General features: G+C 37.0%; 1 protein-coding gene across 5 annotated transcripts; it reads left to right on the top strand.

Annotated features, from left to right (window-relative positions):
- Window positions 1–27,383: 27,383 nt before the first annotated feature.
- Window positions 27,384–47,865, top strand: LOC149808583 (uncharacterized). Of its 5 annotated transcripts, XM_089979599.1 has the most exons (3): window positions 29,304–29,546; window positions 38,361–39,987; window positions 41,549–47,865. In XM_089979599.1, exons 1-3 carry the CDS (start codon window positions 29,485–29,487, stop codon window positions 41,552–41,554), a joined length of 1,695 nt encoding a protein of 564 aa, XP_089835725.1. In that variant the 5' UTR covers window positions 29,304–29,484; the 3' UTR covers window positions 41,555–47,865. The 5 variants fall into 5 exon arrangements, with proteins under 5 accessions (XP_089835743.1, XP_089835734.1, XP_089835752.1 ...); XM_089979617.1 differs by lacking the exon at window positions 29,304–29,546 and adding an exon at window positions 27,384–27,455 and having other exon boundaries at window positions 38,361–47,865; XM_089979608.1 differs by lacking the exon at window positions 29,304–29,546 and adding an exon at window positions 27,557–27,772 and having other exon boundaries at window positions 38,361–47,865.
- Window positions 47,866–72,089: the final 24,224 nt, after the last annotated feature.

Below are 72,089 nucleotides of genomic sequence, written 5' to 3'. Positions count from 1 at the left end.
ATACTTATATAGTCAATAAATTTTTTGTTAGTACTGAACTTTCCAGTGCCTCCAAATCCTAATAAATCATATGATGATCTGCAAAGATAAACTCACGGTGAAGTTCTTGTCATAGGTTATCCGGCATTGTTTTTTTTAAATATACTTATTTATTTTTAATTTTTTATTTGGTGAGAGGATGGACTGTAAACAAAACAAGTGTGCAATTGGTTCACATACGTCACATCCGGGCCAGCATCAGTACCTCAGTACTCACTGTTCACGGTGGCCAAAACCACATAGACAACATCACTACAGTGCTCATATTCTAAAGAATAAACAGGTCCCTTAAAATCAATAACATTAATGAATAAAACTAAGCGAATTATCACCACGAAAACGAGAGAGGAAAAATCTCTAACATAGACTGTGACTATATTCATCTTGGCTAGCACACGCCTCAGCTATCTGGCGATTAACAGTCCAGTTTTGGAAATTATCCCTGCGCTGACCAAGTATTTCGTGTTCAGAGCTTAATTTCAAACATTTCACCTTTTTACTTTCTTTTATTGATATGACTTGATATGGTCAGTCTAATATATGTCTTGATTGCAATTTAAACTAAGTAAACATCTTCATAAAAGCGTGTTAGCGTGCTTATGCAAAACGTATTATAATGTCATTTATATGCATAAGTATTTTAAGTTAAAAGTGCGTCGATATGAAATAATTTTTGCTGAAGTGGGTACTTTTTATACATAATGCTCTGTGTAGACTTTGAACACCTAATACACTGAGTAGACTTTGAATAACTAATGCTCTGTGTAGACTTTGAATATCTAATACACTGAGTAGACTTTGAATAACTAATGCTCTGTGTAGACTTTGAACACCTAATATATTGAGTAGACTTTGAATACCTAATATTCTGTGGAGACTTTGAACACCTAATACACTGAGTAGACTTTGAATATCTAATGCTCTGTGTAGACTTTGAATATCTAATACACTGAGTAGACTTTGAATACCTAATATTCTGTGGAGACTTTGAACACCTAATACACTGAGTAGACTTTGAATATCTAATGCTCTGTGTAGACTTTGAATATCTAATACACTGAGTAGACTTTGAATACCTAATATTCTGTGGAGACTTTGAACACCTAATACACTGAGGAGACTTTGAATACCTAATATTCTGTGTAGACTTTGAATACCTAATCCTCTGTGTAGACTTGAGAAGAAGAAAAAATACTATGAGTAGACGAAACAAATAGGACACATATTTAGCGCAGATCCTGGGGTTATGAACTTGACTCTAGCTCATAATTTGGAAACTGTTTAGATGCCCACCCAACAACCATGCACACATTTACTGTATAACTGGTTTATAACGCTCTTGCTAATCAAATATATTTCCGGGCCCATGCCCCTGGAGAAGGGGACTAATATATATATATATGTTTTGGTTTTGATTTTGCAAACATTAGGATCATTCTAGAAGGGTTTTTTCCATTAGGTGATGTGTTTTTTATATAATTAGAAAATGCTAATTGTTATATATAATTTACATTTACAGTATACAAACATTTAATTTTGGACCTTGGTGATATACATTGACATGGCATTTGCCTAATTTTAGTTGTATTTTGTATGTATCTTACTTTGGCTTACAGTCGAATTCTTGCTTAGTTAAGAAATAACACTGTACAAGTGTCGCCGCCCGCATGCTTCTGGTCCGAGATGTGAAATCGGCGTGCATGCAGTCTTGTACAAAAGCTTACGAAATTAGTCCTCTTGGAAGATATACTGACATCTGCCTTTTGGCTGGATGATATATTTTGTACATTTAGACACTGGAACTAGTGTGTGTGGCGCTGTCCCAATCCCTGACGTCGAAACTTGCAGATAAGGTTACATTTACTGTCTGTACTTTTGTTGTAACTCTGAAACTGAGAGAATTGGTGGTTTGAAAATTGGTATACTTTTACATGTATGAAAAGCAAGGGTTTCAAATTGACCATCTTCATGGTTCTTACTAAAGGTTCTCGGTGGACATGACTATTTTTGTTTGGAATTGAAACTCGAAAACTTTAAAATTAAATAATAGATATAACATTTAGCATGGATATACACCACAACTTCACGCTGTCACTTTTATCTAGATTATCTGCAAGGCCAGGTCGCATGTCAGTGTCATTTTGTATGTCCAAGCTGTTACCCAGAAGCTGTTACAGATCAATGCAATGAAATATTTTACCCTGTAACGTCAAGGCTTGAAGTCGAATCATGTACCTAGTATGTGTATCAAGCCATAGTCCTGTCAGCAAGATCAAAGTCACATGTGAAACTTTCTCACTTGATGTATAATTAGGACTGATAAAGGAAGTACAATGAAAGTTATGTTTACAGCATAGCTTGTGAATGTGTCATTTTGTTTTCTTTATTGTATTCCATCAAAGATCGCAGATCCAAAACAAAAACTGGATTGTTTTGACCTACAATATGTGGTTCGTTTACCACTTTCAAACATTCTGACCAGTGTCACAGAAATGGTGGTTATCTTGAGAGCTCCAACTCTCTAACAACTCTAGTGCTTACTCTCTAACAACTCTAGTGCTTACGAGAAAGACGTGAAGATAACCAGGCGAAGTGTAGCAGGTGCAAGCTCACCCGTAGATTTGCATCAAATGCAATTTGTAGAAGCTAGCATAAAAGCTGAGCAACACAACTTACTGGAACAGCTTACTGTTCCGTGCTGACCAGATTGATTTGCTTACGCAATTGCCTTCAGATTTCACAAATAATAAGTTTAAACTGTATTGGGGGAAACAATTTTCTCCATATTTTTAATGTATTTAGTACTTTGATCTTAGAGATGAAGACAACTTTATTAATTTTTACAAAATGTGCTGGCACGTTAAAACCTCTTTGAGCCTTCATCGTCGCCCCGGGCGTCATTTATCCTTAGTATGCCACTCCGAACAATAAATGTACGAATTAGTACATCACAGCACGTACTATTACGGTTTTCACAGTTGTCGTGCCTACATCTATGGCGGTATGGTATGCATCAGGAAAATCATCGAGTGCCTAAAGAGAAAGTTAGCAACTATCTCTTTCATGTGTGGTAAAAAGCAAACGTAAAAAGCAAAAGTAAATATGTTCGACACTTTTACATTAAATGAAATATGTTTGTAACAAGCAGTTTGTTTTCTTTGAAAGCAATAATTTCTAAATGCTTGACTTAAACCGGCTCGAGAGCATTAGTCCGAATTTCCATTTGGTGTCGGCATGGGGTAGCCGCTTATTAGCCGACCCAGCAAACTTGAACGACCTTTCATCAAAATATACTTGCATGAAATCGATAGGAATATGATTTATTTCCTCCGAAATTGCGATCATATCATGCAACATACATGTCAATAGCATCAGAGGTCATACAGTCACGTGATATCAACAATACATCATTTCTAGGTTGCTGTAGGAAAACAAATTGAACATATAAATGAAAGTCACTTATTTTTTATAGAAAAATGATAAAAAGCAAACTTCTCAAAATATTTATTCTGAAAACAACGCCCAAAAATCTGTAAATGTTGCAGCAATTCGAAGAAAACCAGATTCACTACGCAGAGAGCACATGTCAATGTGGTAGTCACGCGGTACCAACAAACACATCGCTCACACGTGCTCGGTACTTCCTGAAAATGGTTTTCTCCACCCTGTTGCGATACCGATATGTTTCTGGTTGTTGTTCTCAGAATAAATATGTTGAGAATTAAGTGTGCATTATATTTATTTACAAACAACTACATAATATGTTCAAATTATATGTACAACAACTTTGGAAATTTCTTTAATGTCGATATCACGTGACTATATGACCTTTGTGTCATTAACATGTAGGTTGCGAGATTTGTATAGTCACGTGACTCGGAATGCAAATGGCCAGATCCTGTTCAAATTTCAGCAACGACGTACTTTCATCTCGTCTGTCAGCGGATTAAAGACATGACGAATGCTATGCTCACGATTTTTGAGAAAAATAAATCATATTTCTATCGATTTCATGCAGGTATATCTTGATAGAAGGTAGTTGAAGTTTGCTGTGCCGGTTAGTAAGCGGCTACGCCATGCCGACACCAGATGATATTGGCGAATTCCAACTTTTCGATAGGGAATGGACTCTGACCCTACTCCCCAACATAACTGTCAAAATATCAAAAATGGGGTGACATGGGTCAGAGGAATCTCGGACTAGATAGCATTTGACAGCCTTTACTATGTTTACATTAGCAAAATCTTTATATTTTGCTGTGTCGTCAATGCTCATTCTCTTCACAATAAAAATAAAACTTGATTCCAGTCTGATAATATTTATAGCACCAGTCTATGGATAATTATATTTCAAACATGGCTACCAGTTATCTTTGTCAAATCTCGTGGAGATAATCTAACGATGTTTTAGTTGAATAAAAATTAGCATATACAACGTTTTACTTCGAGATTAGAAAACGCTGACCTATTTTGTTCATGTACGTCATGTTTTTTATTCAAACATTTACATATAAACAATATTACGGACGGAAAGAAACGCGAGTATTAGGCAATGTCGAGTGTAGTTTCGCTGATAGTGTTACTAAAATACACTCCGAACATATTGAGGGCTGGCAACACATCAGTGAATCGGATATTCCTAGCAAATCATATAGAAAAACGAATGCGAAAGCTACATGCGTATTGAATCCAAAAACGAAAGTACTAGTGACTATGAAAGCCAACGAAGTGATTCAGAAGCTGGTGATTGTTTCGCTTGATCATCAGGGAAAATTAGAAATGTAAAAGACATGGTTCCTCCGAGAAAGATGATATTCCTTTCATGAAATTGTTTCCACTCTTGGAAATGTCTGAGAAATTAAAAGCGAGAAACATGAAGCGGGCGAACCCTAGTAATACATCAGGATCCGAATTAATGACTTTCGATGAAGGTAATAGAAACAGAATTTTCATAAAGAAAGTGAACACTAAAAGTAAAGAGCAACACTTGTAAAGGAAAACGACGAAATGAAAAAATATAATACATTTAATGAAGTGGTTGTATGATTCTCTTTGGCCTGACAAATGCTGTTTAAGGAAGACGAAATAGATTCGTAATCAGACTGTTTGATATCGTAATCACTAGAGTCATAATGTTTTTTTTTGCATTCGTCACTGATTTTTATTTGAAGATAAAAAGAACACAAGAAATAAATTTTTAACAAAATTAGTGAATACTGGGTACGATCAACACTCAGATTATAACAGTATGCTTTGGTGTTAGGTGTACGCAGTTTTCTAGCTATGAGTGGTAAAAGTTAGATTATTAATTTTGGGACGGTAATTTGTAAACGTCTAGGAAAGGAAACAAGCAAAGGCAAGCGATATTATAACTGTGATAAGTTAGCCTGATACCCTGGCCTCCCATGATGCTCCGCACATGAGACCAGGCACACACCGTTGAATGGCTGATACCAGTCGGGAAATTAAAGATGACGGAAGCATTAAAAAAAATGCGTCGGGAATTAAGAAAATAATAATATACCATCAGTTTTAACAACATCACACACACACACACACACACACTACAACCATACGATTTCACAATCTGTCACCAACCCCCCAACCCCAACTCACCCATTGCGTCAGCAAACATACTGACCAAGCATTCTGCTCCAAAATTGCATTTTGTTGAAATGGACCGAAACACCACTGATATTATAAATATGTGCCTATCATAAGATATGGATATTTGCTTTAAAACAAGCATAAAAGTCAATCAATATATGTTATTTAAATAATTTAAGTTGTGTGTGTTGTTTTGGGTTTAACGATAACCCCTCAGCACAAGTCAGGCCATACATGGCGGTCCGTATAATTGATGGAGGAAGAATGCGGGAAAACCCCGGTATGAACAACTAACTAACGGGAAGTTACTGGCAAACTTTCTCGCAAAGAGCCCGGGACTCGAACCAACGCGGAAGGAGGGGAGAAAGCAGTGATCGGTAAAGGCGGACGCTTTAGACCAGTTTAACACACGGGGCATCATGTTTTAAGTCGTGTTCAGCATTTGTTTGATGATATTAGAACTGATATGTACTATCTACTGGTACAGCCAATTGCCTATACTCTTAAAACATCTATAAGGGTGTGCTTTATGGGTATGCGATCTTCCCGTCAATTTAACTTACCGTGTATTTGGCGCTGTATATATCTCGGATACATACATATTTGAAGCTATGCAGACTTCCTTTTGGTGGTCAACAACGATTATACGAAATGCCTCTAGATGTATTTTCTACAAGGAACAGAGCGATTCGTGTGAGGGTGTCGATTGTTCTTGATGCAGACTAATTTATTATTGGTGTATACTTGTATTGTTTAGATTGTAAATGATGTACAGAACTTATTATTACTGGGAATGAGAAGTTTAACTTGTGCTGTACGTGTATTAATTAATTAATTAACAACTAATTAATATTAAAAATCTAAACAGCGGTGAAATAAGTGACACATTTTATCTTCGCGAAGATGTTTTACAAGTGCAGATTCTGTGTATGATATAAATAGGTTTAAAACAAAACGATCTTGGAGGTGAAGTCATTGCCAGCGGCATACGACACAACTCAGATAGCGTACAAAGATTTATACCCTTTTAAATGTCAATATTTTGTCAATTTATAAAGTGATTGTTGACATGTTTCCGATAAAACTAGGTCCAAAGTACTCAGCACATAACAGTGAATATGTAGATACTTAACGTGTTATTATGCACGTCCTTGCTTTTACAAACATTTGCTAACAGTTTGTAACTGCTCTTACTCAATTGATCAGCGAATATTTTTGGAAATAAGGATGCCTTTAATAACTCTTGATATACCCAGAGATCGCTGCATTTTTAAAAATGATTCTGCGTTTAGTGTCACCGAAACCTTGCGAACAATAAATGAAAGGCAAAGCTTGCTTCGAAGAAGGTAAATTCCGGCTGTGAAATTTGTTTGCTTACCCAGGAAATGGTTTCTGCACTTGACGATAGAACTGAAAATTAATTGTAATTAATTGGATGCTTTCTTTCTTCCTTCATTGCAACTTTTAAATACTTAGCAATACTTATTTTAAGAAGGATGGATTGCGAACAATTAACTCTGTATATTTAATAATAATATTAATAATAATAAGAAGAAGAAGAATACCGACCGCTCCGGTGGACTAGTGGTTAGAGCGTGCGCCTCGGATGCGGGAGGTCGTGGGTTCGAACCCCGACCGAGTCATTCGAAAGACTTATAAAAATGGTACTAACAGCTGCCTCGCTAGGCGCTCAGCATTAAGAGGTTAGTGTTAGGACTGGTCGACCTGGTGTCAGGATAATGTGACTGGGTGGGACATGCTACATGTCTGCGGCATGATGCCTCAGTGCTAGACATCACTATAAACTGCCACACTGCAGACATCGTAGCGAAATGACTGCAAAATTGTTAAAGCTACGTTAAAAATCCAAAACACACACACAATAATAATAATAATAATAATAATAATAATAATATTTTAAAGTTACTGACTTTTCCATAAAGAACGGTTAGAATGGATGCTGATGCAATACCGTTGTATATCAATTTTTCTAATAACCATGCAATTATGATAGTTTATAGTTTCTCAATTATATTTATTCATTTATTTATTTATTTTTGTATTTATTTTAATTTTTATTTAATTTTATTTATTTATTTTTGTTAACATTTGATAATAAACGAGCATCGACTGGTCAAATTTCAAAAGGAATTGATGTATGAAATCTCTCTGTCAAGTCTGGTCAAGACTGACTGAGCACTCTGTCAGATAGTTTTCGTGGCATAATGTCCTAATAGAATTAACGAATTACATGACCGCTTTGGAGAGGAACTTAGAATACTTTATTTCGTCCAAGTCGGTTGATATGTTTTGCATAATGAGATATTGTTTATTTTTATTAAGGTGGAAAACGACTGGAAGGACCATGAGCACAGCTTGTTTAATCTTAAAAGATCTGTATGCCATTAAGATCATTATGAAATGGGATCGAAGTCACGTGACTCGTGCTGGAGAGTAAGGTACTCACTGTCTGTAAAATGTTTGTCAATGGCGGGTATAATTGAATTGGTAGGAGTGTCAAATTCGCTGATAACAGCTGTTGTGTCTGAAAATGTTTTTATAAATTTTTGATTTTAAATTATTTATTATATATTTTTCTTAGTAACTGTGTGCTTATTCGTGGGCGGTTGACATTATATGTGTGAAATTCAACAATCACGTAGATTCAGATTTAAATTTTATCGGTATAACTTGAGAGCTTACGACTTGTGTAAAAATCACCGAAGTGCTGTGCATTTTTGTAACACAGGCCATATGCGTGTACATAGATGGCATCTTTTTTGTACAGTTCAAGCATTCCGAGACCAGAATGTTGTCATATGGAACTTGGAGAACTAACTAAAAACGACAGGAATATTTTTTAAATGGATAAGAACCTTTACAACAGCAGAAGGAAGCAGAACAAGTTTTGTTTCTTTAACAGCAACAGCAAGAAGAAGAAGCAAAGAGAAGGAAACGACATGAAGAAGAAGAAGCAGCAGCAGAGAAGAAACAAGGCCTAAGAGAGAAGGGGGACAGTGAAAGTCAAACGTTAACAGTACTCGTAGACATTTTAGCGGAGTTAAGGAGTCTGAAACAAATGTGTCAGACTTCTTTATTACGACCCAAGAGGAAAAGACCTTTCCGAGCTAAACAACCCAACCCTGTTACTACGCCTGCGATACCACTCCTAATGATTCTACCATATCATCATTGACAGGAGCCAGACCAGAAGTAGGCCTTGGCCGTGGCAAAGGCTTAAGGCAGTTAAAGATGATTACGTCCCGTTCCTGCGTTTGTTTTTTAAACAAACAATTACCCAACGGTTCTTTTTAGGGCCACCCACTTCTCTCGATAAGAGATATTATTTCAATTGCCAAACTCAATTAAAACTCAAAAGTCCTTTTTTACCCATGATGTACGTGTGTGAGTGCATGAGTGTAGGTCCATATTCTAAAAATCAAAACCAAGAGGCACTTACGTTTTTTTGTCTGACCTATTCTGGTACAAATTTTACAATCCAATTCACAACACAACACAGCACTTTAAAAAAATTCATAGACTTTTTCTGTGTCTGTGTTCACTCTGTTTTTTTATATTAATTTCTTCACTTTCATAAGTTTGTTCTCCTCTTCGTCCTCACCTTCTCCTCGTCTTCTTTTCTTCTCATTTTCTATTTCTGCACGTGTCTGGATTCTTCCTTTGGGGAGGGTACCTCTTTTTCCTGTTCGGAACCCTTCTCTTCGTCCTGCTCCTGTTGTTTCTTAGGGCATTCTGAAGACCACTGTCCTTTTTCTTGACATTGATAACAGGTATCTTGACTTTTGTCTCTTCTAGCACCTGTTGTGCTTTTTTGACGCTCTGGACACTCTGAAGACCAATGTCCTTTCTTCTAACAGATATAGCAAGTATCTTGACTTTTATCTCGAAAGGAGGGTGAGTAGTTTGTCGGCTTGCTTGAAGAAAATTTTCTTATGACACCTCGCAAAGCCCTGATCAGAAGTTTGATCTGTGTGGGCTCCTCAATCGTTCTGCTCGGTTTTAGAGTTAAATAAATATTGGAAGGGAAGACACACACCCTTTATATATACGTTGGTCTGACATGGATATGAAGTGACCCATGACGTTTAAAATGTAGTCAATTGACCTTTTACAATCAAGATGAAACGGTCGCATCATATCACAGAGAAAGGAGAAGAAAGTAAGAGGCAAAAACGTGATTTATCGCCTCGTACAGTAGCTGAAGTCTTGGCACAAATTCATGTCAATGATTTTGAAGATGACATGAGTGAACCAGAATCAATACCCAGAGATTCTGAAGACCAATGTCCTTTCTTCTTACAGAGGGGACATCCGTGAAATAAGCATCACACAGTAACAAATATAAATGAGGCTATTGGCCACGACCCAGTGATTCCTGATTATTGGAGGATATGATCATGGATACTTTACAAGAGAACATTCGTGGTTTTCCTGTGGAGTTGAGAGAACGCATTTACCGAGAGTTGGTCAAAATACAAATGAAACGCAAAGAGCAATTGCATCCGTTACGTCACCGGTGTTTAAACCACTGGTACGTGAATGCTATAAGAGGACTGATTAATTTGAAAACGTTTCAGTGGTCAGACATTGTTAAACTGAACGTGGGTGAGAAGGATCGGTATGTTAATGATTTGTTTTACTACGAGGTACACATACTGCAACGAATTCCAGAAGAAGAGTTAGAGGATTACCAAAATCTTTTACACAATGTAAACTTAGTTCGAGAGGAAACTTCTGAACGAAGTGTAATGTGTATGTTAGTGACCGAACCATTTAGATTTGCTGCTGAAGTAGGATTATCTCTGTGCAGAAAATACATTTATTTCCTCCGCCAAAAAAGAGGTATAAAAACAGGCTACCATGCCACAACTTTTATCACTCGTGATGCGAAAGATTCTGTGGAAGGAAATCAATGAGACTATTCAAACAGTGGAAGATTACCAACACTTATTACGAGAATTGTCTCAATTTAATTCTACGGAGGGAAAATTCGTCAACTTTTAGGTACCGAAGATGTGTATGACGATGTTTGTGTAGCTTGTGACTTACATCTTCATTGGACAGATGTATGTGACTGAAAAAAGTGGGGTTTTGAGGCTTGATCCAAAGAAGTGGCCCATTATGCTCAAGATTTGTGATCCTCCATTCATACGTCCAAGTAAAAAGGTTACTTTTAAGCCTATGTTAGTGACAGTACCAGAAGAACCCGTCACCGATGGCTACCACTCCCTTCAGGACAGGACTGTCATGGACATTCCCGAAAGACCATTCCGGGAGGACACCTGTGTGATTGTACCCCATGTAGAGACTGTAAGAACATTACACATTGTACCTAGGACATCTTGGTTACCAAGAACATGTAATACACTGGCTTGTTTATATTCCACTGTGATCGTTTTGATGTGTATCTTATCGTTGTACTTAACCATTTGGCTTTTATGTATTTTTGTCTTTCGTGTTGTTCCATTTTAACTTACAATAAACGTGTCCTGAAAAAGTATAAAAACTCTTCTCTTGTCTGTCTTCGTGTCAAAAGTGACATTCCTTGCACTATGGCTACCTCTGCTGTCTCTACTCCCTCTTCCTCCACTTTCAACGTCATCGAGGAACACTTAGATCGTGCCAGTTGGGAGGACTTATATCTTCGTCATCCCTTTAAGCTGTTAATTGCTGGACCTAGCGATTCCGGCAAAACAGAATTTGTCAAACGTTTGATCGAATATAAACATAATTTGATCGATCGTCCACCTCAACGAATCGTGTGGTGTTACAAAGAGTGGCAATCGGAGTACAGCCTCTTGCGAGAAAGTCAAAGCAATTCCATCGTGTTTGTGGAAGGCATTCCTAGCGAAGACGGAGGAATCGTGTCTGGCCCTAGTCAAACCTATCTGCTCATTTTCGACGACATGTTAGGAGAAGACGAAGAAGAAATTAAACTGTGGTTTACATGCAAAGGGCATCATCGTAATGCCAGTGTTATTTACATTACTCAAAATTTGTTTCAACAAAGTAAAGCTCATCGCACCATCAGTCTCAATGCTCATTACGTGGTCTTGTTTAAAAGTCCTCAAGCGCAAGTCTTAGCCAAACAGTTAGGAACGCCTTGGCTAACTCATGCATACAACGATGCCACTCAAACCCCACACGCCAATTTAGTCGTGGATTTAAAACCCACTACCCCCGATTATTTGCGATTTCGCACCCATCTGTTTCACCACTGGTGTCAAGACGGTGGGCCTATCCCGTACACGTCCGTGTAGTCGACTTTGCCAAAATAAAAATCTATAAAACCTCGGACACCTTGGGCTTGTCTCACACAATGTCAACATAACGTCCCTACAGTCTCATCTTCCCGTCAAATTGATTCATGCCTTGTACGGTATCAGTCGCGAGAAAAATCCACAAGTACGTGCTCGTGTCTTAGAAGCCAATCTCAACGAAGTCATACGATGGTTTACGGTGACATCATTTCAATTACTGCAAGGCATCATTCACATTCCTCATCAAACCAAACGCTTGTTTGACAGAAACAATTTAGCCTTGACGCAGCTGGCTGATCCCCGCATCGACACTCAAACCAAAATGCAAATAATTTTGAAACCTGGAGGAAGCGGTTCTCTAGGAGGTGTCATCATTCGTTCTCTCTTAAAATGGGATCATAATGCCCCCAAAGTTCTCCCCAAGAAAAAAAAACCGCTCCCAAAAAAACCAAACGACGCCCAAAGAAGAAAAAGAGTAACGGAAGTCAAGACCAAGTCACAGACCCACAAAAAGAAAAGTCCACAGAAAAAAGGAAAGACAAGTCCCAAGAAAAAGAAAAGCCCTCAGAAAAAATACTTCTATCCGCACGGGAGACACTTCGGCCAGGACGCAACCTTACATTCGCAAACCACTACCTGCAGCGACGGTGACCGCGTCTCCAGTAGCCTCAGTTTCTTCCACTTCTCCGTTGTTGGTGCCTGCCCAACCCAAATTGACACCCATTCTTCTTCATTTGATGAAACAATGGAAACCCACGTCCCCAATAACTTCTCATCCACTGGTGACACCCTCCTCCTCTTTAGCTGCAGTGGCAGCTGCTCACAAAGTACCGGCTCCCAAACTCAAAAATCCAAGAAAATTCGGGCATGTTACATAGTTTAATGGATTTGCCCAAGCAAGAACTGTCCCGATTTAGTCCGTTGCGAACCCCTGCACAACGCGTGATGCCTGTCATCAAGTTGATACGACGTAAAGACAATCAGTGGCGACGCGTTCCAGTATAAAAAAGGTCTGAGGCAAAGCTACGGCTTCAGTGTTTTTGTGCTACTGAAGACCAAAAGATGCCCCGCCCCCCCCCCCCCCAGTCATCCCTCTTCTAAACCCAAAGGAAAGAAAAGGAAAGGACTGCCTCCTCGTTTAGTCAAACATGGGGACATGTTGTCTGTCCTGTCCAAAGCTTCTCCACTCATACGAAAAAGACTCATTCAAACTGCCTCCAAAGATGTCATCGATACCGTGTGCGAATGTTGTTTGAACGTCTTGAAGGGCATGATACCTTTGTCTAAACACCAGAAACAATGCTTAGCCAAATATCATCACGTTCTTTGCCAAATGGTTCAAAAGAAAATCCCCATTCGTCAAAAGATGTTGGTACAACGCGGAGAAAGTTTGCCTCTGTTGTTAGGACCCTTGCTGAGAGGAGTATTGGGAACGATGCTGGGAGGACTCATTGGAACAAGATAAAAGGGACCTCTGTAGTCCAAACATCTCAGACGTCATCCTTGAAATCGAATGGAAGGACAAAAACTGGCTTTAGTGCCTTTCAAACGATAGATCGCCACGATTTGTCTGAAACAGAAAAATCGCAAAAGTACTGTCAACTCTTGCAACGACTGCAAATCTTTCACCAGAAAGCTTTAGACGAAACTGAAAAGTCTCTGTATACCTCGAGTGCAACGATGGTTACAAGAACAAACCAACTACACTTTACACAAACCCATTCGACGAAAAGTTTCCAGAAGTCGCACTCATGTGGAGGCAATCGATCATCAATGACAAGCCGATTTAGCCGATGTCTCTCATTTGGCCACCTACAATCGCGGCTACATATATTTATTTTGTGTCATCGACGTATTTTGCAAATTTGCCTAGATCGTGCCATTGACTTCCAAATCAAGCAGTGAATTAGTGCGAGCATTCCAATTCGTTTGGAAACAAAGTGGGCGTCACCCTCTTCAATGGCAAGCCGACTAAGGCGCCGAATTTCTGAACCAAGCCTTCCGAAAAGAATTAAAGTAACGTGACATTCATTTCTTCACCACCGAGAATCCCGAAACCAACGCGAGCATCGTGGAACGTTTTCAACGCACCTTGAAAGAACGCATGTGGAAATATTTTACGCATCACCACACTCTCAAGTATACTGACATCTTACCGTACCTGGTTCAATCGTACAACAAATCTTACCATCGAAGCATCGAACATGCACCCCAAGAAGTGACTCCCGACAACGAAGTGACCATTTCTGAACGCATGTTTGGTACGTCCCCGACGGTGTCTGTCCCCAAGAAAAGTGGAGTGTTGGCCGTAGGAGATTGGGTGCGCATTGGCAAAACCAAACGCACTTTCGACAAAGGTTACTTACCCAACTGGACCACCGAATTGTTTCGTGTCACTGGACGAGTGTATGGTCCACATTATGTCGTCTATAAATTGGAAGACATGAACGGGGAAGTGTTAAAATGAACGTTTAACTTGCCCGAGTTTCAACGCGTCACCAAAAAAGAAGACGACGTGTACGACAGCGAAATCATTCTCGAACATAGACCCGGTAAAGTGGGAAAACGACGAGTCAAAGAAGTCAAAGTACGTTGGAAAGGATATCCTCCCAGTTTTGATTCTTCGATCGACGCTTCGCAAGTCATCGACTATAAAAAAGAAATGACCATCATGCCATTCCACACAGCTTCAGCTACCACTACCACTGCAGTGACCACTCCATCACCGAGTTCTTCTCTGCAAGATCTACGAAAGCAACCTTTGTGGGTGTGGTGTGGAGAACGTGTGCCTAAAACGCAAATCCTCTTTTTCTGCCAAACCTTTTTGGTGTATTGTGTCATCAGTGCGGCCATTGCCAATCTGAGTTTGCAACAAGGAAACAAACAATTGTGGACTATTTTATTGAGCAGTTTCATCGGTTACCTTTTTTCCAATTCTTCCCTGAAATACTCCTCGAATGGAAACAACAGGAATCTTGCGTCTAGCGTCAGTCACCATTCCAACAACAACAACATTTTGAGCGGAGATACCAATCTGACTTCCAGTGACCCTTCGGGCAACTACAGAACTCTGGAATTGTGAACAACAACAACCAATTTTACTTAACCTTACCCAGTGACAGTTATAGGGAGGTGTTTCCCAATAACACTTTGTGTTGTTGCACAACCATCTTACATCAGGCCATGCTATTGGATCACGAATCCCATTGGGAAGTGGCTTTGGTGAAAATGATTCACCCTTCACAAATTCACCAAAGGGAAAATCGATTTGAAACTCCATTTTCGAAAAGGATTCTCTAACGACTCCCAAGTCATGTAACAAGTGTACCGAGGCGTCGCTCAACAGCGAGGACATCGTCTAGGAGATATGTTGAAATCAGCCTTTCGTTTGGTAGCCCCCGTGTTGAAACCGATGGTGACACGAGGATTACATGCCTTGAAAGATGCCGCATTGAAGCATGGCAAAGAATTTCTCCAAAAAGTCATAATAGACAAACAAAACCATAAAGAAGCGTTCTTGAGGAGCAGGCAAAAATGTCTTGTTGCAAACGGGCAAAGACATTTTGGGCCGTCTAGAAACGCATATAAATGCCCTGGACGCTACCGAGGCAGGCATTCCTGCTTCCCTGACGCCACAGCAACGACAAAGCAGAAAGAGACGATGAAGAAGACACCCCTTCAAACTCATAAAGCTAGATAGACTAAGAAAATAAGAACCGTCCGAAACTTAGACGTTTTGGATTATTAAATCAAAGAGATAAAAAATAATGCACCGATAGTCTTGCGCCTGTTCCAAGTTGGAACTTGATATGTTTGCCATGCCACCCACCATCATGACGATGCAGAAATCCCAGTGGGTCGAATTTCATCCTGTTGCCTCTGTCAAGGAAGAGGAACCGTTCGAGACTTAGACGTTTTCGATTATTGAGAAAGAGAAAAAATGATGCACCGAGAGTCTTGCGCCTGTTCCAAGTCGGAACTGGATCTGTTTGCCATGCCCCCCACCATGATGACCATGCAAGAATCCCAGTGGGTGGAATTTTATCCCGTCTCCTCTTTGACGGATTCCGCCCCCATCGAATTTGAAATCAAAGGACGGCCCAAAGATTACATCGATCTGAATAGCAGTTACTTGTACTTGAAAGTCAAAGTAGTCAAAGGGATCGATGGCGACGATCTAGAGGGCGATGAGGTAGTAGCTCCCGTCAACAATTTCAGTGTCATGCATTCCGTGTTCAGTTCTGTGGATTTGTATTTAAATATCAAACTGATCAGCATTAGCATGGATAGTTACCATTATCGAGCGTGCCTGGAAAATCTCTCGACGTACGGAACACGGGGTTTAAAGACCGTAAAGAAAACATTGCTGGAAGCCGTAGTTTAGAATTGATGGATCGCTTGCATTTGGACATGTGGTTGCAAGAGAAGTATTTGCTTAACTGCGTGGATGTCCGTCTGAATCTGAATCTCAGCAGTTCCGTTTTCCACTTGATGGCTAATGCTGCTTCTTCAAATTGCAAAACCATCATCCAGGAAGCCAGACTATACGTGCGACGCGTGGAAGTGCTACCTAAAGTGGGAAAAGACATCAGTCACATTTTGAGCAGAACGACTACCAAGTATCCGATTGGAAGTGAAAACTATCACCATTCCCGATCCATGATCGAAGATCGTCTGTTCCAAGGCCAGTTACCCAAACGTTTAATCCTTGGCATCGTCGAGAATTCAGCCTTCAACGGAGCGTACGATGAAAATCCTTTCGAGTTTAATCACTTCGACGTGTCCAAAATCGAAGTCAGTCGCGATGGCAATGCTTCGTGTACCAGACCCTTCGAACCTAAGTTTGATAACAAGAATTACTTGAGATTGTACTTGTCCCTATACGAAGTCACTGTACGGTTAGGAACCAACACCAGTCACGGTATTTCGTACGAGAATTATGGAGAAGGTTATGCTTTGTGGGCTTTTGATTTCACTCCAGACCAAGGCAGTGACGAGGAACATTTCCACCCTATAAAATTTGATAATACGATAGAAATAAACAGTTTCGGAGAAGTCATTCTAGACTATTAGAAGCAATGGAAGACACTTATCCCTCTTTGAATAGTGGAGAATCAATGGAAATAGTATGGGAGGATACCGTGAAAGTATAACCACAAGACAAAGACGAAAAGGACATAGTCATGAAGTCCAGATGGCCAGAACAAGAACAACATTTAGTCTCCTGTTTTGACGAACACCTGGCAGAAAAAATTACGGAATTGATCAAGAAAGATTGCTATGGATGTCAAAACGATCATCCCATTCAAATTCTACACGATAAATGTCTGATGCTGAGTCAAGAAGAAAAATTGGACGAGTATCTGGTCGAAGCTTGGAGTCACATCTCGGAAGAAGACGTATTGCATCAGTGGTATAAAAACTTGCGTGAACATTCCTTTCCTCCATTAATGACTCTAGAGATCTATCGCATCAAAACTCTCTTGGCTCAGAGTGCAGAAACAAAACGAAGAAACGGTTACTTGTCAGACATTTTCAAAGAGAAAGTCGGGATTGAATTAATCACTTGTCATTATCTGTGAAGAAATAAAAACGACAAGAAACAACAACACAAAAATGGCTACCTGAGAACTTTATTACCTTTTGAACCACATGTCGTACACTGCTTCTTGGAATCCTGTCGTTGTGCTAAATATGAACTACCTCATCGCAAATCTCAAGACCATCAAGCTTATGTCATCAACACGGACGACAGTAATCTTCCAGGAACCCACTGGGTAGCCGTCTACTTTCCTAAAGAAGGTTGTGTGGAGTATTTTGATTCGTATGGATTGCCCCCTTTGGAAAACGATATCATTGACTTTATGAGAAGAAATGCTCAGGCGTGTTTCAATAATGTGAAATTACACGGCACAGATTCCATGGTGTGTGGACAATATTGTGTGTATTTTCTTCATCAACTCAGCCTTGGATATTCTTTAGGATATTTTTGGCTTATTTTGATCGTCATTCATCTTGAAACGATTCATGAACCATTCTCTTTGACTTCTCTCTATCACTCAAATCAAACTATTCTAGCGTTCCGACTCTAAACAGTGTAGTGATGTTTTCTATCGCGTCCACGCTTGAACAATATAAAGCGGGGCAGTCTCCAGTCTGACCATCCACTGTTGACTCATCCTCCTATGAAGATATGCTCAAGACTAGCCAAGTTGAACGCAGCTTACGTGAATTTACATTGTGTCAGGCAAAGCCTGATACCGAAGCCTAAAGAGATAGAGAATGTCAGAATCTTGAAAGTAACTGAAAACCTGATAGAAGAGTTCTTCTGAGAGGAAATCAAGAAGGAGAAAGAAGAATGGACAGAGAAGTACAGACTTCAGAAACAGCAGAGAGAGAGAGCAGCAGTGTCAACACCAGCAGCAGCATTAAACAGACATAGGTTTTGTCGACTGTCGTGTGGACACCAAAGAGCTCTCCTCTTTCCGAAGAAGCAGACCCTATCCTGTGGGAAAGCCTGCCGCCACACGGGGACGCAATCTTAGACAATAATAGATTGTCATAGCTCCTCGTCCACAAAAACAGCCCTTTTCAGGGCTACCCAATACTTTAGAAAAGAGATACTAATTAAATTGCAAATGGTATGTTAGTAAGTTATAAAAATAGAAGTGTGTCCATAAGCACTTCGTTTATTTAACTTTGTTAAAAGTGAATGTATAAGCACTTTGTTTTCAGTAGCTTGTCAAATTTTTAATTAATGTTTGTAAGTAAAAAAAAGAGTGAGTGAGTGTTTCTTTTAAGTCCGCGCGTTTCATGTTATTTCGGGTGATGATGTGGTCTTGTTCGTTTTGGTATCAGGGGATGCTTTCCTTCACGACCGTGCTTTACAAATATAAAGGGAACGCTCGTCAGTCCGGCTATATCGACATGAGTGCTTGCTGAGTCTATTCCCACTCGTGTCAGCCTATTACTCAGCTAGCATGAAACATTATGTTTCGCCAACTGACGGCTAAGTTATCAGCACTCTTTGAGGGCATAAAAGCCTGGGGGATGAGGCACTTTTTCCTTCCCTCAGAAGGAATTATCATCCTGCGGTGCAGGAATAAACAGAGGCACATGCACGTTTGTTGCCAAGCCTCTTTAATGTAAATAATCAAGCACGTCTGGCTACCCTTGTTGATTCGTGAACTACGAAGTATGAGTAGCAGAACAGCAAAGTTACTGGAACTCAAGACGCACCTGGAATATGCCAGGCGTTTATTAGATGAGCTGACTATGGAGGCTATTGAAGAGGAAGACATGATAGAAGAGGAGGAGAAGGAAAAGAAGACGAAAGAAAAAGAGGAAAAGAAAAGACCAATTTTGCTTCACTTAATGCTAAGAGAGAGTTGTGAAGTTAAGCCTATGATGATGACACATTCACAGTCACTTCCAACACCACAGAGACAACCAGCACAGAGGCCTGTCGTCCCACAAATGCTGGTTTGGAACCAAGAATTGCAGAGGCAAGAGTGTGAGCCTCAGCGTCCACAGGTGGAAAGAAGGCAACATCCACGTGTGCAGAATAGGAGAAGGAAGGAAGTCTTCGTTATCCCTCAAAGTGAAGACTGGGAGAGTGAAGCCAGTCAACCTCCATCAGTTGAGAGAACAACTGGAGCCGGAGATGTGTCTGTGGTGCCAGGCCTGGGAGATGTCACCATTAGCCAGGTGTATTTGGAGTTCTAAAAAGTTGCCAATTTTGTGTGAATGTGGAGTAGTGTGAATATAAACACTCACTCCTTTACTGATGTGTGTGTGTGTGTGTGTGTGTGTGTGTATTAGCTCAAGTACATTTGTGTGGATAGTAGAGTGCGTGCTTGGGGTTTGTAAGCGTTCGCTTATGTTTGTGTGAATAGCAGAGTGTGGTTTTGTCCCTTCCATTCATTGTGGATGGTATATTAGGGTTTGTTTTTGCTCCTTCCCGTGTGTGAATAGTATATTTGTAATTTGTTGTTGTTTTTTGCTCCTTACTGTGTGTGGATAGCAAATTATGGGTTTGTTTTCTTCTTCTTCTTCTTGTGTGTGGACAGTATATTCGTGGTTAGCTTTTGCTCCTCACCTCTGTGTGGATAGTAAATTTGGGGTTTGTTTTCTTCTTCTCGTGGGGCCCCGAGTGGCCAAGTGGTCTAACGCGCTTACCGTCACGGATCACTGCCATCTCACCTCTGTCTGCGTGAGTTCGAGTCTCGGATTCGGCTAATGTGGTTATGTGAGAAAGCTTGCCAGTAGCTTCTCGTGGGTCGGTGGTTCTTTCCGGGGGTTTTCCCGGGTTCTTCCTCCACCATTAATACTGGCCGCAATGTATAGCCTATCTTGTGCTGAAAAATGGCGTTAAACCCAACAACAGCAACAACAACAACTCTTCTTCTCGTGTGCGGATAGAATATTTCTGGTTAGTTTTTTTCTTCTTCGCGCGTGTGGATAGTAATTTGAGGCTTTGATAGTATATTTTGGGTTTGTTTTTCTCCTTCCCGTGTGTGGATAGTATATTTGGTTTTATAGATAGTATAATAAGGTTTGCTTTTTTCTCCGTCCCGTGTGTGGATAGTAGATAATATGTGAAGTGACAGTATGGGCTGTTTTCCTTCACGTCCGTGCTTGACAAATATAAAATCAAAGCGTTCGTCGTTCGCGCCGTTCTACACTGAATAAAAGAAAATGTCCATAGAGTTGCTCAACGACTTAAAGAACTGTTGGTACTGGATGATGGATGTCACCTATGTGATGGAAAAACTAGAAAAGGAATTAAAGTATCCTGGTAGCCTAGACTTCGTGACTAGTTTGAAATTATCCAGAGACCTGGTACAAGGAATGATTGAGGAAGAAGTGGAAAAAATAAGACGATTGATTCAACCTCCGTATGTGAGAGTAGAAAGCTTGAAGGAAGCACTTGATAATGTAATCAAAGTCAGGTGCTTTCTAGAAGAGACATTGTATTGTTGTATTGGACTGAGTGGTCCTTTGTAAAGTGGGGACTAGGCCAGCTAAAGAAACCCCAGAAGAAATGATAAGAAAGGTAATGAAAAGAGGAGGTGAAAGATATTAAAGACACGTGGGCAAAGAAGAGAATGGAACAAGACAATATAAAGAAAAAAGAGTTTGATAGATTGAATAACAACTGGATCAAGATACGGGAGAAATTTAGATCAATGGGCCATCCTGACTGGATGCCAGAGAAGGAAATGAAGAAGAAGAAAAGAATCATTGGGAAAATGAGAAGCTGGTGTAACAACTGGAGAAAATAGAAGAAGAACCCAAAGGCCCTTTTCAGGCCACTCAAATGCCTCGAAAAGATTTGCTTTTTTGTTTTTAATTTTTTATAGTTAGTTGTATAAGTGTTGGAGACTGTATGTTGTATGTTTTATATAAATCTAAGTCCCACTCTTTTTCCCGATTGAGGTATGTCCGGTGCACACCTGCACACCCGCTCTTTGCTCCCTATTGACGTCACCTCACATTGTTACTAATCTTCAGTACTGTGACGTCACCTAACCTGTTCCTACATTGTTGCAATATTGTTACCAATCTCCCGTACCGTGACGTCAGACGCTATACAGACCCAACTTTCCCTTGTCCGTAAACAAGCCATATTCCCATGTTCAATTTCCCTTGTCGCTAGACAGTCACATACACTTATCGCTAGAACGTCCTATTCTTACTTTGTCGCTCTATAGTCCCATCCATGTTAAATTCCCCTTGTCGCCAGGGTACAAACACACACACACACCAATTAACATTAAAGTCCTATTGTCGCTAGGGTATTCCACTTTACTATTGTTGTTAGCAATGGTGTCCATATTATCTACGGCATTTAAATTATCAATTCCTGAACAAATGCCTTCGGCACTTTTTGAAAAGAAGCAACCTTCAACTTGTTTGATTTTCAAGTGAAGTGTCTCTATTTGACTGCGTAACAGAATAATATATCAAAATCTATAAATTGCATCTATGGAGGAAAATGTGAAAATATAATATATTGACAAATACCCGTAGCTCATCACGCAACCAACCAAACACAGTATTAGGCTTACGTATCCCTATGGTTTGGCGATCAGCCACCTATCATCTGAAACAAATTTTTAGAATTTCTGTCAGTTTCTACTTATAACTCTCTTGTCAGACAATGGTGTACAGCGCTGTCATATTGTATTAATAACTCTTTTATCTGAATTCAAAATGGAAACTACTAATCCTTATAATTTTGTTAAATTTATAAAGACTGATTTCAGTTGTAAATTAAGTGTGTGTGTGTGTGTGTGTGTGTGTGTGTGTAATAATCATTATCGACAGCAAACTACGGAGACAGAAGTCGCATAGTGGCATAATTATCATTACTAAATAACGCATTACCAATTTCACTGGTCAACAGTGAAATCATTACTGACTTGAAAAGGCCCTAATCTGTAGTATTTTGGTGTGCCGAACACGAATATAACCGTGAAAAATTTGTATTGGCTCTCGTTTTGAAGATATTCATATACCTCATTTTCTATGTTTCACTGTGTAAATTTCTCCAGTAGGACTGCAGCAACATCCGGAATAATGATGTAACATTGCATAATACCATCATGCTCACATCATCCACAGTTGATTGCATCATTTTCTGATGCAATGCAATACTAATGCCATGCGGCTGCTGAAGTAAGTTGACGTCAGCAGTGTACTATACATGTGTAGGCCTATTATACTAATGCCAGGCGGCTGCTGAAGCTGACGTAAGCAGTGTACTATATAAAGCCCAATCAGATAGGTTCAGCATTTAAAATATTTTAGACGTTGTGCGAGACAGTTCAAGCTACTGTTACATAAAACTTATTATTTTATCCATTTACGTACAATAAAGAACAGTAATGCCTCGAAAGTGTGTTAATACCGCGGACAATTTTTGCTATATTTGTGGGGAAGTGACATTTGCCAACCAGAAGAAAAGTATCAATTCTCAAGTGAAGAAGGCATATCATCTTTACTTCGGATGCAAGGTTGGTGACCAAGACAAGCCTTGGGCTCCGCATATATGCTGTGCTACATGTACAACACAGCTTTCACAGTGGTTGAATTGCAAAAGGTCATCAATGCCGTTTGCAGACCCAATGGTGTGGAGAGAGCCAAGCAACCACCTAAATGACTGTTACTTCTGCTTGGTTCCTCCTCTTTCCGGCGGAATAACGAAGCGAAAGAAGTCGAGAATAGTCTACCCAAACATTCCGTCTGCATTGAGACCAGTTCCACATGGTGAGGGACTTCCTATTCCAGAACCTCCAGCAGAATATTCTCTTGATTCATCTGACGAAGACAAAGGTGAGTCGACCTGTTCTTCTCCTGGTCCATCAGCATGCAGTGATCCAGATTTTCACTGTGGTGCATCATCAACCCCACACAGAATAACACAGGAAGAACTAAATGACCTGATTCGTGATTTGGACTTATCAAAGAACAAGGCAGAATTGCTAGGATCAAGACTCCAACAATGGAATCTTCTAGAAGAAGATGTCACAATTACTGCATATCGAAAGCGCCACCAGCAATTGGAGCCTTTCTTCAGAAAGGAAAGTAATCTGATATTCTGTTCCGATATTGAGGGCCTCATGAATGCTTTAAAAATCACTCATGACCCACAAGAATGGAGACTATTTGTGGACTCTTCGAAACTGAGTCTCAAGGCTGTGCTTTTGCACAATGGAAACATTCTTCCATCTATTCCAGTAGCGTATGCTGTCCACATGAAAGAGACATACGATAACTTAAGGCAGCTACTGAATTCCATTGAGTATAACAAGTACAGCTGGTACCTCTGTGGTGATTTGAAGGTAGTTGCCCTTTTAATGGGACTGCAGCAAGGATATACAAAATACATGTGTTTCTTATGCGAGTGGGATAGCCGAGCAAGGGAAATGCACTACATGAGGAAGGAATGGACTCACAGGCAGAATGTAGCCATTGGAGAGAAGAATATCCAACACCCAGCTCTGGTTGAGGCTCAGAAAATCTTGCTACCACCCCTTCACATCAAACTAGGTTTGATGAAGAACTTCGTGAAAGCGATTGACCGGACTTTGCCAGCATTCCGATACCTGCATGAAAAATTCCCTCGACTCAGCGAAGCAAAGATTAAAGAGGGAGTTTTTGTGGGTCCTCAGATTCGAGAGCTTTTCAAAGATGACCGGTTCAACAACTTGCTGGAAGGTGACGCGAAACAAGCATGGAATGCTTTTCGCCTAGTTTCTACAAACTTCCTCGGAAATGTTAGGGCAGAAAACTATAAGGAACTAGTAGAAGACATGTTGATGAAGTATAAGAAACTTGGCTGCAATATGTCTCTAAAGATTCACTTCCTTCATTCCCATTTGGATTTCTTTCCTAGCAACTGTGGTATTGTTAGTGATGAACACGGCGAACGTTTTCATCAAGATATCGCAACAATGGAACAAAGATACCAGGGAAAATGGTCCACTACAATGCTTGCTGACTACTGCTGGACACTCCTCAGAGATGCTCCCGAACAGCTGTACAAGAGACAGGCGAAGAAATCTAAGATGTAGTCAATGACTTGATTTTTTATAGGTAGGCTATTACAGTTGACCTTTTACTATTGGAATGCATTTCGTTATGTAAACATTAATTTCTTGCAGATTACAAAAAAACTAGAGCCAATTTTGCAATTTGACTGTCATATTCGTGTTCAGCACATAAAAATTGATAAGAATTGACTAATTTTATTTCAGTAACATGACTTTTGTAAAAATTTGTTGTCCAGTGTTTTCCATTCATGACCGTAGACTAATTAAGGGACAGACGTTTCGATTTCGTTGGTGGGGGTTGGGATTTAATTTCGAGGCGGATAAGTTTTCACTTTTGCTTCCATATAATTAATTTTGTCAGCTAATATAATGAATATAACAGATTATATTTGTTTAAATCTGAGCAAATATATTTTTTTCAAGCTTTCTCAAAGACGAGCATTTTTTATATACAATCCGACCACCTCACCCGCACCCCAGCAATTAAATGATTTTTTTTTTGTATTGATTTACCAGCCAGAATGGAGAAGCATTAAAATAAATAATAGAACGATTGCATTCAAAATTTCTTCATGGAACCCTACTCCGAACAAAAACCCTATCTGAATAAACGATTACTATACGGTCTATATCTGTCCTTTTTTTTTTCTTTTTTTTTTTTTTTTTGGCTATCTTTGCAGAGTATCTGCCGTATTCTGGTAAGCGACATATGAATGACGGCATCATTTTTCGATGGCTTTGTAGCTATTGATTTCCTGTGTCCTTAGAATGCCATCGGAAACATATAATTTCAGACATGGCTAAGCTGACGTGTCGATAATGAGACTGGTATTCGATAATCGTATTTTCCTTGCAGTGGGCGATTACAGTGAATGAAATAAATCTTGGGTTAAAGCCTATATATTCGGAGTTACAAGCAAGAAAACATGCAAATGATTCAAAGAGTTTCATAAATTTCATGCGAAAGGATCAAAAGCTTTTGTTTATATTCCTTAATCACGGGAATCTTTTCGACAAGACGTTTCAAAATTATATTGGTTTAGTAAAAAATTCAATCTGTCACTTCCAGCTTAAAAAAATATATATACTGTTTCGTCATGATACAAGTTAATTCCATAGTATGACATGATATGCAATATTTCGTCGATAGTGTGCGTTAAAGTGTCATCATCTTGATTACATACATACATACATATTCATTTAATCAACCGTCATTTTTGTGTATTTTTTCTTTTTTCTTTTTTTGTTGCATAAATATAACTGATTACATTTTTGCATAAATATAACTAATTATCTCGACTGAATTTGGTGCGTTTGGTTGTTTCGGGTTTTCGGGTTTTTTTAACCTAAATTTTCACAAGAAAGTTGATCACTCCTTCAGCGTTTAAAGAGCCATAGATTTATACAAAAATGCACGAAGCAAAAAAAAAAATATCCTAACTAAATGCGCTTGCATAGTAATAATTTATACACATACAAAGAGAAAAAAGACTAGAGTATTAGCTTTCAAACAACGGAGACACTCTTTATTAAAATAACGCTCTTTGAGCTCTGATGAAATGAACATACACTATTAGTATAAAACATTTTTATTAAATGCCACGAGATTAATTTTGAAATCTGCGTCTCCGTCATTTAGTTACAAAAATTTTTCAAAACTTGATTACTATTTATGATATATAGAATGATAAAAATAAATCGGGTGTTATAAAGGTTGAGTGGTAATTATCATATTTAAGAGTCAAATCTTTTTTAAAAGACTACACAGTACCTTTCTTATAACACTATTTTAAAAGACTACACAGACCCATTCTTTTAACAACACTAATTATTCTCTTTTACTCTCTTCTCTATACATGTATGGCTCATCGACTATTAAGGTGGTAAATGTTCTCATAAACCAGCAGTTACATCGGCGTATTGCTAGACAAAATAACTTCGCGGAATGCACAACAAAAAACTTTAAATCAACCGTACAAATTGTAAAAACTGCATTGTCTTTTTTTGCCAACGATCTTTTCTGTTTAGTGAAATCCGAGATGGCAAATCTATCTGTTGTCATTTGAGAAGGCACCTAACTGTAAAGGTCACCTTGATGTTCATCATAAACGGTCAGGTGCTATACTTACATCCTACTATAAACTATTGATCAGATTAGACAAAAAGGTCCTAACCATGCAAACGTCCTTAAATATTTATTCCAGCTTTCTGTCCTAAACATAGTAATGACCGTCATAAATATCTATAACAACAGAAACGAGAGCAATCTGTCCATGAATTAAATATTTGACACAATAGACACAATATTAATGCACAAAAAATAAGCAAATAAAAAGGGAATATATGTAATTTGATTTTGTTTTCTTGTTGCTACTTTGGCGATAAACATAAGGAAAGCGGTTTCAAAAGAGAACACTGAGTTTATTATATCATAACTTCCCCATAGCAAAGCCCCTTGTGGAGTTCGTGAGATTGTACACACTGGTATCGATCGTTTTTAACATGACAAAGCTGAATCGATGTAAAGTACTTGGGAACGATAATAGTACTGTAAAACACACCCTCGGCTTTAAAATCTATGGCTCTCGACTTACATTAAGGTACGATATGTACAGCACATTTCCCATGAATGAATATTAACCGCAACAATAATTCCTTAGTTGAATAGACAGGTAAAGATATTTCAACAGAATGAAATGTATTTTTTTCGTATTCTATCTTGTTTTGTAAATTAGTCATTGTATTGACAGGTTGGTGCGTGTACTGCTTGATAACTTTAAGAAGAAACTAATTATTTCAAAAACTCTACGTGACTTGAAACGTTGGAATTATGGCTTGACGGTACATTATATAATTTGTATGCGCGCGCATATATAATTATAGGTCAAGATAAGCGACACTTGAGGCAGTATAACGGGATGGTGAACGTCTTTTGCAAGTGCCGTTTCACGGCAGGAGTAGATAACTGAAGGTAAAGTATTAAATGCGTCCTAAAGCAGATGGTGAAATGCTTTAGCCGCATATATTTTCGATATGGAAATGAGGGCGCTTTCCGCATTCGTACTGAGGTCATTTCAGTTCAAATACCACGTGACAGTTCTTGTTTTGCTGTTGGTGTGGGCTCATAGGGTCGATGATGTGATAACGTTATGTCATTCTCTTCAGAATCTACCTCAGCCGTCATTGGCACTTGCTTCAACGGGTCAGGGGGGTGGCAAAAGTGAGTGAAGGAGGAGTTCATTTGGATGTTATCACGTGGATATAGTTACCGTTCTGGAGTAAAGCGCGGTAAGTTTCTGTTTGCAGCTTGTTCTTTGTTCAGACCATACGAACTGGCCTCAAGTTCACGACATGGCCAATATAAATTCCAATATAACGATAGTCTTTCTCGGCTCTAAAATCTACTTGAATACACTATGAATATTCTGGTTCGGTTAAGCATTTGAGTTTGATACACAAGCAGTTTAATGAAGCGAACATTATTCGCATAAACGGGATGAAAGATTATATATATATATATATTGCATTCAGTTGTGAAGGATCAGTTTCTGAAATTTTTATGTACAGTAATGTTTCCAATTATGGTTAAATATGAGTAAGATCGATTAAGCATTATTTCTCTGTATCTGGCAACTGCAGTGCTGAGAGTATAGGCTTGTTTGTGGATATAATTGTTGGGATAAAAACGATGTTTGGAGCAAATTTCATTATTAATTTTCCCAATATCTAAGAGAGACAGACTTCTGCTTCCAAAACCATTGTTACCGTAAACCCAGTATTGCAAAATTTTAGGAATGGCTTATTTGCCACCAGTAATTACAATGTTCGCCAAGTCTTGCCAAGTTTGTTTTTTATTATAATGAATAAATATGCTGTTTGTCGAGTTCGGAATTTCTCATGCTTCATGATACAGCGTTTGTTTGCCTTTTAACATGTGTACAGGCCAGCGTGGCTTTTATATTCCTTATTGACATGTGCCGTTAATTTATTCCGTTCTAAACTATATATCTCCAAATGTTTTATACTCTTATTCGGATTGTAAACGGTGATCAGTGATGGCAGGCGTACCTTGATAAGTTTGTGATGCCACCTTATTAGCAGTTGTGTATTTTGATAAGCCGGTTGTATATTTCCTGAGATTTACTTTATTAGTAAAGGTTTGTTTCTTCTGTTCAGTTCTGTACAGCAACAAAACAAAAAATCATATCAGACACATGCGTATATTTGATTCGAAGTGTTATTTAAAAACAATTTGGAAAGTATTAAGTCATTATGTTTCTTCAATTTCTTCCTTCTTCCCCCTATGTCCCTCAAGCTACATATATAACCACCAAGATATACTTTGTACACGTATGTACTCGCTTTAGTCATTTAGTAAATATGTCATACTAATAGTGGCTTATTACAATATCGATGTACGTGACAAGCAAAACATTACGTCTTAGGTGATCAATACCGGAACGTTATAGCTGAAACTTTTGCACAGAAGTCTTAACGTATTTATGTTTCAAGGTACGATTTGAATAGGTAACATTACACAGCGCTGTTCATTTAACCCGCTGTAGTACATAGTTAGACTTGACCCATTTTATCATCGCTATGTTGGTTCTGAGGGAAGCAGTCAGTTAAGGTCAGCCGGCGGTCCAACTGTTTCGTTCACCTCAAATGAACCCGTAGCCTTGTAAAACTGGTCAGCACAACTAGCCTGCAATGCATCCCGCTTCGCCCGGCTAGAGCAATTGAATTAGAATCTAGCTTCAGGCCCATTGCAATATATGGCTCTCTAATCATTTTGCGATTCCAGTCTTCTGACCACGTTTCTCTACGCATGTGTAGGTCACGTGTCAGCATTGATTAACTTGTTTTTCTCATCGCAAAAGAGCGCTGCTTATGCAATGTTTGCTCATACGTATACCACACCTTTAGTGTCGTGGTGAATTAAGTTGCGCAATGACAAGGAATGCCAATAGCATCTTACACTGATATACCAAAACTAAGACATGTTGCTGGATTCATTCAAACAGACTTGCTATTCAAATGAATCGGGTATTCTTAACAAGAGGTAGGTACAAAATTCAAGGATTATAAGTACATTATTCATTTTTAACGCATGTCAAGTTTTAGAAGACATCTTATCAACTGATACAAGCTACCATGAAGATTCTGCCATTTTGGAGTAATCATTTCCGTATTATTTGTTTTACTTGGCTACTGGTACTACACGGCTAATGCTACTACTACCACTACTACTACTACTACCTCGACTAATTATTATTATTATTATTATTATTATTATTATTATTATTATTATTATTTAATGAACATGAAGTGAATAAATGAAATAGGAAAACCTATGACACAATTACATTAAGATCTCTTACGTAACGCAATTAGCACTTGATACATAACAATTAGTCTGTCATTACTAATTAACAGGCAGTTTTGAATTATTACTGATAAACGTAAACAGAGTTTGATGATAAACCATGTGTGTGTGTGTGTGTGTGTGTGTGTAAGAGTGTATATAATGTATTAAGTGCTTCAAATACTGCGCAAAACCGACTCAGATGTACAAATCAATATCGGGAAAATTTTTAACAAATTATTTTTTTTCAACCTTGGGGGAAAAAAGTGCTACGGTCGGCAACGAAAAACGCGTACGGTCGGCCGGCCAGAAACATTATTTTGGCATAATCATCCTGCCGATATCACTAACGGCAATCGATACTATGTTTGTCATAGTAATTATCCTGCCGATATCAGTAGTGACAATCCATAATCTTTTTTTCACAGTAATCATCCTGCCGATATCACCAACGACAATCCATACGGTTTTTCACAGTAATTATCCTGCCGATATCACTAACGATAAAGCATACCATGTTTTTCAAGTAATCGTCCTGCCGATATCACTAACTACAAGACAAATGAGTAGCAATCTCTGCAAGATAAACTGGTGCTTACATAGTGTACATTTAGCCCGTTACAGATGTATACTATTTTATCATGGCATTCCTGCCTGAGTACTACATTTCTGTTGAACAGAAGTATATCCCTTAAGAATCAAAACTTACATAAGTACTTACAATATTAAACTAATGGCTATAGACAAATGGAACAATTATATATACTTATTTATTTTGTTAATCGTTTGTTTGAAAATTTCAGATGAAACAGATTTTCCTCTCAAATCGTGTATGTGGTAACTCGTTTTTAAAGGATATCCAAACTCGTTTAAGAAAAGGTGCTTATATATATACCAACCACCTGTTATAAAGTTTTAATCAGTACCATAAAATTTTTTGTTAAAAATGTCTATTAGTTAAAATGACTGCGCAAAGTCTGATTATCGAATATGATTTTGTCTGCTTGTTTACACAATGATATTTACATAAGCTTCTATTCGGAGCAAGATCTTTTGATTATAAAAAAAGAACACTCCCATCATTCAGTGAAATAGTTTTGCTTGGGGCTGTTCTAGTTTTCTTCGCAGTGTCGCGTGAAAGAATCGCAATCGCACAGTGAACACCTTTATAATATTCCGTTATCACATGTTTCACAGGTAGGCAGTGTCAGGAGAAAGAATCACAGTACACACCTATATAATCTTCGAGTATCACTATTGTTGTTTCAAATGAAAACAATGTGAAGGATTCGCTACATAATTACGTGGCTGCAACCACACAACAAACAACCGTATTTATTTGCTTATAAGTCGAGTCTAACTGCAGACTGCACAGACCAGATATGCAGTCGCATAATGCGCCGACAAATCTGGGTATGCGTAGTTTGTTAGGAGTAATCAGTTGAACAAACAAGATTGACCCTGATTTACAGGCGCAGTATGCTACGGCAAATCACGTTCTTAATATTTTGCAGTTTGATTCGACTCATAAGCGAACTTTGTATGAAAAGATGTAGATGTTAATAACATATCTGCTGTTCGAATACATACCACGTGAGAAATTTTAGAATGGTGGATCGTGATTTAATTATAGATTATATTATCCTCTTTGAAGGTAATTGTTAATTGTAGCAGCTATATTTGGCTCCTTTCCTTACCATATAAATTAAAGAGGCGGAAAACCCATTGTTTGGCATATTGCTTGGTTAATTCATTGTTTTAAGTCGAGAACAAGAGACTTATACCACTGACATGAATTCTTCAGTATAATTGTTTTTGAGTCGATCATTTCTGAGTTTTGAACTCAACTAACAGAAAAAAAGAAAAACTTGTATAAAATGAAAAAAAAGCAAAATAAACATGTACTAATACTCAATCTACCGATGTTAATACCGTAGTTTTGATAATTACGTCGCTTACAATTGTTCATGCATGAGGGTCTTCCAATCAAAGCTATCAGAGCAAAATACTTCTGGTCTCACGATAAAAGAATTTTCAACTAGAAAAACTGCTTTGGAATTGTTCGCGTAATGTTGAGATTTAAGTAAAATAATAAATCGGTTATGTTTGCTCGATGTAATTCGTTTATATAAAAGTCATTTTTTTATTTCAATAATTTGTGATTTTGCAGGTCTCAAGTGATCTTACACAAATTTATTGGAATTGGTATATCTACATACATTGACCTTGTTTGGGGAAAATATAAAAATTTGTACACCCAAAGCAGGTAATGTTCCACGTGAACGAAGCCCAGATAGAAAATAACTTGTCGCGGAAGAACAAATCTCGATATTTGTATACCCCTTCCCAGCCCGTTCCCGGAGAAAGGCAATATATTTGATTATTATCTAAATGAGTAAGATAGGGAAACATGATCGCATTTAGGAGACACGATCTTTTTGTTCCTTGACACGTAACATTCTTTGCGGTAATCACCGGCGCTTTTGTATGAATAGTGATAAAATTCTTTTACTAGGTAGTCGAGTAGTTTGCGAAATAGTTTCGCCTGGTTGGGTAGTAATCCCATTGCTGATCAGATAATTAGGCAAACAATTGGATGACGAACAAAAAAATAAACGAGTATTTTTGTTCCTTGTCTTTTTGCAGCATGCTTTATTTTACGAAACTGGCAAACTTATCTCCTGCTATCTAAAACAGACTTAAAAATTCCATAATTACAAATTCCAATTGTTTCGAGTGCCATTCAATATTTAGTCAGCTCATAGTCAATGTCTACAGGGTAAATTAGATGTAGTTGACGACTTTTTTGTAAGAAAATTCCGTGTAGTTTTAGATACAGTTAAGAGAAAAAGCTTTCTGAAAATTTAATTAGGTATACGTGTTCTTTTACGGTGTACGTGCTGTATACATCATGATGATGATGATAACGAAGACGATGACGATGATTTCTGTGAAGGGTTCTCATGCTACACTCCACAAGAAACATTCGTTACTTTGTTTGCGTATCATTTTGCAAGCCATGGTGTTGAGAATGTATCATTTTGTAAGCTATGGTGTTGCTAATGTAGCATTGACAAGCTACAGTTCTGTGAACGTAGTATTTTTAGACTTTGGTGTTGCTGATGTAGCATTGACAAGCTACAGTTCTGTTAATGAAGTATTTTCAGACTTTGGTGCCGCTATGTAGCATGGACAAGCTACAGTTCTGTGAACGTAGTATTTTCAGACTTTGGTGCTGCTATGTAGCATGGACAAGCTACAGTTCTGTGAACGTAGTATTTTCAGACTTTGGTGCTGCTATGTAGCATGGACAAGCTACAGTTCTGTGAACGTAGTATTTTCAGACTTTGGTGCTGCTATGTAGCATGGACAAGCTACAGTTCTGTGAACGTAGTATTTTCAGACTTTGGTGCTGCTATGTAGCATTGACAAGCTACAGTTCTGTTAATTTAGTATTTTCAGACTTTGGTGTTGCTAATGTAACTATAACAAGCTACAGTTCTGTTAATGTAGTATTTTCAGACTTTGGTGTTGCTGATGTAGCATTTGCAGACAGTGCCGGATTTAGGACAAATGAGGCCCTGTGCTAGTTAAGTTATGAGGCCCCTTACTTGGGCCCTGAAAGAGGTAGGCCCGGTAGGCCTACACAGGTAGTCAGGCATACATACTCAGGAAGTTTAGGACGTTTTGACTTTTGAAAAACATTTGAAAAATTCATCGTAAAATATTTTTTTTTTACCAGGAAGATGGGGCCCCCTGGCCAACGGGGCCCTGTGCTTAAGCACACCTAAGCACAATGGTAAATCCGGTACTGTTTGCAGACTGGAATTTAGTGATGTTGTGAATGTAGTATTTGCTTTATATGGTGATGTTATATATATATATATATATATATATATATATATATATATATATATATATATATATATATATATATATATATATATATATATATGGGTGGGTGTGGGTGTTAATGCTGAATTTGTTGGCTGCATTGTTATTATTAATGCTGTATTTGCTGCCTTTGGTGATGCTGTTAATGTAGTATTTTCAGGCCACAGTGTTATTAATACAGTATTTGCAGCTATGTGTTATTATTACAGCACTTGCAGGAAATGGTGTTGTTATTAATTTTTTGTTGTGTTGTTGTGGGGTTTAACGCCATTTTTCAGCACACGATAGGCTATGCATGGCGGCCAGTATTAATGGTGGAGGAAGAACCCGGAAAACCCCGGAAAGAACCACCGACCCACGAGAAGCTACTGGCAAGCTTTCTCACATGCCCACATTGGCTGAATCTTAGACTCGAACCGCCGCAGACAGAGGTGAGATGGCAGTGATCCGTAACGAAGAGCGCTTTAGACCACTCGGCCACTCGGGGCCCCGGTGTTGTTATTAATGTAGTATTTGCAGGCTATGGTGTTATTGTTGCATTTGCAGGCTACGATGTTGTCGTGGTATTTACATGCTATGGTGTTGTTATTATAGTATTGGCATCCTATGGTGCTGTTATTGTTGTAGTATTTGCAGGCTGTTGTGTTATAGTATTTGCAGACCATGGTGTTATTAATGTAGTATTTGCTGGCTATGGTGTTATTATTATAGTTATTGCATGCTATGATGTTAGTTTAGTATTTGCAGTATATGGTGTTTTTATTATAGTGTTTGCAGGCTGTGGCGTTGTTTTTGTTGTATGAGCAGGCTGTGGTGTTGTAGTATTTGCAGGCTGTGCTACTGTCGTTGATGTATTTTGAAGTCTGTGATGTTGTTATTGATGTATTTGCAGGCTATGGTGTTCTTATTAATTAGTTTCAGGCTATAGTGTTGTTATTGTTGTGGTAGTTGCAGACTATGATATTGTTACTGATGTATTTGTAGGCAACGTTCTTACTGTAGTATTTAAAAGAACTGCACGTATTACTTTTTGTTTATTTGCGTCGTTACATTTAACTTACCACAACATTTTTAATAGAATCATCATGATCGGATCTTTATTATATTATATTATATTATATTATATTATATTATATTATATTATATTATATTATATTATTATCAAGTTCCCTAAATCAAAACAAAAGCGTTTGATAGATGTTGCCACCAGGTAAAGCTGTACAAGCCAATATACACTATCCTATTTGTTTTGCCGCTTGATTCTAGGAGACAAGAAAACACGCAACATAGCTCCTATGTTGAACCCCAAACTCGATCATTCTGCTAGGAGATATTGATTTGTGGATTAACATATGAAAGAACTTCTCCACTGCAGTTCTGGAGTACTTATTTGATGGCCTTGTACGATTTGCCATTAAAGGAAAAGCGTTCGATCAATGAATGCGTAGTCGGTGCTTTGTAGAGAAAGTGTTTGCGTCCTTTAAATCATGACAGCTAAGCAGCTGGGTGTTAATTTGTAACAGCATTGCTAAACATTTAGAAGCAATCATTGTAGTCTAAAGATATAAACCGTTGCGCTTTCTACGAACCTCGAAATGATTCGTGTATATGTTATAAAGTCGCAAGGGCCACATTTCAACAGCGCAATGAATTCTGGTAGAAACGGGACGTACAATGACGCGGTTGCGAGTCTTTACCTGCACAGTACTATTGCAGTTATCAGTCCGGGAAAATGCAGATTATTTATGTCAAGTGAATACATTTTGATATCATTCCCTGATTAATTGTTGACATCATAGAGAATTAGATGCCATAATGTGCTTGACATAAAACATTACTACAGGTTAGTATTCAGCGATATTGATCGTGCAACAGTCTTTTCGACCAACATAAATTTTACTTGTTTACTTTAAAGAAAGGAGAAGTAGTGGGAACAGCGTCGGACTCGTAGTCGAACGGGTGCAGGTTCGTGACATAAGCTGGCTAGTTCAGTTTAACAGCCTCTGTGTATCCCTGGGAAAGGCATTCAGCTGTCATTTCTTATAATGAATAAGGTAGAGTTTAAACCAGCAAAAACAAAACAAAACAAAATTAAACTAAACAGTTAAAGATGTGTGTGATTTGGATTTTTATCGTAGCTTTAGCAATTTTTCAGTCATATCGCTATGCTGTCGGCATTGTAGCAGTTTATAGTGATGTCTTGCATTGGGACATCATGTCATAGACATGTGGCATCATATCCCACCCAGTCACATTATCCTGACACCAGACAGACTAGTCCCAACGCTAACCTCTTAATATTGAGCGCCAAGTCTTTGGTATGACTCGGCCGGGTTTAGAGCCCGCGACCTCCCGCATCCGAAGTGGACGCTCGAACTGCTTTGGCCACCAGAGCGGTCGGGTTAAAAATGTGATTTGATTGAATTAGGGATTGAATTGACCTTAAACATAGCCTAGGGCGCCATGAAATTTGGGAAGTCTTGGTTAGCTATACCCGCCCCCCGTTTGAATAGGGCGGGTGTCCAATAAAAGTCCTGTGAAAAGAAAATAATGTCAAGCGAAAATTATATGCGACTTTCGAAAATATTGAGCGAATTACAGTCTGCCGTAAATTGGTCGTGCAAGCTTTCTCTTTGGGGAACACCAGTGAAATCGTTGGGGAAAAAAGGAAAACATTAAAGAATAAAAAATAAAATAATTCGTTTTCTCATATAATGTTTCCAATTATTAACGATAATTTTTTATTATCAACGTCTGTCTGACGATTCATTACTCGTGGCATTTCTGTATAAAATTCGTTGTGCTTATCTTCATTATTTATTTATTTTTGGACCTTTAATTTTAGTTGGTGTTGCCTAGTCATTTTTGTGCTGAGGTGCCGACATACATACATATACATACATACATACATACATACATACATACATACAGCATGCATGCATACATACATACTCCACCCCACCCCACCCCACTCCCAAAAATTGAGTCTGCAGGAACAAAAATAGTCGGGTAACCAGAACCGCTCATATTTTATATTTCGCCTTATCGCTGATAAAACTGACGGAAAGTCCAATTTCTAAACGCCAAATTAGACTAACTGTTGTGTAATACAAATCGGACAGATAACTCGTACAGAGGGAAACTGTTTAATCACATGACAGGTTTTCACGACGAACTAAAATTGAAATCGTTGAGTACATCCTTTGAGGAAGTAAACTGTATGAATTCAGCTAAAGGAAGAAGACCAATAATTCGTTTGCTTTTTGTATCAGCACTTTCTTTACTGCCTTCTTTAAGTTCCATTTTTAGATGCATCGTAAAGTTACAACATTGAAACGAATATAGTAAATATATTGCAGTTACAATGATTTCATTACGGAGTGAATTTGCACGTTCTTACACTCTCCACGAAGCTAAACTTAATTATCAATTTAAATTCTTCAAAAGTAAACACAGAATAACTATCATTGCCCGCCCCATTACTAAATGCGAACTAGCCAGGGGGAAGGCTCAGAATATGCGATAATTTAAAATTCAAATTTTAAAAGTAATATTTCCATATATCCTTAAGACGATTAGGAAAGACAGAAACCGTCAGCAATGTTCTCTTGATATCTTTATATTTATTGTACAGTAAGGCTGTATTTTTAGTTATACGAAGGTCTATTATCTTCACTATGTTAGAAATGAAATCATAAAATGGGGAAATGTCGAAATAATGGATATGTCCTGTGTTAAAGTCGATTGATATCATGTTTTCAAGTTCATTTGATGTCCTGTGTTCAAGTCCGTTTGATATCCTTAGTTCAAGTCCATTTGATATCCTGTGTTCAAGTCCAGTTGATGTCATGCGTTAAAGTCCAGTTCATAGCATGTGTTAAAGTGCGTTTGATATCCTTTGTTATAATTCATTTGATATCTCCTGTGTTAAAGTCCATTTGACCTTTATTATCTCATTCGTTCCCTTCCATTAAAAACGCTTATAGTGATACTCAAGTCGTAAAGTTTAATCATGCTAATGCAATACGGACCCTTGTCCAGATCACATGTCGTGTTATAGAAAAAGAGAATTCGGTAATGGTACGTACCGTCTATACTCGCTTATATATCAAGTACAAGTGCAAGTTGCACAGACTCAGATCTAGCGTCCAATAATTATCTTGCAGTCTGAAGAATTCGCGATATGAGTATCTTTTTTATTTTTTTATTTTGCTTTGAAGAATGGAACAGTTATGAAGTCTGCTAAAATGTAAGAAAATAGAAAGAAATTCTAAAAGCAGTTAATTAAAACTAATTTATTTCGTTCTGATTACTCTCTTCAAGGTTATAAAAGTTCATCCATCTGCATTTGGTACATTATTTTAAATTATACCAACTGCAATTGTTACAACAAGGAAAAAGAACAAAACAATGGGCTTTTCCGTCTGAACTCATTAATTTATAGGATTCATTTTATGTCTGTAATTGTTTGAAACATGATTCGTCATAAATATATCCTTCTTCGATAAATTTATACTCATGAGTGAGTGATTCTATCACGATAACTGTTCACTGGGTTTTATATCGGATTCCAAACATTGCATAATTGTGTAATTTTCATTCCTTGTTTCATTCCAGGACAAGCACTAATGAAACTTGCGTTGGACGCAAGACATCGACCCACTTGTCTACTATGATAGCAGACTGTGGTCTACCTCCCATGAACGACTCATTCGGCAGCTTTACCTCAGGAAAACAGGCATCTTTTATGATGGACCAAGCTAGATATAGTTCAAATAACTATCACTCAGACCCAGCTTCTGACAGAAAGTCCCAGTTCTCCACTATTCCGACTTGTATCGTTGCACCAACAGCAAACGACCATAGATTGTCCGATGATATGGACGAAAGAGACTTGTCACCGTCCTCCTTCATTCCTTCTAGAAAACAGAGGGAGTTCATTCCAGAAAATAGAAAAGATGACCATTATTGGGAGAAAAGAAGAAAAAACAACGAGGCCGCAAGGAAATCAAGAGAAAAGCGAAGAATCCATGACATGGCTCTGGAAAACAGAATTATGGACTTGACACGAGATAATTGTAGGCTGCGAAATGAGCTGCTGGAACTGAAGAAAAGGTTTGGTCTCCCTTTAAATGGGAGTATAAATAATTCTGAGGATGATGAATCTTCAAATCAGGCTGATACTTCATATCAGGAATCGCTTCAACCGTCGACCCCTAAGGCTGTCGCTATGACAAATGCTAACTTAACTCAAGAAATCTTGATGAACCAGCAGCAGCAACAGCAGCAACAAGCAGCAGCTCATGCGATGCTCACTCCAGCTGAAAGTCTACCTAGACCATATCAAAACGTCTATTCCGGATCAGCGAAGCGCGCATATCATGCATCATCATTACATTCGTCAGAGCCATTCACCCATACACTTGAAATGGATCCGAAACATGCGCGGAGAGACGACGTTGAAATCATCCATTCGCGTTCATTGGTACCAGATCAAGACCTTTATAACAAGAAAGTGGAGCCGATAAGTTATGGATCACCCCGTATCCTTTCAGACCCGACAAAGTCAAGATTTCACCAGTCAGATTTCGGTCGCGATTTCTCTTCACATTATTGGGCAAACACCACCGATATTACTTCATCTGATTCCAATGACGAGTTTGACCAAGTACAGGAGGAACCCCTATCTTTGGTCAAGAAGCCATCTGCTGCACCCAATAACTCAGGAAGTGACATATCAAATTCATCTGCATCTTCAGATATCCACCAAGACCCTATTCTTCCTTCTGGGACAGCATTACCTCACAAATTAAGACATAAAATACCTCAGGAATTCAACCCCCTCGTGTATGGACCCTCGCAGGCTGCTCCCCAGGTTTACATCAGTGGCCTTACACAGCTGTCTGAGTTAGCTTTAGCTCAATCCCCGTCTATGTCCATGCTCACAGACGACGGATCACGTGGTCCAATGGACGGCAGTGACAGCAGCAGCAATTCTGGAACCTCCTCTCGCGTTTCCAATATGCGCTCCATGTATGACCCAAAGTATGCCGAGAGACGCCGGAAAAACAACGAAGCTGCAAGGAAATGTCGGGAAAACAGAAGAACCCTGACGAAATTGAGAGAAGCTAAATCTGAGTACCTGGAGTCTGAAAACGGAAACCTTCGTGAAGAAATTGAGAACCTTCAAGAAGAAATGAAACAGCTGAGAGAAATGCTGGAGCGGAAACAACTGTCCGAACATGTAATTAAGAAAGAACAAGAAGATATTTGTGAGGAAGTACCTTCCTGTAAAAGCGCAGACGAAAAGAATAAATTGCCGTAACTTTTTAAATATTTATAGTAAAAATAAATATAGATCCTTTCGATAAAATAACAAAAACACACAAAAGAAAAGGTTTTGGCCAGTATACACAAAAGAGTATTAGGAAAATTTGATCGTTCCCCTAGAGACAATCTGAGCTTTTATTTTGATCCAATCCAGTACATTGTCAGTATTTCGTTTTAACTGAATTTCTATTCGGGAAAGTGAGTTCGGTTGCTTGATGAAAATTTTAAAACTTTAAAATACTTTTAATAAAATAACGGAATTTCCTTAATTTTAAGTAGCATTAACGCATACCGGTACATTAGTTTACACGCCAGCAGGAATCATGAAAACCAGGTATATATTTTTAATGTTGCTGATCTCAAGCAGAAACGATAATTTCATTTTTGTAAAGCAATTGAAAAATACGTAACTTTTACATCCGATGGGTATGTCAATGGTCATGTGTAAAAAAGAAGCAACAATTTATGTATCTTTTTGAAAAAATGTAAAGGTACTTGCTTATTAGTGGAGTCAAACTGCAAAGAACGATTCTGAGCTGTCGAGGCACAATTCGCATGCAGATCCGATTCTGTTGATTACTTCTGACAAACTATACAGACCCATCATTGCCGGTACATTATGAATGGCATAATTGGGTCTGTGCAGTTTGCCATTTGGCTCGTTTTTTAAGCGAGTACTTGCGTAAAATGAAGGGAAAAGCTATGGTAAAACCGATTGACAGAAGTGTGTACAATTTGACTGTTTAGTTTATACTGTTATATGCATACCACATGGACGGAGCAAATAATGACTTTGTCCAGAAACATTTCATGGACTTCAACGTTTCAGATATGACTTTATTGATGGGGCAAAATGTCCGTTGTATTGTTCAGTTACTTCTTCGGTTCTTAACACGTATAATGAGGTGGCTGTTAAGAATTACGGGTAGATTATTGAGCTCAGGTGAGATTGATACATGTTTTTGTATCAATACTTTAATCTTTTCCTTCATAGACGCATAAATGCAAATCATCATGTATTAGTGATTAATTTAAATTGGTCCCTCAAAGGCAGCGAAGAGATATGCACATTACTGTTGCGATAAATACCTCATGGAATATCTAATTAACTCTCTTGAAGTCAACTAATTCGCTCAGGAATTTAAACGTTTACTGTATAAAGCAGGTGTTTTGTAAATAGTTTTGGTGTTTTTCGTGCGATAACCTATGTTGAGTGTGCTGAGTGGCTTTTTCTTAACTGTTCCGATTGACGGTTGATATGATCTTATTGAATAATATGATTGTTTTTTTTTCCCTTATATAATTATCTATAATCTCCCATTCCAGAACTGGTCTCTCAGGAAATATTGATTGTTGGTCATTCGTATAAGTTTTGATTCAAGGAATAGAAAATAAGCTTTCAAAGATTTATATTTTGAATTCATGACCATTGATAATTCACTTCTAAATTATTTTTCTATGCATTCTTTCTTCAGGGTTGAAGACCTTTGATGTGATCTGAAAGTATTTTAAATGTCCAAAATGGTGGTGCTGTCCCATTATGTTTCCAGCACCTTGAAAATATGACTGTCCTGAAATGATGTTACAAGTGATATTAACGACATCTAAGTATTAAATCGATATGTTAAAAGTAACATCAGCGACCTCAAAGTTTAAATTCGATATTTACAAATAACATCAACGACATCGGAACACAAATTCGTTACTTTACAAGTAACATCAACTACATATAAGTACTAATCTGATGTTTTCATAAAGTAGTTCGGCAATCGTGCAGTAATCATAATCTTCCAGCATGAGTTTGTTACTGATATACATATCATTTTGGAATAATGAATCTGTTTTATTGCATTTAAAAATTAGTTTCTTTCCTAAACACTCTACCAATTTTTTTGGGTCAAGTTTTTTTTCCATTATTTATTTAAACGGGGTAGGGTGAGGTTGGGGGATTTCCGTTTAGAAATTTATTGAATTAGATTACGTATGACAAAAACAAAAGAAAATGAAATGCGTGCAGTTATATACAGCTTTTAAAATAAAGCGTTACGCAACTTTGACAATATGACAATAGGTTTAGATTTTATATTATATACATTGTTCTTTATTTTCTTTATAAATTCAATGATTATCTTATTTGCTCAAATATTGTTCGAGAAGGAACATCACTTATATTACTACCTCACAAAAGCCTAATTCTCATTTAGGCTTAAATTTCATGAGTGAACTAAACTTTCAAAGCGGTATTTAAAATGAGAGATTTGTTGAATTTGTATATTATCCAGAAAGTGTGGAATGCAGCATTTTTTAAAACGGGTAAATCAGGAATCGAATGACCTTAATTCATGGTCACATATAATTTGCATCACAGTGATCATTAGTAGCGTGGCTTGATGTGAATCAATTATTATTATTTACCAAGCCTTTTTGAAACAAGTATTTACATGAACATTTAGATTGGTTAAAATCGCGTCACGTGACAAAGACATAACACCAGATAGAACTTCTTTTGTATTCACTCGCTTTGACAATATTTGTGAACAATGGTTATAATATAAATCATTCATGAGATTCGTTATAATTTTTATAACTATTTTTGACTATAAGAATTGGACTTCATATTCTATAGGATTCACGATGTCATGAACCTTGAAAATCATGTAACTCATTAAGTATTTATTTGTCTTCGCTTGGCTACCGCCGTTCGTGCAGGGTGTAATCAAGTTTCAAGCTTTATAACACGATACACCCTGTAAAATATGAAGTTCAGTTATCAGATAATTCATGGCAATGCAGTTTAACAGCGTCATAGAGCAAAGTTCATCCGAATATGTGATAAATTCAATATCGGGCTCATGATGTTTGATATATTTTTTCAACTCGTTCGGTAATACATTCATTACAGTAAGTGGCATTCAACATTCTACTTTTGTAGTTTCGTATCAGATAAACATTTATGAAAGATCCTATTTGCGTTTTCCATATGGTTCATCATAACTTCTCTTGTTATTTAGCAGAACTTTCTCATTCCAGAAACACATTTTTTTACCTCAGGTTTCAGGTGGCATTGCTCTTTAGTATAAAGAACTAAGTGCTATTTTTTGTTGTTTGATTTTATATGTTGATGTTAAGAGTGTAAATAACGGGTTTTGATGTTTTTACTTAAAGAAAATAACATTTGTATAACTGCATACCTCCTTTGGAAATCCTTCATTATCATCGTTACTTTTTATATTGTATATTCTTTTTTGTGTGATTTGTAGTCGTGACTCAGTGCCATAATTGAACATAATATATAATCTATTTTTTGGAGTTTTGGTGCAAATGAGGTTAAGGACGTTATATTTCTATATAATTCATATTTTTCATCTTTAATTAATCAAGTGCCATTGATCATATTCATGTATTTTTACTATCATGATCCGTACATACAGTTTTTCATTGTATACATTTCCGACTATTTCTTGGCGTTTTCTTTGCCATAAAGCTGACGTTTCCTCGATTTTCATAAACAGGTACCATGTGTGTAAGGGATTTTTCCATTGGCAGGTACTATATGTGTAATTTATTTGTGCATTAGCCGGTACCATATATATATAATGAATTTGAGTAGCAGCAGGTACCTTATGAGTAATGGATTTGTGCATTAGCAGTACCGTATATGTAATCGACTTTTTGCATCAGCGAGTGCCATATGTGTACAGTAATGGAGTTTTGCATTAGCAGTATCATATGTGTAATTGAGTTTTGCATTAGCAGCAACCATATATGTAACACGTTTTTACAATGGCATATACCATAAGTGTAACGGGTTTTTTGCATTGGCAGGCACCATATGTGTAATTAATATTTTTTTTTAATTTGCGCAGAATTGTATTTGATTTCGAAATGTTGACGTAACAACTAGAATAATTACGTATCCTATCAAATAATTGTTGTTAAGAGATGTAATGGAATGGCATTTATTCAAAACATGCTAAAACGGGGAGGGGGGAGGTCATGTATAAAATGTGTACATTGTGACGTTATTACTAAAATATCATGCGCAACGTTAGCAACTGCTGAAATCTGCATAGTTTTTCCTGTTAAGAATTGTTCTTACCCTCCCCACTAAAAAAAAGTCAGTTCACATGCGTTTATGAAGAACCGAAAATCTATTAAACGAGCTGTATTTGTTATGATAAGCAAACTAAACCATTTTTAAAAAAATAAACCAAATGGTTTAACGATGGACCTAATTATATTTATGCAGAAGTAGAGAGGACGATTCTTTCAATGTACACGAGATTCTAAATGCCGTTCACTTCTGATAGGAATAACTTTGATCAACAAAAATCATGGACTACTGTTTGTATGCTTATTTAAAGCAAATTATGTTTTATTTGAAGTCCATTCCCAGCAACAGATACCGTTGTAAAGTATCTTTCAATCTTTTTGCCCGTCCCTATTTTGGATTTTTTTTTATAGATGAACACAGCTATAAAAAATGTAGTTATCATACATTGTATAGTTATGCTATACTATGTACAATACAACTTCCTATTGTGACCCAGCACGTGATCAGAATCAAATTTCCAGTACCATTCAGTTGTAGACTGTGTTCATCTCAATTGTGAAAATCAATTACTAATTATTATTTGGCGCATAAGACACGCCGAGCTGCAACCAGCGTTGTCTGCGATCTAACGTCGCACAATGTGTCGGTAGATTAGGGTTAGTGCTGTTTGTTCTTCTCAATATTGTAATACATATAGGGGTGTATGCTAATCTTCTGGTGCCTCATGGAGCGTTATATCTGTGTCGATGCCGTTCGAAATTTGATTTATGTTAATCGCGAGAAAATGTGGTATTCAACGATTTTTGTGTGTGCTGTCAATCATTCTACCTCAAATGATACATGCAGATTGTAATCTATGATGCCATTGTTGTCATGTTGAAAGAATGACTTTTTTACATTATGCACGTCGAAAAGTGAAATATATATGTTGTTTTTGTTGTGTTTAGGTTTGATATTGTAAAGTTAATTTTATTCCCAGGCCATGGCATGCGTGTCAAGAAGTTTTAAATTTGTTGTTTCTTTAGAATCATAGTCTCCCTGATCTGTTATACTATTGAAATAACTGTTTTATGCTCTTATTGTCCCAGTTTGATGTTTATACTTTTGGGTTTATTATTTGAAAAAATGTCTGTTTTTCTGATCCTTTATAGCTACATTTTTCTTCATGCAGAAACCTCAGTAAATTCACAGTTAAAGAGAACTATGTAAAATAGCAGTTATGGCGGATCATCGTTATTATACATAATTTATCATGTACGGCTGGTACATGCTCACATATTTAATTCTTGATTCTAAGTCATGCACTGATCTGCATCATACATTTTTACTTCTAATATTTAGAGATAAAACAAATAAACGGATAATTAAAGTTTCAGAAGTTCGGTTTAAAAAACACTTACGTACAAACCTACCTCATAACATTTTTAAACTGTATACTCTTTGGAAGTAACTTTTTGCGCTTTTTAATAATAGTAGAATTTCTAATAAAATCAATGTATACGTTGACTAATCTTAGTTACTTGTCACAAACATATTTTTTAAAGTTAGGCTCATGGTACCGATTAAGTGAGCATGCCCGTTGGCAAAATAACTTGGGCTAGTTTTTAGAACCCTTTACTGTTCTCTACTTGACTGTAAACGGTCATGTGATATGTTGAAATGCGCCCAACATTTCGATGCTCTTATTTAAAAGAAATAATACCAAATGATTTTGCTATATAATATATTTACGCGACAGCTTGTAATACCAGATTTGAATATTTCATTAATTACACAACATGTAATGAATAATTCACTCATGGCTTGACGTGTAAAAAGGTTGATAAATTTCGGTGTTATAAAGGGCTTTTGCGTTGTTTTATTTCAACATTTATCAAGACATCATTTTTGTAACGGTGAGAAAAAAAGATCCTATAAGCTGATTTAAAGAACAATAAATAAGTTGCAATCAAAACCAGCTCCAAAACAACAAGACGATAAGTCGTACATCTGACATTGGAGCTCCCTTATCCCTGAACCATGACTTTCTGATGCATGCTGCAGTACCTGCATATTAGTAGATTAATGCTCATGATCGTTTGTAATCATATAAATAATGAAAACACCTCCTTATTAACACATTCATAATGATACCAAATTTCTTTTTTTTTATAAATATGCTGCATTTTTTTTCGTTTTTTGTGAAGTCCGTGTATTTGGTGTGTTTTGTGTATTTCATCTATTAGGTAATACTAAATATTCCTGTTTGATTGATGACAGGAAGTTACATTTTTTCCCAGGTCTTAACGGGTAGCAGTGATGTACCGTATATATTCAGATATAAGACTGGTGCAGTTTTAGCAACATAGACCCTTATCTGCCGGTGTATTATGAGATGGCAGATCTGGATCTATGCAATATACATCTGGACCCGTCTAACACGCGAGTTTATACGGTACTAGTGTTTCTTTTTATATATAAAAAAAAACAGTTTGAAGTAATTTTGTGAATATTGTGAAGAAACAATGGATAAATCTTTCAACTTTATGAAGAAACTGTACACCCAGTTATAGGAAGTTTTCATTTTGGCAATAGGCGCGCCATATACTATTACGTAACCGCAGTTGAATGAGTTGTATGGGCATGGTAACTGATGCCTTATTATTAATGCACGGTCTACGGAAGGAAAAGTTCAAACTTCTTGGACTTCAGTAAATATTTAATACATGATAAGAAAAAGGAAAAACAATCAACAGACAAAATGATCATGTAAATTCTATCCACTAAAAAAATCAAGATCTTTTCTGGGGTGGGTGGGTAATGCACTTCCGTCGCATTATTGGCTATATCGTACCGCGTACAAGGGATCTAAGTGCCTTTCCCAAATATTGGAACAAAGACAGCTGGTCAGAGCGGGTATCGAACCCGCAACCTATGCATTATAAGTTCGGCGCTCTAACAACTGAGATACCACGGCTTTCTCAGTATGGTATTTACAGTATTCTGTGCTAATATGGACAAAGGAAAACAAAGTACAGAAATTGTTGAAGAAATTTGTTGTAATTTGTGAATATTCATTCCTCATCGATAGTGAAAGAGAATCATCAAGATGTTCTGACAAACGATCAACGTGGATGCGTAATAACACTGAATCAGTTGTTCGAAACAGTTTATGTTGATGGTTGACTGGTAAGCGTGCCTGACTCGCGAACAAAGGGGTGCGGTTTAAAAACAATACAATCGGATCAACCTTTGTTATCTACCATGGTGTGACTTAAAGTGAGACACTGCACTGAATAATTTACTTGTTTCCTCTGCAGTAAAACACCAAACCAGACCACATTAACTAATATTTGAAAATAAATTAAACCATCATTTAAACAGATCACTTTATTTGTGGTGGAAAACATTTTTTCAAATAAAAATTTCGATCTCTTTCTTATGCAGTCAAGTGAATACATGTTTTGCTTTCTTTTTTAACGTAAAACTGAAGCTGTTTTTTTGGCGAATAAATAACATCTATATCGTCCCAGACAGGAAAGTAAATAATTTTGTTTGAAGGGTTACGCACACATTTATCCATAAGGAATGGAACAGTTGTGTTTTTTGCAGGGCTTGTAAGTAGTTAGCTTGTATACTTCATTTTTAATATGTTTGTGTTGACTGAATGCACATTTTCGTTCGACTGTATTAACTACCTCATTCTATCAAATCCTATGTCGTCTTGCGTTTTAGAAATAAAAGTAGGTAATAAGATTATATTTGTGAGTTTTCTTTTTTTCTCTCCATGTTTCTTTCTTTCATTCATTCATTATTTCGTTCTTTCTTTCGATGGAGAGATTAAACAAATATGACTCGATTCTCCAGGATTTCCTAAAGGACATGTAATGAGGGCTCCATGGTAGTTGTGGCATTTCATAAATATTCCCGGTTGTCTTTTCCGATTGCATTATATTAACTGTTTACCAATTTAAAAATGGCAAAATTCAACTCATTGGAACGTTAGAAAGTTAATGTATGGCTCAAGATACTATATACAACATAAAATAGAAGTTTTAGTTTAATTACAGGACTCAAATTTAGGCTTAAATGACTGTGTATTTATCAGAGAGCCATCATCCCGGGCTGGATTAAGGCTTTGGGCGACCGTTAAAATATGGGTGCACTTATTTATGTACAAATGCACCATAAAATCAATTGTTAAGCTGTCCTTTATATGCGTATAATCATTACAGCTATTTTAGGTTAAATATTAGACGGTTTAGACCGATATATTTTTTATTTAAATTAATTTTATCCAAGGCAACTAATGGGGCCCTCAAGAATAGGCGACACGTGCTCTCTTCACCCGATCCCTCCTTAATCCATCCCCGTATTCATCCCATACTCTCCCTCATCACGCCTAGAAGGTTTAACACTCGAGATGAATTGTGCGTCCTTGGGACTAGCAGTACACAACACGGAACAGTCAACATGAAATAGTACGCCCTTGGGGATAGCAATACACAACACGGAACAGACAACACGAAATAGTACACCGTTGGGGATAGGTTTGATAGTGTGATATAAATCTTGAAAGTCATAGGTTTACTCGGCGGCGATACTATAATTTTTTGGCGATAGATGCAACCAAGCAACTTCATTCTACTTGCATTCCACAAACGCAATGATCTATTCTAAGAAGATCACGTGGAAATCACGTGCGCTCAAGCTTCGCCACCTCAATACTACCTAGTTCCGTATGCCTTGACGCAAATGGACCTTAGCACAACCTAGTTATACCCTGACGCAAATAAACTCTTAATAATTTCTTGTCTAAGATATTTCTCTAATGTATGACCCCCAAACGATACAAATTATAAGATCGATCCACTAAGACCGAGTGATGAAGAGATGAGTAAATAAAATAAATTAAATTGATATATATGTGCAACAGGAACTATGCACCTTACGGGGGGGGGGGGGGGGGGCGCGGCTTAAAACTGTTTGTTTTCCAAGTTTACTTTATTTTTCCAAGCCCACGCAAGCGATAACGCCCACATCATTGGTGATGACTGTTTACTGTTTTCAATTGCAATGGAGAATAAATAGGGCATTTCTAATATCAACATCGAACTGTTGTCATAAGCAACATTCTTTTTGTAATTCAAAATATGCTTATGCGTCACGTACACCAGAACCTGAAGCATGAATGAATTTTATTGCCAATAAAACAAATTATTGCCAAAGCCGCTTTAACTAACACATCAGTGGGGCGCCCTAGGGTTGTACGATAATTATTAACTCGTGCAGCAACAAATATTATTTTGACTAAGTCCCCTCTTTTCGATAATGTCTCATGCCGGTTGATAGAAATAAATGTTAAAGGAATCACTCAAGTTTTTAAAAACAAATGATTTGTTTAAGGATAATGACAGAGTATGTTTGATTGAGAGCGTGATAGTTTTAAATAGGTCTAATAATGTTATGAACTTCATACAGCTTTAAATGCATCGTCGTAAAAATTGTCTGTTTTTTTTTTTAAAAGAGGAAAACATCGTTTAAACTGAAAAGTAACCAAAAGTAAATGTGGATGTATGCATATTACGTTGGAAAAGTAACCAAAAGTAAATGTGGATGTATGCATATTACCTCGGAAAAGTAACCAAAAGTAAATGTGGATGTATGCATATTACCTCGGAAAAGTAACCAAAAGTAAATGTGGATGTATGCATATTACCTCGGAGTAAATGTGGATGTATGCATATTACCTCGGAAAGAAATGAACTGGCCCGATAAGAGGTAGCGCCGCCTTGCGAACAAATGCCTTGACAGTATGTCCGTATTGTGCAAACGAGTGGCATGTTGTCTGCATTATAAGGGGAATGTGCATGATGATTATGTTTCGTGCATCCATATGTATGTATGTATATATGTATGTATGTTCGAAACTACCTTTTCCCAGGTAATACTGCAAGTAAAACGTACCCACCAACATTTTGATTTGGCATAAGTCGAGAAAGTGAATAAAATTTGTCTTCCGTTAAGTACTATAACTTTGCTGTAGTGCGCTGTACAGAAGTGTACTTAAAACACAAAGCCGACAACTTTGTTATAGTGAACTCAACAGAAGTGTACTTAAAACACAAAGCCGACAACTTTGTTATAGTGAACTCAAGTGAAGTGTACTTAAAACACAAAGCCGACAACTTTGTTATAGTGAACTCAACAGAAGTGTACTTAAAACACAAAGCCGACAACTTTGTTATAGTGAACTCAACAGAAGTGTACTTAAAACACAAAGGCGACAAATTTGTTATAGTGAACTCAACAGAAGTGTACTTAAAACACAAAGCCGACAACTTTGTTATAGTGAACTCAACAGAAGTGTACATAACACAAAGCCTGCACCTTTTTATGCATTTAAGGATAACTTGTTTTCTGTCAGTTACTTTAAATATTTATTGAGACGAAGTTTCTTAATTTCACATTGTACGCAGAAACATTAAAATGTACAAAAGACAGTGTTCTTGTTTGTTTTATTTACCAAGCTCATGCATAAAACTATGTAAGTCTTTCCGTTGCAACGAGTAACTTATAAAAGTGGCATGATTGTATTTTTAATTTACTAATCGTTTATTATTTAGATCACTACCGTTTGCCTCAAAAATATAATTTAATTGGTTACATTTGCTACATATAACGATAGAACGTATCAGGAGCAACCGTCATGATGATGGCTATCAACATAAGGTTGGCGTAGTTATTCCCCCTTATCGGGATTGCGTTGACTGATTTGTAGTATTATAACCCAAGTTTAGTAAAATTCACTAAATTTAAGAGAACCATCAAAAGTCTCCTAGACATTATTACTGACATTCAAAACGGCCACACACATTTTAGATATTGTTTTAATGTTGGTTGGTTTTAACGGCACTTACAACACATTCATGGCTAGATCATGTCGAGGAAATGAAATCGAAGTGCTTTCCCAAGGTCACACCGAGAGAGCCGAACAGGAATGGTCTGGGCGGAGTATTGAATCTGCGACCATTGGATTACGTGTCCGACGCTCTACGTAATGAGTTAAAGCAGCCGTCGCAGATGGGAATACAATGAGAATTGATTATCAGGATGAAGACGTGGGGTTGCTAAAGCCATTAAATTTATGTTAATCACATATCAAATATCGAACCAGTGAATGACAGACCAATCCAGTTGATCAGTGTTCTCGTCCCAGATCTTCACTAATAAAACTAATCCTACCATTTAACTTTTGTCCGAACTGACAAGTCAACCAGTTGAAACATAATTTACAAACCATTTAATGAAAACTCGAGTTGTTTAATCACAGACCATTCCAAAGAGCATCATGTTTCCTTCCCATGCTTGGTTTATTTGATAAAACAATTAAATCCGTTCGCCGCATTATACAGGGGTGTCCGCAGATTTTTTTTGCGGGGGGGGGCAAACATGTAGTGGTCTGCTATTAAGTTTACGGATGTAGGCCAAAACATTTATGTTAATAAAACATAAACATAACATAAAATTCATCGATTTATGAAATCGTCACTCTTCTTTGAAGTCCGTATAGAATATAGCTATATAAAAAAATTATCACGCAATTTAGTCCGCCAGCCAGTAAAAGACGAACGGAAAGGGTGAAAACTAGATCAAAATTGACCAAATTAGTAGTTTATAATTTGAATGTTCAGGGCCATAGTGGAATTGGACACTTCTGTCCATATTTTTTCGCCATGGCTTCACCTACGCGTAATAAATAAATCGATAAACACGTTTAGCAACAACTATTTTTACGTAAAGCTGTGTCGGACGATTAGGACTAGAATCCAGCTGTTTAACCTACCTCTATATTTAAAAGAGACAACTGTGTACGTGTAAGGTCTTAATCTTTATAGAAAGCAATCAAGATAGAATAATACAATCATCTTTCTTCGGACATTACAATCCACCCCCACCCCCCAGCCATTGCATACCGGTTGTGTAATTGTGCCGAACATGGCGAGGGCAAATCACAGACGACAGGGAGGTATCTTAACGCGACCATGTTTAATTAAAATATTAACTTTGTAATCCGTCCACAGCTACGTTGTGTAGTTGGTTTGACACCCCACCCCCCTTAATCTACTTTATGACATTTAGTGGAATTTGGTAACATTTAGTAAAATTCTTTGCGAATTACATAATGGCAAGCAGTGGCATCTTCTCACATCATATCTGTTATTATTATGACTCAACAGTACCTTCATTGCCCCACTCGGCAAGGAACATGCAGAATATGACACAGCAAATAAGAAACTAGCGTGTTAACGAGATGAATGAATTTAACAAGCAATTACGTCGGAATCTTGGCATGGGCGACATCAATTGCGCGATCAGTGGAAAGACACAAAGACTATATACAATAGTTTGAACTGAAAAACACTTTGGAGTAGTTTGGGTTGGTTTGGTGCTTTACGGAACAGCAACACATTCAAGATAATTGAGGTAAAATTCTAACTCTAAGGACACACCGTAGTAGCCGACCCAGTTTCATCGAGAAGTAATAGAGTTGTACATGCATACATTTGAGTAAAATGTGTTTATGTACAAATCTCTATTACTTTAATATGTTGATCCGTCACGAACACTTCTGAGCAAAATGTGTACATGTACAAATCTGTATTACTTTAATATGTAGATCCGTCACGTATAAAATGTGTACATGTGCAAATTCATGTTACTTTGATGTTGTATTCTGGCGGCCGCTATCGGCCATCGTAGCATCCTTTTGGTCTCGATAGCGGCACGATAACTAGTCAGCCAGCGCTTTGCAATATCAAATAAAAAAATAACAGTAGAGGTAAAAAAAAAAATGCTGGCAAACCAGTTATTGTTTTGACAAAGTACATGGCACAGAATCAAGTTTGAACAGATTATTTTACAACTGATGGAGGAAAACGGTTAAAACCAGTCAATAGAACAAATGGAGAGAGAATCAACAGAAGAGGAAATTGAAAACGAAGAGCTAAGAAACGAACAAAGAGCGAAAGGAATTGTTTGGCACATTGTATATATATCACATTCGCCGTTACTTATCAGTATTGGTTATGTCACATGCAAACTGGATGCGTTGCAAAACTCAGCTGCACACCATAAAAGAAGAACGACATAACCTGGATAAACTCCAACATTAGAGAATTTGTAAAGCAGACCAATTGTCCAAGCTTGTTACATTCTTCAGATGTTATATATTTGTGCCTTTTGAATCTCAACGACATAACACGATAATAGCTATGATTACCAAGCATCATTAGACACATGTTTAAGTCGAATTCCGCATATAACTGCACACCCTAGTCAGTTATAATTATCTTATTATGTCTGTGGAAAAGCTGGTTAAACTGTTATTAGATTTGTCTATTTCTTAACTTACCGTCGACTATTTAATTGTGTAAGGACTTTTGTCCGATAAAATAATTCAAAAGCATACATTCATCCAGCGCGATGATATATCAAGGTCTTTTCGCTACAGTAGCCATTTTGCACAATATCTGCAACGTGAAATGTCATTTAAAAAATTGATATACCGTATTGTAATTCATTTTACATTTTAGCAATGAATGAATTATGTTTTTTTTTTACAGCTTTGGATGTTGCTATCATGCCAATAGAGATAATTGCAATTTTGTCCCAATTTGTGTAACTGATTTGAACCAATGTTTTACTTCGTGAAACCTATCCAATAAGTCATTTAAATATAATTACTTTAAGCTTTAATATTTAAATCGTTGAATCTCAAGTATGACTTATCTAGTAATTTTTATTTGTAATTAAAAGAAAGCAACTCTAGAAACTAGCTATTCTAGAAAATTTTAATTGTAAAAGAATATATGCGAGTATCATTGATCAAGTCATTTTAATTTGTAAAATAATAACCTCGAAGCCATCTGCTCTTGTAATCTTAATTTTTAAACTGATAGTATCAACTCTAGTTGGTCTAGTTATATTTTATTTTTTATTTTTGATGTTCTCGTATCCATGTTCATGATGGCGATACACGAAAATATAAACAGTATAGAGATTTTCAGTTTTAAATTTTGATATGCATCCATTTCTTTACGAGATGGTGATATGCACAAATATTAGTGGACCAGAAATTCATGAAAAGGATCTTTTGAGTTCTCGTATGGTGATAGACAAAAAAAAGATCAGTTCCGGAATTAATTTTTAAAATACATCTTTTTTCAAATAGAAACCCAAAGTCTGATTGGTCTTCTTATGTTCTTAATTTGTGGAATAATAATACCCACTACTCTGACTGATGTTCACTTTTTTTAGGAATATACATTTTGAGACAACTGGAATTATTTCTTTCGCCCTGCGGGAAAAGATGTATCCTACTCCACCTCTATATTATAACACTTGATGCATTTACAAATTGTAGCCATCCAGGCCGTTTATGAGACATTCTACTTGCATTGAACCCACGTGTTGCTGCTGTTGGTGGCTAGCTCTGCTTTCTAGCCGATTATTGGTATTTAACTGTATGCATGCTGTGACGTAACTATGGATTTTGTAAGAACAACACAAGTCCCACACAACCAATTCACAAATATTTGCATGTTTTTTTTTAATTATTAAACTATTATTGTTAGGTATTATTCATAGCTCAAAAAGTCACATCGTAGCCTTGAGTTAAGAGATTTGACAAGGCCCAATTTACGAAACTTTCCTTCCACCTATTGCTTTACATTGCAGTTGTATATAAATGGATGGTCAACCGAGATTTTTTTATATATATAATCGTGCTAAATTTCACCATGTTATAGAACTCTACAAATCTCAAAATATGTACTTCTATCATTTGCTGTATGGCTTCATCTTCTGGTCTTTTTTCAATTATACGCTTTTGGGAGGATAGTGATGGTTTCACGAATCGATTAAATATGTGGCATGATGTTGTCTTCTTTACATATAATTTGGTTATTTAATTGCCTAAATTGAATTTGTTATCATATCAGAAAAGCAAATTGCTGTATGAAATAATTTGTGATTAAACCATTCAAGTTTTCAGTAAATGGTCCGTAAGATATGTTGAACTATTTTATCTATGAGAGTATTGTTTCTGTTTTCAATAAACATGTTGACCTTCTCAGTTTGTAGTGTGGGTAGATGTTCTGAATAATTTGCAAGCGAAGATGTGGAAGGAAAAATTTAACCGAACGGATTCGTCCATCATTCAGTGGTTCGATATTGGACACAATTTTTGATGTGGTTAACGCAGTTTTGATGGCCTTTGGCAAGCTCATTGAAAACAACAAGGGATGCATTGAATGATCATACTCAGTATTTATAACGACAAATTGTCAATAATCATGCACTTTCAACCACCATGCCTTAGTGTATAGAGCAAGGGTGAGCAATAATTTTCGTAGGGGTAGGGGTGGGGTCACTCCACGAACTTTTGGTAAGTCATCACGGGTCGCACATTTCTACTATATTAATGAAATTACCTCACAATCTTTTTTGTTTCCTCAACTGCCATGAATCACGGCGTCCGGATATAAAAGTAAGATGGACCAGATCTTTCTTGCTGGTCGTACTTTGACCACCAGCGGCATAGAGAGAACATTTTACCTTGAAAGTTCTTTGTCCCAAATTTATTTTCTATGCCCCTTACGGATTAAGTGTACCAGTGGAATCATGATTCAATTATGATAACTTGAAAGAGTTCACAACATCAAAATGCATGAGAAGTAAAACAGGATCATCAAATCTAAAGAAGGCTGTCATTATACTTGCGAAGTTTATATGGTACGTAGGGACTGCAAAGGTTCCCAGTGATCTATGACTTTGATGTTTACTGTAGACATCACATACTGACTATCAGCAGCTTTTCATCAGTATTCTCTTCTAAGTTAACAAATCTTTGAAAGACACACTAACGTTAGTCATATCCATTACTGCATCTAAATGCGCATTCGTGCAAGCGAGTAGAAAGAGCAAGGTCTAGCTAAAACTTCTATCCGTATTTCAGTATTTTTATCCTTTGATGTTTTCTTTACTTCACTTACCATCAGATCGCACACCATGAGAAAAACCATTCAATTAAGTTTGTAAATTTTATGATTGCTAAAAACCACTATGATAAAATCAAAGAAATCCTTTTCACGCTCAATTAAAAATATCGTCGTCTGAAATATCCACCCGAAAGCTACCCCTCTCTCTTTGATTTTTTAAAGCATATTAGAATATTTTTATCCTGGTTTATTCTAACATTTCATTAGCCATCCAACCTTCTGCGTTTTTTAAATACAAGTTTATACATTTGTTCCCAGCATTCATTAATCTTAGTAATCTTATTTTGTTTACTGTCTTATGGAAATTTTTCTTTTCAAGCTTCATCTACTTTGTAATGTCTTTCCCTACGATATACATTATATTATTCTCATCTGATAATATATAAACGTACGACCACAGAACTGTCTTATATACTATTAAAGTGATTTTTTTATTGGGTAGGCCTTTTCGATCTTTCTTTAACAAGAACTTCATTCTTGCAGCTTGTCTTAGATTTGGTAACTAACGTTTCTGATCAGTGTCGCTAATATTAAGTATTTAGTTTCTTTTTTCAGTTATCAAAATAAGTAAAAACGTGTATAGCTGCCCTTACAATCCAAACTTTCAGCTTACATATACAATTAGAGCTGGCTACCGCAAAACCATTTTGAATATAGGTATTTCTGAACGTACGGCGATACCTACCATGGCATACGGCAATTATATTAGAGACCAACGATTCAACGTTTAGATTCAGGGGCCTGGGTCTTTTCTGTTTAATTTCCACTAGCCAATTGCTGGAATAATACATAGCTCTGACTTATAGCAAAAACACCACCACACTATATGCATGATATTATTTGGAAAGATATTAATTATCTTGAGATGAAAGAAAGAAAATATTTAGCTCAAATTAAAAGCACTCCACTCCCTAACACCAGCACCCAAAATTAAATGGTCAATACCTTAACGAAGACGAATTTGCTACGTGTATGTCAATTTTGTGTAAGTTCTAAAATCTATAACTAATTTGATTAGTGTTACATAATAGCTGATAATGTGGCAGACGTCATGCTGGCATTAGAAGGCTTAGTGACACAACTAGAAAGTGCTGATACAGAAGTCGTCAATTTTCTCGATAGGGTAACTACGAGTAGGATGCCAACACCGGGGCAAGATATTTATCCGATAAGGCAAGCAACATAATACACACTTACCCTATACAGGCGAAAATATTCAGTGGACTCCAGAAACTACGTACATTTTAGACAGGAAAAAAAAAATAACTACGATTTTAGTCTACAAAGAAATACATATACTCACACATTCACATACGCTAGTAAATAACTAACTGTTACAGATGACATGTGGGTTTTGTTGTTATTATTTTTGTTTTGTTATTGTTTTTGTTTTGTTTTGTTTTGTTTAGGGGGTTTAGGTTTGTTTGTTGTTTTAAAACAAATTTAAATCCGAAAGTTGGATTTCAGTCAAATACTTTTTCACCTTATTTCATTGGCCCACCCCGTGGCGTGACACGTGACAAGCATGTGATTAAAGGATCATAACTATAATTATGATTGTAAAATTCACCAATAATATGTGACAGATGCAACCGTTTTCTAAAATTGTTTAAACTATTTTGTCACGAATAATTAAATCACGCCGTTAATATCATTTAATTCGTGCCAAGATTCCTCAGGAATTTCCGCACATTCCTTAGTGACGTAAACTATGACGTACCGGTACAGTGAAACAGTTTCGTGGTACGAACCACCCAAAATAAATTCCCGCGGTAAATGAGTATACCGGTATTAACGAGCACCTCTATATACAATAAATATGTCTGATTTTATATCAGTTCAAAAGTTGTAAAATACCATTCCGGCCCGTGTTAGTATGTTCGATGATGTCATATGTTCTTACAAAGAACCCAGTTTAGTATTTCGCTCGAGCCATTGCATCCACACACACGCTATCCAAGTGTACGTTAAACCTTCACGTCTGTGATACGCGCAACAATCATTTGGTACAATACATATCATGTATGCATTTTTGTTTCTTATCATTAGCACATAATTAATCTGAGCAGAAAATTATGACAACTTGCTTGCACATTGTTTAATGGTTAGTTTTCTTCTAGTTAGGTATTTTGTTTAATGGTTAGTTTTCTTCTAGTTAGGTATTTTTTTATTTTGTTTAAAATTAAATGACTATCTCAGCCTCGAAAGTCATACGGAATATCTCGGTCTTTCTTCTGCTTTAACGTTTCGACATACATGTATATCTGTCTATTTATGTGTCTTACTCTCTGTCTGTCTTGCTTTCTCTATACCCCCGGGCTTTTTTAATATACTAAATATGTTTATCATCGTGTATTATTACTACAATCATAACTTATTCACACAAAAGACTACAAATGAAGATAATATAAAATTAGGGTCTAGGAACTAATTAAAAAGCTCCAATATTCTTGAAGCAATATATTTAGATTCAGCACTTGCAAAATGAAAAAGTTCTCAATTTATAACACAATCACTTAAATATGACCTGAGTTGGTTAACGTATCCGTTTGATAACATATCTAGCTGTATAACGTATCCTTTTGATAACAAATATGGTGTAATATTAAGCATGAACTTATACTGTATTCATTTTACACTACATGAACAGTTTTGGGCCCCAGTGAAATAGCTTCTGTGTGTGTGTGTGTGTGTGTGTGTGTGTGTGTGTGTGTGTGTGTGTGTTTGTGTGTGTGTTACATACATTAGGAGGAAAGCCTCGTGTTTGTTTAGCAACATTTGGAGGGCATCTGACATTAGGGGAACAACTTTCGTCTGATTCCTCTGAATGTATGTGGAGTAACACGTGAAACTATTTGAATATAAAAACTATAAGATTCTTGAGGTTAGATCAGGTGATCTGACAAGATGATACCTCACAATGTATTTGTGTAAACAACGTTCATCATTAAGACCTCTCAAAGCTGACGTGTAAACAAGTCACAGGATAGGTCCTCTCCACATGGATAGGTACTAAGACACTCCACGACTTTTTCACACTCTTCCTCCAGCAAGCACTATACAATGGAGCAATGTGGATGCGTATTTTCTGCTCTTATGCACCGCTTTAACAAATATCTCCAGTGACAGTCTTTTCACATTATATGTTCGTATCTTAATTTTGCAGATGGTGTTTAAAATTTGCTTTGAAATCTTTGTTAATGGTTCATAACCCTTAATGACCTATGCAATGTCGAGTGAAATAATTTTGGGGCAAGTTAAGGCGTGGCATATCGTGACAAGACAAATTTATCGATGATGGCGTTTAATGTGAAGATCTTTTTGTGACAAAATTAAGATTATTTTCTATTTTTCTTTTGATGTAAATGTAAGAGCCACGATTCAATGAAGATTCGCTACATAGCCTTCATTAAATTATCATTTCTCATGCAATATCAAGTTTTGATTAAAAAAGAAAAATATGCAAAGAAACTACCATTAGAATTACTAGCTTACCGAAATAAAACTTTCATTCAAACGTGACTCTGAACATAGTCAAGCCTATTGGTAATAGGAATGAAATGCGATGTGTAGCTTTTCGTGAATTTTGTAAAAGTGGTAACATAAATAAATAAATAAATAAATAAATAAATAAATAAATAAAACAAAATCTTTATATAAGAATTGTATATAAGCACTATCTGCGTAAAGCTTCCAGTTATCCATTAATCAAAGCATGTAAATAAAGACTACCTGTTTATAAGGACCACTTCCATATTGTCATGAGATTAGTCTTTGCACATAGGTTATACTATACCTCGTTAACCTATCTACATTTAACTATGAATGTTTAATAATTACATAAGATTTCGTTTGACGAAATCGACGAATAACGTGATTTACACACAACATTTCGATTATGTGGTCAGTCGGACCTCTGTCTTTGAGACATGGGCGTTCATCCAATGAATTAAAGACATGAATGTATCTCTGAGAAAGCCAATATTAGATTCAGTAGATTGCTCATTTTCGCGTATAGCATTTGGTCCTTAGGCAAAACCCTTTGTCCTGAGAAAAGTTGTTGCCTGTTTGATGTGTTTTAAGCCTTTTAATGTTTAAATGACCCCGGTGAAGCAATGTAATGGGTCAAATGTTGTAGGAAATATTTCACGTGAATATATTCTAATATTCCAGTATACCAATACTCATGATGTCGCCTTGCAATATGATATATCTGGTATCCCACTAGTGCATATCGTCTAATACTTCATTTCAGACCTGTCTTTTAACCTACTTTTCAATCCCCACTCATGCCTTTCAGCGCGTACTGTATGCTACTCATAACGTGGCTGCGGGTGCGGCAGTCTTTGCATTTGCTTCCCGTTTTGAATCTCATGGATTTTCAATTATAGTTGCTCATATAAGGAAGGATACTACAGAAGTGTGTACTTTATTTTTTAAAAAAAAAGAAGCTAAAATGAAATTTGTTAACTTATCATTTCGTTCGTATCTTTTCATTTAATGCTACTTTTCTTTACAATATTTCTCTTGTAATCGAAAATACTACAAAGAGAGAAATATTTCCTTGTTATTTCAACCGATTCCTTGTTGATCTTATCTTAGAATAACATACATGTGTATGATGATATATGTGATTTTGTGTAAATGCGGGCTTTTTTTTTTCTTTCTTTTTTTCTTGCAACTGCGGAGTAGAAGAAAAGGTTTGTTGCAAAGTTTTGTGGTGCCAAACTGTTTGATTCTTAAATTCCGCATATTCTAGAGGGGTTGGGGGAGGAGGGAGAGTTAACCACATAAATTGTGCACCAGTTTCAGATAAGCACTTTTAAGGGTATTCAATTATGATAAACGGTTTAAAAATTACTGATACCAGGTCAGAGTCCTGGCTGTTGAATAAGCTATATCGGCATAAATAATATAAAGGACAAAAAACATCCAGGGACATCTAATTCCAGAAACAACTTGTAATAGCACGCATTCGACTGAGTCAGATTATGTAAATCTGTTAAAGTTTAATGTATTTACATAACCATTTTATACATATTTATGAGTTCAATTTCTCAGTCAACGATTTTTGTTAACGCTTTTCTTGCTTTGTCACTATCCCGGTTGGAGAAAAAAACTGTTATTAGTGCCTGTTTCCAATATGGGGCCTGTGTACATAACCGTGCAACGTATATTTATGAGCTAAATTTCACAGTGAACGATCTAAAGAAAGTTTCAAATGATATCAGATCGTTAAGGCTGGTAACTTTTAATAAACGTAGATAACTATCCAGTAGAATGTCAACGAATTTCTTTGATGTGCTTCCTTTTTTGAATCCAACCTGGTTAAAGCAAAAATACCTGGCAATTTTAAAAAAGAAGCAAATTTGAAATTATTATCCTAAATATAATCAGACTGAGACAAGAATACCCAACAATAAAATTTGAATGTGAAATTATCATGTTTCGTATGCCTACATTAGCAAACACTTATAAAAATAGAACTGAAACGAATGTATTAAGAGAGGTGATTCTCCGAGTCACATTAACATGTACAGATTTCAGCCGTCTCGGTACTGAAAGTAAACAGTGGTGTGTACACAAGAGAGAGAGAGAGAGAGAGAGAGAGAGAGAGAGAGAGAGCTTCGGGCTTGGATTCTCAGTTATATTTCCTGTCGGTGACAAATTATTATTCGCGAGGGTGTTTGATACAGATAAAATCAGGGTTTTCTCAGTGGCTTCACCCCCCATTCAGTTTAATTTTCCTGCTGGGACCAGGGAATCATCCATTCCGTTTATTTTAGAATTGCAATTAAAAATAATTATTGATGTTGAACGGCTCGTTTTTTTCCAAAGAAATCACAGGAAACTGTGTCCAACCCGCGGTCCGCGGGCTGATTTTAAATGGCCCGCCTGAGCTCGAACAGCTATATAGTCGTTGCTTTTCAGTTTTCTGCTGCTGCCCTCGGCTTCAAGAAAAACATTTTTCAGTGGCCCATGGTGTCAAAAAGGTTGGACAGCACTGTTCTAAGGTAACTTTACTGATACGTTGATATGAGTGACCGATGAAATGGAATACAAACTCAAAATGTCTGGCATGATCTCTGTACTATATAAGAACGTGGGAAAATATAAAGTTTTGTTCTGCATGATTATGTTGGAGAAGAAGGCACGAAGGATGTACATAATGAAAAATCGCAGGGCAGATGATTGTAGGAAAGTAGGTTTTCAAATTACCCTCCGGGACTACTCGGGCAACAATCAATACTTATAATAAACAATATAATAATTGTTCCTTGTTGTCAGATAACAATTTGATTGCAAGAAAGTATCGTTTCTTATAAAATTGCATGTGCTCTCAAAATTTTACCAAGATTATTTTGCGACTGTGCATTTTAGCTGTACTGATAATAAGGGTACTAGCTTGTACATGGAGAGTAAATGCGCACATTTTAATAGCTACTGTGTAAATCTCACGAATTACTTTCACCATCTTGTTTTCATTAACAAAAGTCTCCTATTGCGATAGGGTTTACATCTGTGGAAACCTTATCATTTAGGTTCATGAATTAGTTGTTGCTAGTCAATACAGATGGTATTCCAGTCTTAATATGGTCTGGAACTTCGACCGACTGAGTTAAAACGGAGCAAAATCTGTGTATCGAGGTACCAATATGGGGGCCAGATTTTCGCTAGCCACTGGCCATAGATGTCCTTCGTTCCACTTCAACACTTGGCGTATCGTGAATAAAGAAAATAAAGATTTAATGTCAATAGCAAGCAAAAGTCCCAGGTGTCCGAGTGGTCTAAAGCGTTTGCCTTTACCGATCACTGCCATCTCACCTCTGCCTGCGTCCGTTCGATTCTCCGGCTCGTCAATATTAGTATGTGAGAAAGCTTGCTAGTAGCTTTCCGTGGGTCGGTGGTTCTTTCCGGGGTTTTCCCGGGTTCTTCCTCCACCAGTTATATTGGCCGCCATGTGTAGACTATCTAGCTCTGAGAAATGGCGTTAAACTCGAAAATAAAAATCAATCGACTAGCAAATAATGACCTCCATGTATCTATCTTGACTTGACAGAAAAATGTGTATGAATTTACACGCAGCATTTTATTTTTCTACTGGTGCTGTTATAATTATTCTCAACAATCTTCCTAGGAAATGTAACCATTAATCTGATTGGACCAATTCTTTTGTTAGCTGCATCCAATCAGACAGTACAACGGCAGATATTGATTTCACTAGCTAGGGCTACATGCGCCAAGGGTCAATGTGGAATGACATGGATAGACGACCCGCGTCATTGGATTCAGAGCACGCGTTCAAGCTGAGCTTTAAATTTCAGACAGCCAGGAGTGTAATAAACCTCCGCAGTTTTAAACAATTCTCTGTAATGAATCAGCAAGTCTTCTGGTGGCACAGGGTCTTTGGGACAGCCTTTCAGAAAAAATAGTGGAGATACACAAAGCCAATGCTTGCTTGATTGTTTTGAAATTCCTTAAATTTTTAAAAACGTACGATTTAACGCATGTTTCGAAAGAAATTTTATCTTTACACTCCTTGTGAAACAGTAAATCTTGAGAGGAATAAATTACAATTGACACTACTCACAGTTTCCCTGACCACTGCCCTTTCCTATCCCATTCCTTGTCCTGAGCAATGTTTACTAAATTTGGACTTAATATATGTGTGCAACATGCACACCTCATCAACATCAACAGAACAACAACACTATCAAAACAGTGTCTACAAGAATAACAATAACTAAAGCAACGTCACTTGTTAATCCCACGCGCATCCCAAAAACTGCAGCCGTTTGCACCTCTTCCTGGTAATAGCAATCGCCTGTTACCAAGGGGTCATAATTTGTTGGGGTGATGCATCCACCATAACTGCCCAAAAACGTACACGGAGGAGATGGTGATCAGCGGAAACTCGAACTTAAAATATCTCTTATTTCAAATAGTAGACAATATCCCTATTTAATAAAACTGGACTTCTCTCTTCTGAGATTTGTAATCATCTTTGGGATTTTGAATGAATGTGTAAGTAGACACAGTTCTGCTCTTTTTAACTTTTAAAAACAAAAAGTAACTAATAAATATGTTTAGAATTATAGTTCCAGCCTTCCTTCCCGGCAACATTTTACCGATTTTAAAAACGAAAAGCATCAAGGATTTAAAATATGTTAACAGTAGCAAAATAGTTATAAACATTTACTCCCATTACTTTGCTTATTTTCACGATTTGCAAAGCTCAATCTTGATTGTAATTTAACAGAAGTAAAACATATTTTGATATACGATGTGTTAGCATGCATTTATGTACAACGAAAATAGCCAATGTTATTTGATCACTGCAGTTGTCAAATCTATAGTTTCGAAGGTACGTAGTTTTGCATCTTGTCAAGCTCTTTGATTTAGGAGGCCAGTAAGTACTGTATGTAGTCCGCAATCCCGTAATCCTAAATATAAGTGATTGGTTTTGGTTTGAGTGAGCAGGCTCCTTGTTTACGCGAAGAAGATGACATTGTTAATAATCGCTCGGCGACAAACGAGTTATAAACGAAACATCAAAGAATAAAACTAGTAGGTTTTGTGCATCTTTTATATCCTTGATGCTTTTCGATTTCTAAAATCGCAAGAATGGTACAAGCTGCCGTGGGCGGGTTAGGGTGGAGTGTGTGTCGGAAACAATAGAATTCGAGATTGAGATATTCATTTCGCCATGTATTACACAAAATTTGCAAATTTCATTTTTCAGCCCTAACTCTTAAGCACAAAAACAATTTAAATAAGCAACAAAGCTAAAGATTGAATTTAAACTGCACCTCAGAAATAAAATGTATACAAGAAAGAATGGAAGCAAAGAAATTAGTATACGTACTTGCCTTTGTTTAAGCGTGGTGCGGGTTTGTAGCATGGTTGTGATCATTAACTTCTGTGTATACAATTTAGCAGTTATTATTCAAATTGTAGGTCACGGTATCATGCCTAATTCTTTCCGCATATTGTCGTTCACTGCCGAGCAGGAGATTCAAGATGACAACAGAAGACTTGGGGCCAATTTGAACATCCCTGGCTGTTTCCGTGAAGTCAAGAAAGAAGCTTCGGATGTAATTCATCGTCAATGAGAACTAGATTTTGAACTGATAAGAAAAACAACGCGTCTTATATTAGCCAAAATTGCCTTTTAATCAATTAATATGCTAAAATGTCCCGATACGGCCATAAGAAAATTCACTTTTGGCTGCACTAATAGTGATATTGAAAGAAGGCCACGCTTTAGTGTACGCAAGGGTTTCCCTTATGTAAAACAGATTTGACTACGCAAAATATGGTCTTTTAATTGGAACATTACTCAGCTATTTCCATAAAGTCGAGGAATAATATCGGATGTAGTTGTAGGAATACGCATAAATTTGATGTCTTTGGCGAGGCAGAGTATACCACAGAATAAGTCAACAATGTTCCAATCATGACAGTTCTTCTGCCTACATATTGTGCCATGTGAACATAAGTAGTTCCGAAGGTAGTTCTCAATGGTGGTTTTTCTTTTTCTCGACTTTACAGAATATGGCGAGGATGTTCTAATTGCATGGTCACTTGACTCCACAGAATGATAGTCCAATACGCAAATGTCAGGTAGACCTAATAAGAGTGTTGAGGCTTTCACGCTAATTTGTGACAATAAAATATTATTTACTACAGTCACCGATGGTACGAGATAGGTTAAATGCAATGTAATGTATGCTTCTAGAAATAAAGCAAAACGATCCACGATTTTAGAGCAAATAAAACAATACATTTGTTTTGTAACAGGCCAATGGGTGTCATCTCGGGTATTACCGAGTGAAATTATACGTTATAACTCTCTCTCTCTCTCTCTCTCGTAAAACAAAACAAGTTAAAGATGATTTTTGAATTTATTTATTGCATGGTAGATATCGATTTGGTTCCTACATCGATATTTATTCAAAATATTTTGATAATATTTTCGGCGAATATATCTCTTTGCCCTATCGAAAATATTTTACTTTAAAAAAATGATTGAGGTATACTTTATGTCAGACAAAATGTATATTTTGAAGGACAACAATTTCCTACTGTTTACATGTTTTGCTTTCGTAATTTAGAGGAGTGATCTTTGGAGTAAAAAGGAAACTGACGTATGAACAATAATTGATTGAAAAGTCACAGTTAAAACATGTCGTCTACCAGGAGGAGCCAATTCTGTAAACTGAATGTATACATCTATGTTGATAACCAGCTACATGGTGTAAGCCTCGAAAAAGGTTTTACCCACTTGCATCACTGTGAGTGCAGCATGATATTCCAGTAATAATAATAATAATAATAATAATCGTCATCATCATCATCGCAATGTCAACTAATTTCAGCAATAACCACAGAAGTTAAAAAAAACGATTTAAGAATGTGTTGTGTGACAAGATTACTGTCTCCAAGACAATGAGTCGCTTTTGAGTCTAAGAAGATATTGACCGTTGTAGACATACTTTGAAAAGTGCGTATCACGTAAGCAGACGAATATTAGCCTTACTCCAACCAGTTAGATAATACAAGTTCAACTTTGGTTTTGTTGGTCGGTATGGCTTACCGGCTCAAGGCTGGCGTAGTTATGTCCCTTACATTAAACCGCATTAAGCCTGTAGACCGATACTCTCCAAGGGATCCTTGCATATCTGAGCTATAACACTGTCTTCATGTTGTAATTTTTATTTCAGTTTCAGTCCAATTTAAGATTAGGCCCAGTATTCTTACCACTTTCTGAGTACGAAATTCAAGCTTAAAGTCGCGATCCAAAAACTTTGACGCTACTTTGATTATGCTGTCATGGTCTCTACACAATTGAAATTTCGATTTCTCTACTGGCATGCTAAATTTCAAGAATACATTCTTTAAGCGTAATATCTAATTTTAGGGTTTTTAACCTGAGTTTCGTTTAGAATAATTTTTCAAGATTACGAGGCTTAGTAACGTACAACAGTGCGAGATATTTTATTTGATCAGTTGGGATTTTATGTTTCAAAAAATGATCTTCGTAAATCCTAATATTCTTCTAGCAGTTTGCTTGGTCTATTTTGTCAAGTTTTAAGTTGTAGCTATTCAGTAAATAGGATAATGATTTCATAGTGAATTCCTGAAACGAGCTGAATAGTGAATTACTGAAACGAGTAGAATAGTAAATTACTGAAACGAGTTGAATAGTAAATTTCTGAAACTAGTTGTATAATGAATTACTGAAAAGAGTTGAATAGTGAATTACTGAAACGAGTAGAATAGTTTTCAGTCTCTGCAAGCCTAGGCTAATAAAAGGTGGAAATCATTTTTACGTGCGCTAAAATAATCCAAACGTACGTGGATAAAAAAAAAACCCACTGCCTGAAATATTTGAAAAGCTAATCTGTCAGCAGATCAATGAGTAGGAATAGGACATCGTAGCAGGTGGGTATTTCATCGAAAACTTTAAAGAATAAGTAGCATTGATCCACAGTGGGAGAACTTCAGCAATGAAATCATACAACGTCAACGTCAATGTAGAGACAGCACGTTGGTGAGGGTGCACCAAATTTACACGTTTGTCCGAGCAAAGATCCATCATTGATTGCGTAGATCGTGGATCGTCTGGAACCATCTTGGGTCAGTTCGCGCCGGCCAAACACGTGCCAGAAGTCGGGAACTCATTGAAGATATCGTTGATATTGAAGATGTATTGATAAAATGACGACTGAAGAAACAGAAACTCGAAATAAATGCCTGGATCCAAATTGTGGTTGCAAATAAAATCACGGGTGTCACCTCAATGATTATGATCGCGTCCATGAAATAGTAATTTCTGGGTTTTTTTTAGAAGCTGATTTGCGCTGTAAATTTCAGCACACTTAAGATTGCGTTAGCATCGTTGAACGCTTTTTACAGTTGACTCAATATTCGATCACGACTGCTCAGGTACCTCGATCTGAATAACTCGTTCTTGTTTTCCTCGTACGATTACACCACCTGAAATTGTATTAAACTTCTCAAGGACACCTACGATATTAAATCGATCAATGATTATATCTGACGGAGGATTTCGTTGATGACCTTTGAAGATGAAACTGTAAAATTGCCTATGCGAACATGATCCTGTGCTCAGCCCTACTACCGTGATTGAATCTTAAAGAGTATACGGTTGACATCAGACATTCGTCCCTGGGAACGGTTTTTGTTTGTCCCGATGCGAATGAGATTCTCGAGCACAAACTCATTCTTTGTGCAGAACCCACCTGGTTTGGATACCAGGTTTCGCCAGACATTGTCAGGCTCACCTCCAAGGTTCAGGATAATTATAACCGTCACGTCATCAGCGGAAATTAAAGAGTCTTCGGCTCTATCATATTCTCTCAAGGTTTCATATTGTTTGGGTTGTTCCCAAATAATCCCCGAGTGGTCTATTGTCGATTGATCCCACGATATCCATGTTACTTCCATGGATGATGCATTGTCTTTTCACCCTTGTGGACTAGGACGGACATACGTTGGATCTTCGCGGTGAGACGCTAATGATACAGGTGTACGTTACAGATCGATTTGGTATTTAATAGCATGAGAGTCGTACATGGACGTGTAAGGCCAGTGCATGTCATTAACGGCAGAAAACCCGTGTACGCAACATATTACAGAAAGGTGTTCGTGTGGGTTAGCCTCGCGCGCGATACCGATTGCAAAACAAGTTGCGATGCAAATCGTTGACGGGATCAAAAGCACTGCCGTATATTGGATACAAAATCTGAGATTTCATGCAGCTAAATCGATTAGAGATCGACTAAAAAGATATATGATAAAGACGGTTATGCATCAACAGGTAGAACCAAAAGACAGCTGCACTCCAATTAATGGCAACAAAGACCCCGTCGGTCCGTAAAGTCTTTAACGAAGCCGCTCAACATGGTCTGGCCCATTCAATAATTGCAACGGTTGTGAACTTTGCGCAAAAGGCAAAGTTGTGCTGTCGCATATTACAGTATGGATGCCTTTGCTTACCCCTTGGCTAACCAGATAATCGTGTTTGGTGTTTATGGGGTTTGTGTTATAAGTGAGACCACGTGTTCCAGGCGATGATGGAACTGGAGCTGAATCAGAAGACGATGTGTTGAATCAGCTGTGAGAACACAATAACATCGACGAAATTTCTTTCTACTGGTCAATGAATATATGCTTGAAAACGGGGTTAACAGACCCTCGCATACGCTCAAATATAATCTTGAGAGTTTCCAATATAAATTTATAGTTGAACGACCCTAATGCACCAATACCAACTCGAGGCTAGCTTGGAATCATCGTATCAGCATGCAAAACACCCCGTTTCTGGATACTATGTCGCTATTAGGTGTAATAGTTTCTAATGATTATTTATACAATAATGAAACGGAAATGACCAACTAATCCATCCCGTTTACGTACTCCGTCAATAATGTTGAACCAACTAAGAATTGAAAAATTAGTAAATAATACTCGGTACCTATCGAAGATAAACCTATCACCACGTCAGAGTTCTAGACGATACTCTATGGAAAACATTCGACTACTCCGAGTGCAGATTCGACTTTTAGGTCAGAATTGCGTTCACGAGCAATTGCTGGACTTGTGATCGAATGTACTCATCCCACACTATCGTGTGACCTGTGGATTTATTTGGGGGGAGGGGATGGCGCTGACCTATATTGGTAAAAGAAATCTAAACCTCCTTATTCTTCTGTACAAAAGGGATTCATGAATTATAGCATGTGTGCTAGATACTATCTGTGTGCTCGATTTCGATTGATGTCATTAGCATATCCAGTAAGCTGGATCTTTTTAAAACAATAAAAATCGTATTTTTTACGCGGAGAAGCTAAATATAATAGTTTTAGTCAATGATGCAGCTTAGCTTTTTATAATGAAAATACAGGTAGACCTTTGCTTTAGTTTGTAGAACTCTATGGTATTTCCTTGGGAAATGAAACACTATTGCAATATACACATTTCTTTAACCCAATAAATATGTGATAACTTCATGTAAAATACACAGAACAAGTTGTCGTCATTTTAAAATTGATATGAAACTATTGCTAATAATACTATTTTTGCTAAACTACCAATGATATAACACTAGTCCTAATAATACTAATAATCTTTTCTAACCTACAAAACTATTTTCCAAGAAAAAAAAGTAATGCAGCATATGGTTTATTATGTATTATTGGGCAACACGACCTTGGGACAACATTCCTCAAAATAAGGAGATCCCACTAATTACTTGTAGACTCCTATATATACAGCGTCATAAAGAGATAGCACAAATTGGGAAGAGTACATCAGATGGGTCCCTAAGAGAGCTCAGTGAAAACATACATACATTAATGACCATGCGGTTATCCAACTCAACTTTGCACAGTCTTTGTGTTTCCTTAATCAGCAAGAATAAAATCGTGTATAAAAGTGTTCTCTCACATTATGAAGAGCGACACACACACACACCCAAAAAAACGGAAGAAAAAGGAAAACAACAAACGAAAACGTAAAGCAGCATCAAATCGTCATGTCAAGAAACTCTTCAAAAACATACCAAATATAATGAGAGAACCGTAATGAGCACATTAAATAAAATTGTTCCCTGAAGAAATTCAGCGTTAATGGTACATATAGGCAATAACGATGCCTTATTTAATCTCGACTTCGCAAAAACCCACTTCATTTGCCGAGAGACCTTAGGGAAATTACGAAAAAACGAACATTAGTGTCATCATCAGACAACACTTTGTAGAACACTGCTATACTTCCTTTGGGAACACTGATCGAAATCAAATAGCTCCCAGTGGAAAATTTGCACCAATTAGTAACCATGCAGTCATGTAACCGAATTCGGCAAAATCCCACTTTACTTCCCAACGATCGCGAGGAGACATGGATACAAATCAGTGTATCAGATTACTTCCTGAGTGGAACTCATTCAGAGTCTCACATGAAGCATAAAAAATTCAGTAATCATAACAATTCTACAACAACAAAACACTACAAGAGCGGTAATGGAAAAGAATCAATTAAATTGTCACCTAAAAGCCTTCCGTAATACCCTCATGTAGAAGTAATAACATGCAATCTTCAACTTGTATTTTTAAATGCTATATTTCAAACGAAAACAGCACTTAGCACTAGCCAAGCAGTCACCAACTTGTTTCAATAAATGACAAAATAAGCCTTCATTATTTCCCGACGAAACAATAAACAGTCAACTACTGTTTACTAACAACAACAAAAATATTTATATAAAAAACAAACAAACAAAGACTACAGCATTTCCATGATGAAACAGCAATTAGCAGCAACCAAAACAGTCAACACGTTGTTTCCACAAAAAAAACAAGGACACAACACTATATTTTCCAAGGAAACCAAGCAGTCAATAATAACTCGTTTGTAAAGAGAAAAAACTAGTTATATTTCTCAAGAAAACAGTAATTAGCAAAACAATATTTCCCATGAAACAGTACTTGGGAGCACTATATCAAATAATTTTCAGCGTGAACTCCATGATAAAAATTAATATAATGAAAGCAGAATCATGTACCCATATCAACAGAACATTTTGTAAAAAGAAGAGAGAACCCCCATCATGAAGAGCACTCTATCGAGTTGTTTCCCTTAAATTTCTGTGAAAACGTCATGTAAAAGCTATAGTTAAATAGTAATTAAGCTCAATTCTGCAAAAAAAGATATACAATTATCAACTTCCATTGTTTTGGAGTGACCAATAATAAAGAAGAGAATATCAAATTATTATCTGGGACACCGCGGTTGAATAAAATGATATGAAATAGTACCTATTCACCATTTTAATTACAATCTGCAAAATCCTATTCACGAGGGAAAGGTGGTGAAGTATATTGTATCTAAAGGAAC

This window comes from Sinohyriopsis cumingii, chromosome 1 (genome assembly GCF_028554795.1).
Source record: "Sinohyriopsis cumingii isolate HCF-2022 chromosome 1, ASM2855479v2, whole genome shotgun sequence".
Lineage (NCBI taxonomy): Eukaryota > Metazoa > Mollusca > Bivalvia > Unionida > Unionidae > Sinohyriopsis > Sinohyriopsis cumingii.
This window is presented reverse-complemented; position numbering and strand designations above follow the sequence as displayed.

Excerpts from the sequence above, each read along its gene's own strand:
- LOC149808583 (XM_089979590.1), top strand. The coding sequence starts at position 29,485 with ATGTTGCTGGATTCATTCAAACAGACTTGCTATTCAAATGAATCGGGT. Across the intron at positions 29,547-38,360 it reads TCGGGTATTCTTAACAAGAG|GACAAGCACTAATGAAACTT; the intron begins GTAGGTACAAAA and ends GTTTCATTCCAG.